The sequence below is a fragment of the Phalacrocorax aristotelis genome, unplaced genomic scaffold, assembly GCF_949628215.1.
Source record: "Phalacrocorax aristotelis unplaced genomic scaffold, bGulAri2.1 scaffold_56, whole genome shotgun sequence".
In the NCBI taxonomy this organism is placed as follows: Eukaryota; Metazoa; Chordata; class Aves; order Suliformes; family Phalacrocoracidae; genus Phalacrocorax; species Phalacrocorax aristotelis.
The window spans coordinates 108,274-180,362 of NW_027441356.1; positions in this window are offsets into that span (position 1 = coordinate 108,274).

Below are 72,089 nucleotides of genomic sequence, written 5' to 3' on the forward strand. Positions count from 1 at the left end.
AGGGAACTGGGACGTAGTGTGAGGACACTGGGATGTACTGTTATGTACTGGGAGGGAAGTGTTATGTACTGAGGGGAACTGGGACGTACTGGGATGTACTGGGATGGAACTGTGAAGTACTGGGATGTACTGGGAGTGAACTGGGAGGGAACTGGTATGTAGTAGGATGTACTGGGTGGGAACTGGGATGTACCAGGATGTACTGGGATGTACTGGGAGGGAACTGGTATGTACTGGGAGGGAACTGGGATGTAGTGGGAGGGAACTGGGAGGGAACTGGGATGTACTGGGAGGGAACTGGTATGTACTGGGAGGGAACTGGGATGTACTGGGATATACTGGCAGGGAACTGGGATGTACTGGGAGGGGATTGGGATGTACTGGGAGGGAACTTGGATGTATTGGGAGGGAAGTGTTATGTACCAAGGGGGAACTGGGACGTACTGGGATGTAGTGGGAGTGAACTGTGAAGTACTGGGATGTACTGTGAGGGAACTGGGATGTACTGGGAGGGAACTTTAAAGTACTGGGATGTACTTAGAGGAAACTGGGAGGCAACTGGCATGTACTGGGATGTACTGGAATGGAACTGGGAGTGAACTGTGTGTGAACTGGGAGGGAACTGGGATGTACTGTGAGGGAACTGGGATGTACTGGGATGTACTGGGACAGACTGGGAGGGAACTGGGATGTACTGGGCTGCACTGGTAGGGAACTGGGATGTACTGGGAGGAAACTGGAATGTCCCAGTTGACACCCACTTCCCTCCCAGTTTCCTCCCAGTATATCCCAGTTTCCTCCCAGTATATCCCAGTTTCCTCCCAGTACATCCCAGTAAATCCCAGCTCGCTCCCAGTACATGCCAATACATCGCCGTACATTCCAGTTCCGTTCCTGTACATCCCAATACATCCCCGTTCCATTCCAGTACATCCCAGTTTCCTACCAGTTCATCCCCGTACATCCCAATTCCCTCCCGGTTCACTACCACTTCTTTCCCAGTGCCTCCCAATACATCCCAGTTCCGTCCCATTACATCCCAGTACATCCCAGTTCCCTCCCAGTACATCCCAGGTCCCTCCCAGTACTGGGAGGGAGCTGGGATGTACTGGGAGGCACTACAATGTGCGGGGATGCCCTGGGATGTACCGTGGAGGAACTAGGATGTACAGGCTTGTACTGGGTTGTACCGGGTGGAACTGGCAGGGATTTGGGATGTACCAGGATCTACTGGGATGTACTGGGATGTACTGGGAGGGAAGTGTTATGTACTGGGAGTGAACTGGGAGGGAACTGGGATGTACTTGGAGGGAAATGGGAGAGAACTGAGATGTACTGGAGGGAACTGGGACGTACTGGGAGGGAACTAGGACGCACTGGTCGGAAACAGGGACGGAACTGGCATGTACTGGGACGTACTGGGATGTACTGGGACGTACTAGGAGGTAACTGTTGTGTACTGGGAGTGAACTGGGAGGGAACTGGTATGTAGTAGGATGTACTGGGAGGGAACTGGGAGGGATCTGGGACGGACTGGGAGGGAACTGGGACGGACTGGGATGCACTGGTAGGGAACTGGGATGCACTGGTAGGGAACTGGAATGTCCCAGTTGACACCCACTTCCCTCCCAGTTTCCTCCCAGTAAATCCCAGTTTCCTCCCAGTACATCCCAGTAAATCCCAGTTCGCTCCCAGTACATCCCAGTACATTCCAGTTCCGTTCCTGTACATCCCAATACATCCCCGTTCCATGCCAGTACATCCCAGTTCCCTACCAGTTCATCCCCGTACATCCCAATTCCCTCCCGGTTCACTACCACTTCTTTCCCAGTGCCTCCCAATACATCCCAGTTCCGTCCCATTACATCCCAGTACATCCCAGGTCCCTCCCAGTACGTCCCAGTTCCCTCCCAGTACATCCCAGTTCCCTCCCAGTACATCCCAGTTCCCTCCCAGTACATCCCAGGTCCCTCCCAGTACTGGGAGGGAACTGGGATGTACTGGGAGGCACTACAATGTGCGGGGATGTCCTGGGATGTACCGTGGAGGAACTAGGATGTACAGGCTTGTACTGGGTTGTACCGGGTGGAACTAGCAGGGATTTGGGATGTACCAGGATCTACTGGGATGTACCGGGATGTACTGGGAGGTAACTGGGATGTACTGGGAGGGAACTGGGACGTAGTGTGAGGACACTGGGATGTACTGGTATGTACTGGGAGGGAAGTGTTATGTACTGAGGGGAACTGGGACGTACTGGGATGTACTGGGAGGGAACTGTGAAGTACGGGGATGTGCTGGGAGTGAACTGGGAGGGAACTGGTATGTAGTAGGATGTACTGGGTGGGAACTGGGATGTACCAGGATGTACTGGGAGGGAACTGGTATGTACTGGGAGGGAACTGGGATGTACTGGGTGGAAAGTGTTGGGAATTGGGGTTTACTGGGAGGGAACTGGGATGGACTGGGAGGGAACTGGGATGTAGTGGGACATACTGGGAGGGAACTGGGATGTACTGGGGTGTACTGGGAGGGAACTGTTATGTACCGAGGGGGAACTGGGATGTACTGGGAGTGAACTGTGAAGTACTGGGATGTACTTAGACGGAAGTGGGAGGGAACTAGGATTTACTTGGAGGAAAGTGGCATGTACTGGGATGTACTGGAATGGAACTGGGAGTGAACTGTGTGTGAACTGTGAGGGAACTGGGATGTACTGTGAGGGAACTGGGATGTACTGGGATGTACTGGGACATACTGGGAGGGATCTGGGATGTACTGGGAGGGATCTGGGATGTACTGGGCTGCACTGGTAGGGAACTGGGATGTACTGGGAGGAAACTGGAATGTCCCAGTTGACACCCACTTCCCTCCCAATGCCTCCCAGTATATCCCAGTTTCCTCCCAGTACATCCCAGTAAATCCCAGCTCGCTGCCAGTACATGCCAATACATCGCAGTACATTCCAGTTCTGTTCCTGTACATCCCAATACATCCCCGTTCCATGCCAGTACATCCCAGTTTCCTTCCAGTTCATCCCCGTACATCCCAATTCCCTCCCGGTTCACTACCAGTTCTTTCCCAGTGCCTCCCAATACATCCCAGTTCCGTCCCAGTACATCCCAGTTCCCTCCCAGTACGTCCCAGTTCCCTCCCAGTACATCCCAGGTCCCTCCCAGTACTGGGAGGGAACTGGGATGTACTGGGAGGCACTACAATGTGCGGGGATGTCCTGGGATGTACCGTGGAGGAACTAGGATGTACAGGCTTGTACTGGGTTGTACCGGGTGGAACTGGCAGGGATTTGGGATGTACCAGGATCTGCTGGGATGTACTGGGATGTACTGGGAGGTAACTGTTATGTACTGGGAAGGAACTGGTAGGGAACTGGGATGTACTGGGAGGGAACTGGGATGTACTGGGAGGGAACTGGGACGTAGTGTGAGGACACTGGGATGTACTGGTATGTACTGGGAGGGAAGTGTTATGTACTGAGGGGAACTGGGACGTACTGGGATGTACTGGGAGGGAACTGTGAAGTACTGGGATGTACTGGGAGTGAACTGGGAGGGAACTGGTATGTAGTAGGATGTACTGGGTGGGAACTGGGATGTACTGGGATGGAACTGGGATGTACTGGGAGGGAACTGGTATGTACTGGGAGGGAACTGGGATGTAGTGGGAGGGAACTGGGAGGGAACTGGGATGTAGTGGGAGGGAACTGGTATGTACTGGGAGGGAACTGGGATGTACTGGGACATACTGGCAGGGAACTGGGACGTACTGGGAGGGGATTGGGACGGACTGGGAGGGAACTGTTATGTACTGGGAGGGAACTGGGACGTACTGTGAGGACACTGGGATGTACTGGTATGTACTGGGAGGGAAGTGTTATGTACTGAGGGGAACTGGGACGTACTGGGATGTGCTGGGAGGGAACTGTGAAGTCCTGGGATGTACTTAGCAGCAACTGGGAGGGAACTGGGATGTAGTGGGATGTACTGGAATGGAACTGGGAGTGAACTGTGAGTGAACTGGGAGTGAACTGTGTGTGAACTGTAAGGGAACTGGGATGTACTGGGAGGGAAATGGGAGAGAACTGAGATGTACTGGAGGGAACTGGGATGTAGTGGGATATACTGGAGGGAACTGGAATGGACTAAGAGGGAACTGGGACGTACTGGGAGGGAACTAGGACGCACTGGTAGGGAACTGGGACGGAACTGGGATGTACTGGGACGTACTGGGAGGGAACTGGGACGTACTGGGAGGTAACTGTTGTGTACTGGGAGTGAACTGGCAGGGAACTGGTATGTAGTAGGATGTACTGGGAGGGAACTGGGATGTACTGGGACGGACTGGGAGGGAAATGGGACGGACTGGGATGCACTGGTAGGGAACTGGGATGTACTGGGAGGAAACTGGAATGTCCCAGTTGACACCCACTTCCCTCCCAATGCCTCCCAGTATATCCCAGTTTCCTCCCAGTACATCCCAGTAAATCCCAGCTCGCTGCCAGTACATGCCAATACATCGCAGTACATTCCATTTCTGTTCCTGTACATCCCAATACATCCCCGTTCCATGCCAGTACATCCCAGTTTCCTTCCAGTTCATCCCCGTACATCCCAATTCCCTCCCGGTTCACTACCACTTCTTTCCCAGTGCCTCCCAATACATCCCAGTTCCGTCCCATTACATCCCAGTACATCCCAGTTCCCTCCCAGTACATCCCAGTTCCCTCCCAGTACTGGGAGGGACCTGGGATGTACTGGGAGGCACTACAATGTGCGGGGATGCCCTGGGATGTACTGTGGAGGAACTAGGATGTACAGGCTTGTACTGGGTTGTACCGGGTGGAACTGGCAGGGATTTGGGATGTACCAGGATCTACTGGGATGTACTGGGAGGTAACTGTTATGTAATGGGAAGGAACAGGGAGGGAACTGGGATGTACTGGGAGGGAACTGGGATGTACTGGGAGTGAACTGGTATGTAGTAGGATGTACTGGGTGGGAACTGGGATGTACCAGGATGTACTGGGATGTACTGGGAGGGAACTGGTATGTACTGGGAGGGAACTGGGATGTAGTGGGAGTGAACTGGGAGGGAACTGGGATTTACTGGGAGGGAACTGGGATGTACTGGGACATACTGGGAGGGAACTGGGATGTACTGGGAGGGGATTGGGACGGACTGGGAGGGAACTGGGATGTACTGGGAGGGAACTGGGACGTACTGTGAGGACACTGGGATGTACTGGTATGTACTGGGAGGGAAGTGTTATGTACTGAGGGGAACTGGGACGTACTGGGATGTGCTGGGAGGGAACTGTGAAGTACTGGGGTGTACTTAGCAGGAAGTGGGAGGGAACTGGGATGTACCAGGATGTACTGGGATGTACTGGAATGGAACTGGGAGTGAACTGTGTGTGAACTGTGAGGGAACTGGGATGTACTGGGAGGGAACTGGCATGTACTGGGATGTACTGGAATGGAACTGGGAGTGAACTGTGTGTGAACTGTGAGGGAACTGGGATGTACTGGGAGGGAACTGGCATGTACTGGGATGTAGTGGAATGGAACTGGGAGTGAACTGTGTGTGAACTGTGAGGGAACTGAGATGTACTGGAGGGAACTGGGATGTACTGGGATATACTGGAGGGAACTGGAATGGACTAAGAGGGAACTGGGACGTACTGGGAGGGAACTAGGACGCACTGGTAGGGAACTGGGACGGAACTGGGATGTACTGGGACGTACTGGGAGGGAACTGGGACGCACTGGGAGGTAACTGTTGTGTACTGGGAGTGAACTGGGAGGGAACTGGTATGTAGTAGGATGTACTGGGAGGGAACTGGGATGTACTGGGACGGACTGGGAGGGAACTGGGATGTACTGGGAGTGAACTGGGAGGGAACTGGTATGTACTTAGAGGAAACTGGGAGGCAACTGGCATGTACTGGGATGTATTGGAATGGAACTGGGAGTGAACTGTGTGTGAACTGTGAGGGAACTGGGATGTACTGGGAGGGAACTGGGACGGACTGGGAGCGAACTGGGACGGACTGGGAGGGAAATGGGATGTACTGGGCTGCACTGGTAGGGAACTGGGATGTACTGGGAGGAAACTGGAATATCCCAGTTGACACCCACTTCCCTCCCAGTGCCTCCCAGTGCCTCCCAGTATATTCCAGTTTCCACCCAGTATATCCCAGTTTCCTCCCAGTACATCCCAGTAAATTCCAATTTGCTCCCAGTACATCCCAGTACATCGCAGTACATTCCAGTTCCGTTCCTGTACATCCCAATACATCCCCGTTCCATGCCAGTACATCCCAGTTTCCTACCAGTTCATCCCCGTACATCCCAATTCCCTCCCGGTTCGCTACCACTTCTTTCCCAGTGCCTCCCAATACATCCCAGTTCCGTCCCATTACATCCCAGTACATCCCAGTTCCCTCCCAGTACATCCCAGGTCCCTCCCAGTACATCCCAGTTCCCTCCCATTACATCCCAGGTCCCTCCCAGTACTGGGAGGGAACTGGGATGTACTGGGAGGCACTACAATGTGCGGGGATGCCCTGGGATGTACCGTGGAGGAACTAGGATGTACAGGCTTGTACTGGGTTGTACCGGGTGGAACTGGCAGGGATTTGGGATGTACCAGGATCTACTGGGATGTACTGGGATGTACTGGGAGCAAATTGGAATTTACTGGGATGTACTGGGAGGTAACTGTTATGTACTGGGAAGGAACTGTGAGGGAACTGTGAGGGAACTGTGAGGAGGGGGGCGGCCCCCCGGGCCCCAGCCCCTCCCCCCCGCCTGGGGCCAGGGCGCCGCGGCCGCCGGCCCCTTCCTCCTCTGCCCGCTCCCGTCGCAGACGGCTCGGTATGTGTCACGAGCGGCAGCCCCGTTCAGCAGCTCTCGGAGGGCGCGCGGCTCTGCCCGGCCGTGACCGGGGCCCGCAGGGGTTTCCCGCTCGCCCCGAGAAGGCGCTGGCCCCGAGCCGGGGCGTCCCGCCCCGCCCCGCCCGGCCCTCGGCGCCCTCGCGAGCTGAGCGCGGCCCGGCCAGCAGGGGGCGCTGGCGCTCACCGGCTGGGCGCGGGGGCGGTCCGGCGCGGGGGCGGGGCCGGTGGGGGCCGTTCCTTCCGGCCGCCCTTTAAGGGCCGCCCCGCGGGGCTCGGGCTTCCGGTGGCGCGTGCGCGTCGGAGCGGGGGCGGGAGCGGTGCGTGTGGCGGCCGAAGGGCCGGTGCGTGTGGCGGCCGGGTCGCGAGGCGTCCCTGTGCGGTGCCGGGGCCCCTCTGCGGCCCGGCGTGGGAAGCCCGCGGCCGGCGGACCCTCTCGGAGCTGGGCGGGGAGCGCCGCGGCGGTCCGGCCGCCGGCAGCCATCCCCTGCGGTGGCCGGCAGCCCCTCGGGACGCCTGGAGGCCTGGCGGTGCCCGAGCCTCGCCTGCGGCAGCCGCCTGAGAGAGCAGCGCGGCCGTGTCCGGGGGCCGGAGAGCGCTGGTGGGTGAGTTCGGGCAGCGGGTGGGTCTCCGTGTGAGGTGAGGCCTGGCGCGGGCCGGGGGGTATCTCCGTGCGGGTCGGGCCGGGGGCGGGGCGGGGGCCGGGCCCCGCAGAGAAGCCCCGGTCGGGCATCGTTCGCTTTTCCACAATGTAGGGCTCTCCCCGGTTATTTTTTGTGTACTGTGTTTTGGGTCACCTGAAACCCTTTGGCCGGTTACGTTTGGTGCGGGGAGATGGCAGGTCTGGAGCCTGAAAGATCTCTGGTGGGGGGTGGGGGAGGTATTTCTTGCCTTAAAACTCTGAGCCCACCTCGTGAGTCTCGTGACTGTGGCAAATGGCTGAGTCGGGCGTTTTCTGATAACTAACTTCTGAACGTGTGCGTGTGTAGGCACGGGGAGATTTGTGCAGTGTGACGGAGCCCCTTGTGCTTCTGTGCTAATGTCTACCTGTTCTAGACCTCCAGAGTTGGAAAGCCTTTGTTTAGTGCCTAGTTGTGCCTGCGTAACAAATGTTTTAGCTGCTGATGGGTTATACCTCTGCTGCGAACTTCTTGCTGGGTGGCTTGATTGTTTCTGGTTGTCCGTGTAAATCTAGGCAGCTATTTTCTGCCCGGTGGTGAAGCCTATCGCTTTGGATAACAAAGGGCAGGAGTGCAATAAAGAAAAAGGTGATTCGTCTGCTGCAGCTCCTTGGAAACGATTCGTTCCTTATTTTCTGCCCTTGGGCAGGCGTTGTGCTTTCCAGATAATGCAGCCTCTCCTGTGCCTGTCCACGCCGTGCATTTTGTCCTGCCCTTGCTTGAAAAGGCTCTCCTTGCCTTCCTCCCCTCTGCTGCAGTTGCCTTAATCTCTCGCTGCTGCTGCTGCTGCTGCTGGAAGAGGGATAAAGGGAGTGTTGTCGATCGGGTTGTTAAAAGCTTTTTCGCGGGCTGTAACGCGCGGGAAAGGGGGGCCGGGGGGGAGGATCAGTTTGCGGGGAAAATGGGAAACCAACATCACCTTCCCCTCCTACGGCGCAGCCCGGCCGCACGGCTCCCCGGGGATGCCCCTGCCCGCGGGTGTACCGTGTGTGCGCCCCCCGCGTGGGGCGGGGGACGACGACACCCCCCCACACACCGTCGGCGGCACTGGGGCAACCCCTGCCCCAGGGCTCCGCGCTCGTACCCGGCTCTCCCCGCTCCGGCACGGCACGGGGCTGGACGCACCGAGAAGACCCCGGAGCGGCTTCTCGCGTCCGGGCGAGAACAGGGCCCGGCCCCGAGCAGCAGAGCGGGCACCGCCGGTAGCTCGGAGGAGCGGGGCCGGCTCGGCTCGAGGCGTCAGAGCGAAAAGGGACGAGAACCGTCCCGGAGCGTCCGGGGGTTGGGGGGGTCGGCGGATGGTCCGGTGGCCGGGTTCGGCTCCGTGCCGGGCCGTGGGGCAGCCGGAGCCGCGCCGGGGGGCAGGTGAGGAGCCGCATGGCCGGGCGCGCTGTGGGTCGGCGGGTTTGGGCTGTGGGGTCTCCCGGTCCGCGGAGCCCCCGGGGGGGCGGCGGGGTGCGGGCAGCAGCGGCCCCGGGCCGAGCGCTGTCGTGGGTCGGTGGTTGGGTTTTGGGGCCGAGCCCGTGCCCGTCCCCGGGGAGTAGGGGCAGCCCCACCCGGCTCTCGACTGCTCCTCGTCGGGGTCGGGCGGCGGCGGCGGCGGCGACCCCGGCGGGGGCTCCTGCGGTGCCGGGCGGGTCCCCCCTTGCCCGCGAGGCAGGCAGGGACCCCGGCTGCTGCCGCCGCGGTTTGCTGGAGGCGGGCCGGGCCCGGCCCCCTGTGGGGTTGGGGTGCGGGCCCGGCGCTGCCGGGGAAACGAGGCCTGCGAGAGCAGGAAGAAAGCGCTGCCGGGCCGGCGCTGGGCTGCCCCGCCGGGGTGCGGGGCCGGGCCCGCGCAGTTCAGTTCCCAAGGCCTCCCCGACAGTGCCCGCGTGGGCCGTGGGGGTGCAGGGCTGCGGGGTGGCTGCGCTCTCCGCGGCCCTGAGCGTTGCCCGTGGGGACTGCGGAGGGGGCCGGGACGCAGCCAGGTTCAGCTGGTTTGGTCCCTGAGCGTGGAGAGCACAGCTCTTCTGTTCCTGGGCCTTGAGAGCAGGCTCCTGTGGCTGACGCCGGGGCCCTGAAACAGATCGAGTCGTGCGTTTTGAGGGCCTGAGCGAGGGGACTAAGTGGTGTGGTTTTGGGCTGAGGAGCAGAGGTCAAGTGCTGCGCTTTTGGGACTTGAGAACAGGCTCAGCAGCTGGGCTTTTTGGCTCAGAACCGGTCCCAAAGTGAGCTGGTTTGGGGGCCAAAAGCAGAAGCCGGTTTGGCTGCTTGTGGGGGTGGCGTGGGGGCATCGGGGGCTGCAGGGGAAAGCAAGGGTTGGGCAGGGTACGAGGACCCTCCCCGGAGGTGGGGGTCCGGTCACATCGGACCCCGAAGTTCGGGAGGCCGGCATGCACCAGAGCGAACTCGCCACCTGAGGCGGGTCTCTGGAGGAAGGGTGCTTTTTGGATCCAGTGCAGCGCACCCTCTTTGGGTCCAGCTCTTCATTCTGCGCTGCTTAGAAGAGTTATTAACCAATTAATTAAACATACAAACTAAGTCACAACAGCTCTATCGGCTCCATCGTGGTTTGGAGCTCTGAATCGGTTTCATTTGGTGTCTAACACATTTTTTCCCCGAGGAGAGGCTACGTTTCAAGTTAATTAGTTTTCTCACAAGTGTGTCAGTCGATAAAATTGAGTTACGATTATTAAAACCACAAAGGTGACAGGAGTCTCACGGATCGGGTCTATTTCTGAAAATGTATTCATCCCATGCAAATGTCATCGGGATACAGATCATCTGCACTTCATGCTCTGACAAGACAAGATGCTGAGACAGGGATGAGCTCCAAAAAGGACTACTGAAAAGAAAAAAAACCCACGCACTTCATGAAGTCATGGGGGTTTTTTTTGTTTGCATTTGGGGGGGCGGGGTGGCTTTAACAAAAGAGTGCAGTGTTGGCTGGCAGCAGCCTGCAGAGCATTTTTGCTGCCTGATCTCTCCTGTTCTTCTCTTCCACTCCTCTTTCAGGGCTGTAATTGTCATTTGGATAGTTTTAGAAGAGCAGTTAAGTTCCTCGCCTGTGTCTCAATGTGCTGGTAATACCAGGAAGGTGAATGCTTGAACCGGTCGGGCGGGTGGGAATAACTTGGCTGCAGGTAGAACTTCTGAGGGAAGACCAGCAAAACCAGGAAGCAAATAGCAAGTTCCCAAAAAATGTGCGGGTGTCAAACACATAAAAGTTTTATTGCCGAATGTTTTGTTTTTGGCAATATGTTCCAAATGCCTATTTTTGGTAAACATAACTTTTCAGGAGATTCAGGGTTGTGTGTGGCAAAACATGTCCCTCTGTTTTTGTGTCCTGCCGCACAAACGGCCGGCGGCAGGGCTCTCGTTCCCCGCTCTCGCTATTGCCACAGCAGGGCTGCGATATTTAGACCTAAGGGATGGGTTTAGGAATGGAAGGAGAGAGAACGCCTGTGTTCTGTAAGGGCTATGAATGCTGACCCTTTGCCTCCGTCTGCCGCTTTTCCTGTGCGGGTGATGAAGCCGTTTTACTTTCCTCTGTTGTTCCTGGTCTAAGTAGTTGCAAGGCTGTCGCCGCTGTGGGTGTGCAATTTGTGTTGCTGTGTTTCTGTGGAGTCCTAGCTACGGCTCGCTTCTAGTGTGGCCAAGCGTCAAGGTAGGGCTTTCAGCTTAAAGCTTCAGAAGCGCTGCGCGCCCAGATGGGTGTAGGTGAAACTGCTGTTGCGCCTGCAGCTGTGCTCGCAGGGATGCTGGGTGGCTCCGCATCAAACCAGCGAGGTGCGCGTGGACCTCCGTCGGGCTGCGCCCTGGGTGCGCGAGCGTGCCGTGTTTTTGCTGTTCCGGCTTGTATGTGCGAGGGCTTAACGTTTGATTTAATGCATTTCCTTTAACGGCAGGCTGTAGTTGGGCTCTAGATGGTATTCCTACGTGGGCGCAGGAGCTGTGGAATGGTTAAGCTGTTGCTGTGCCTCCAGGTGACTTGTTCAGTAACGCTGTTTTTCCAGGTGCAGATGGATGAGTCGTGCAGGGCAACGGAGGAGGGCCCAGGGGAGCGCTGTAAGAAGGTGAGTCTGTGTAGTACTGGAGGGAAGATGTGACTGATGGCTATAGGGCTCCATTATGGGTTTTACTCTTTTTTTTTTTTTTTTGTGATCTGAGGGTGCTAAGCGATGAGCCGAGCGTGATGTGGGCCCTGGAGGTGAGTCAGGCAAGGTGACCGGTGCTTGGTGGGCTGGAGTAGGTGTTCTTTTTCAGGTTATTCAGGGTTTTTTCTCCTTCTCTTCACTTTCCCATCCCAATTTGGGGCCGATTCCCTCAAACGGGGACTTCCCCCTGTGGGGCTGCTTATGCAGCCTGGGAGCTGCTGCCTGGGCACAAAAATACCTCAAACCCCTTGACTCTGGGCCTGCAATGAGGGGTGAAAATACAGGAAGAATTCTGGTGGAAAGAAAACAACTTGGGGCTTCTGGGAAAGCCAACTCCAGCTGGATTTGTGCGGCTGGAAAGGAAAAAAAAAAAGGGGGTGGGGGGAAGGAACAACAACCTAAAAGCACCCACCAACCATTCTCATGCACAAAACCGAAAGTGAAAATGACCATTTTTTGTAGGGCAAAAGCACAAAAAATCCCCACAGAACTCAGTAGTTTGGAAAAGCAACCCCAATTATTACATTATGTAAAGAAGGCGGGGGAAAAAAAAAGAAAACCAAACCAAAACCCGATCACAACCCTGATGCCACATGCCTACAAGCAGTTCCTGGGGCTTATTCTGCGGGGGTGGGAACCCAACCTTGTTCCCCAGGTTTGCTGTGCTGCTTCTCCTCCCTCGAGACACTTTGCTGTTTGGTGCAGAGGCAATGAATGGCGCTGCTGGGGCTGCGAGGGGGAAAGGTGCAGAGGAATAGAAGCTCTGTGGATGCAGCCAAGTTACGGTTTCTGGATGGTATTAATCGAGAAGAGTAATTCAGATAATGCTGCTGCCCAGCGACCAGAATTGGGTACTGAGCCCGGGAGCCGCGCACGCGCGGTGGCGTCCCTGTGATCCCCATTGCTCTCTCCGCAGGTAACAGCCCTGCGATGCTGCGGTGCCTGCGAGGTGATGCCGCCGTGCTCGTTGCTGCTTCCTGGTAAGGAAAGGCCTCCTCTGCTCTTGCTGCAGCGTGGTGGTGTGTCGGACACGATTCCCTGTGTCGGGTGAGGCCTAGGGCTGCCGGCGAGGTGAGCGAGCCCCTTTGGTGGGTGCAGGGGTGTCTCCTTGTGTGCCTGTACTACTGGGGCTGGTTGAATTGGGAAGCTTCAAATGACCCGCCGAGGCAGGCTTCTGGTATGCTAAAGGCGAGCGGGTGAGGGCAGCCCTAGGAGTTACCCGGGAGCTGATAGAAGGGAAGAGGGAAAGGAGGAGGAGGATGATGACCTTTTCCCCCTGCAGCTTCTGGGTGCAGAAGATGGCCGACTCCCCAGCTCACCAGAGCTCCCCCTCAGCCTCCCCTGGCCCCCCTTGCCCCATGCGCCTGCCCCCAGCTCCAGCACGAGCGAGCTAGGCTACGTGCCTAGGAAGCCTCATCTGGTAAGAGCTGTAAGACACCCACGTATTCTCTTCAGGTGGAGGACGGCCTAGAGTCTGGAGCTGCAGAAGAGGCAGGGAGGAGAGGAGGGGAAAGAAGCATCTGAACGGCTAAATTGTGCCAGCAGCGCTGAGAGCGAGAGTCGCGGTGAGTCCTGGGCCACTGGGGCCCCGTTGCCTCTCTTGTGCGTCCTGGGCCCTCCCTGTCTCTCCCCCGGCCCCCTCTCTTTCCTTACCTGCTGCAAAATTTACTTTTTTTTTTGCGCCCCCCCCCCCCGCACCTTCTTTCTCCATCTCGCTCTGAGTGTCTCCCTGCCTCCCCGTCTTTTCAGTCCTCCCTCTCTCTGTCCTGTAGCCTGTGGCTCCTTTTTCTTTCTCCGCCTCTCTCTGCCTGGCTCTGGCTCCGTTTTTTTTTTTTTTATTCCTCCTGCTCTGTCCTGTAGCCTGTCGGTGTTTTGTTGTTCTCTGGCTCTCTTGATCTGACTCCCTGTGTTACCGAAAAACGCGTTAAAATCGGAAACGACTCCTCAACACCAATTTAGTATTAAAGAGCAGGCATTCTTTATTCGCGGCGCCGGATGCACGGGGGATCGCTCCTCCTGGCGTGCGTACCTCACGCACCTTTCCCGTACAATTTGTAGATCAATGTTTTACGTATTCATACATATTCATTATTGTCCTGTCTGCTGATTGGTACAAACTTGCTCGTTCCGTATGTAAATCGCTGCGCAGGCTCGGTTGTCCTCTTCCGTTGTTCTCTTCTGTTACTTGGGTCGGTGGTGGTCTGTGAGTCGGTGGTCGCGATCTCCCCCTGCCGGAATTACCTTTTACCTTCTTGGCTCTTAATCTTGGCAGTCTTGGCTAGTTTTCTCAGTCCGCTAAGCGAAACCGCGTTTTGTCATCCTTTTCTGACAGAAGCACGTTGTCTGTTGTTCTGCTGACATTAACGATCGCCTAGGGACTAAAATGCAGATCGACAGGTGCGCTGATTGGTACGCTCCATGTTCCCGTAATGGAACACCGTCTCTGGTTGATTTCATCACTTTGGTTACATTTCCCCTGTTTGGAAGTTATGAAATAATAATTTTCTCAATACTTCCATCCTAGATCAATAATATTCCACTATGTCAGTTTAGTGTTTGCTTCATGTTCTGAAATTTTTCACTTGATTGTGGTCTCCAGGGTGTATGCAGGTCCCATTTTCTACCCAAAATTTTATTAATTTGTTGAAGTACCTCTGCAAAAAAATGTGGTGCTCTATCAGAGGACATTCCCGTTGGCACTCTAAATCTTGGTATTATTTCCTTCAGCAACGTTTTAACTACTACTCTAGCTTTGTCGGTGCAGCACGAGAAAGCTTCTGGCCATCTAGAAAATTTGTCAATCAGCACTGACAAATACTGCTCTATCTATTTTGTCTGGGTAACTCAGAGAACTTAATTTGCTAATAATTTCCGGGAGAATTTTTTGTTTTGTTACTCCTAAAGGTTGTTTCCTTTGGTTCAGGGGATTATTTCTAGGACAGATTGGACACTTAGCTACTATGGGTTTAACTATTCTTGTCATGCCTACACACGCTACAGATGTTTTTAAACTCAAAACCGTAGCGCCTACACCCTAATGTGTTTGCTCATGGTTTTCTTTTGCAAGTTCTGTCATAACTTGTGGGGTGGTTGTTGTTATTACTTGTTTTTCTGGTGTTACCTACCATCTCTCTGTGTTTTGTGATGCTTCCAATTGTTCTGCTAATTGCTCATCCAGTTTATTATATCTCGGTTTCAACTTTGGAATTCTGATCTGTTTTACTGGTACTAGTGCAAGGATACCTTGCTCTGCAGTCCTCTTTGCAGCTTTATCGGTCAGTCGTTTGCTTATGTTTACAGCCGTCTGGCCAAATTGATGAGCTTTGCAACGCTTTACCGCCACTTCTTTTGGTTTCTGCACGTCTTCCGGAAGTTGGAGAATTTCTTCTTTATGCTGTATTGATGATTCTTGGGCTGATGGCAGTCCTTTCTCCTTCCCAATAGCTCCATGATCGTGGATCACACCAAATGCACGTTTGGAATCAGTCTAGATATTTATCCTTTGTCCTTCTGCCATTCGCAGAGCTCGCTTCAATGCTACCAATACTGCTTTCTGTGCTGAGGTGTTTGCAGGCAGCACCCCTGACTCCGTTCCCTCGGCGGCGATAACGACAGCATATCCGGCCATTCGCTTCTCTTCTCGCCCAGAGCTTCTTCCATCTGTAAACAACTCCAGATCAGGATTTTCCCAGAGGTTTGTGTCTCAGGTCTGGTCTGCTGGAATAGACTTGTTCAATAGTTAGCAAGCGATCGTGTTCTAAATTGTCCGTAAGGTTTTCTGTTGTTAAAAACATACCAGGATTCAGTATAGCAGTAGTCTTCGATTCCACATCGTCTTGTTCTAACAGAACAACTTGATATTTCAACATTCTGCTAAGGGATAGCCAACGACCCCCCTTTTGTTCTAAAACAGTCACCGCTATGTGCGGGACATATACTGTCATCTTCTGTCCCATTGTTAACTTTGGGGCTTCCCGGATCGGCAGCGCTGTTGTTGCTGCTGCCCGTAAACACCTAGGCCATCTTTTACTCGCGTGGTCGAGTTGTTTGGAGAAGTAGCCCACAGGTCTCTTCCAGGTTCCCAGTCGCTGTGTCAGCACTCCAAGGGCTAAATGTTGTCTTTCGTGGACAAACAACTCAAAAGGTTTAGCGAAATCAGGTAGGCCTAATGCAGGGGCCATCATCGAGGCTCTTTTCAGTTCTTTGAATGCCGTTTGGCATGCGGGCGTCCAGGTTAAATATTTATCCTTTTGAGTCTTTCAATGCCTCAAATAATGGTTTTACATACAGTCTATAGTTCAGAATCCAGAGCTGATGCTATTTCATTGTTTTCAGAAAAGCTCTCAGTTCCTTCGGGCTGCTAGGTTCGGGAATTTGACAAATAGTTTCTTTCTTTTCACTTTCTAATTGTCTTTGTCTTTGAGATATTTCAAATCCTAAATAAATGGCTGCTTCTTTTCCTATTTGGGTTTTGTTTCTGGAAACTCCGCATCTTCCTTGGCCCAGAAAATTTAAAAATTTCAAAACATTTTTCTTTACTTTGTGCCGCTATCAGAATGTCATCCGCATTCTGTAACAAGATGCCTCTCCCTGGGTTCTGTTTTTTCTATATCTCTAATTTTTTTTTGCCAGCTGAGTCTCAAGTATCGTAGGACTATTTTTAAATCCTTGTGGAAGTACGGTCCATGGTAGCTGTGTCTTTCATTCTGTGGTGGGGCTTTCCCATTCCAAAGCAAATAGGCTTTGACTTTTTATGCCTGGAGGTATGCAAAAGAAGGCGTCCTTCAAATCTAGTACAGTAAACCATTTATGCTCCTCCTTTAAAAGAGGTCAGTAAAGTGTATGGATTAGCTACTACCGGATGTATATCTTGGACCACCTGATTTATAGCCCTTAAATGGTGAACTAGCTAATACTCTTTGCCTCTAGATTTCTTTACTGGCGACACAGGAGTACTATATTCTGATTCACATTCCACTAAAAGCTCATATTCTGAAAAATTTTATAATTAACTTCTGTAATCCTTTTCGAGCCTCTCGCTTAATAGGGTATTGTTTTTGTCTTACGGGCTTGGCTCCAAGCTTTAAGGTTACTTTTACCGGCTCTGCCCACTTAGATCGCTCCGGAGCTCCGCTCGCTCAAACCAAAGGAATTACTACGTTTTCCACTTCCTCGGGAACCCGTTCCTCCCTGGAGGAATCCTGTAACATAAACGCTCTCGCCTCTGTGGCTTTTGATTCTGGTATTAGTGATTTAATCTCTCCATCTTTAAAAGTTACTTGAGCATCTAATTGACCTAATAGATCTCGTCATAACAGAGGCAGTGGACATTCAGGCATATGCAGAAACTGGTGAGTTGCCCATTGCTTCTCCAATTTAAACTTTAATGGCTCTGAGAGGGGCTAATTTTTCTTTGCCCTGTTGCGCTAGCAACATCTACTGATTTATGATCAAATTTCTCTTCACGTGTATTCAATACCAAATAAGTGGCTCCCGTATCTACCAAAAATTCTATTTCTTCATTCCGTAGCTTCAGTGTAACCAGGTGTTCAGCTAGGGTTGATTCCCCTGGTCTCCTTCATGCCAAGCTACTTCAAGCATTTAACCCAGATCTCTGGATTCAGGTTGTTCTAGTTTCTGAAGGTTGTTTTCTCTCCCCCCGCCCCCATCTGGGGCTGATTGTCTTATGAATATAGAGACCAGCTGAATTGCTTTTTCTGGTTTTTCTGGGTTCAAATGAGTATATTTTCTGGTGGTCACCTTCAGTCTTTCCATAAAGGCTGAAGGGGACTCACTTAATTCTTGTCTCACTTCATAAATTTTGACCAATTTATTGCTTTTGGCATTGCTTGTCTTACTCCAAATAAAATCTCTCTCTGACATCTAGTCAACATTCCCCTGGGTCCTGGCTGATTAGGGTCCCACTCGGGATTTGTAGATGGAAAATTCTTATTCATTGTTCTCTGTAAATTCCCGTTAGCATGTGCTCCCTGCACCTGCCTTCTGGCTGTATTCCATACTATTTTCTTGTCAGTTTCATCAAGCGAAGTATCCAGTATCACAAGTAGAGCAACACTCTTTCAAGTTCTCACCACGTTTTCCTCTTTTCAGAAACATTGCCGTAGAATCTTGTGGACATACCTCACGCTGTTTCTGCTGCTCGGGATGATTCCACGGTGTAAAGAACAAATCAACATATGCCACTTCTTCCCGTTTTGCCTTCCCTTTTTACAAAACAACATTAATTGCAAGATGGTACGATATTGCAATGTCTCGTGTTCTGGCCATTTGTGCCCACCTTCCAATTGATACGTTGGCCACCAATGATTGCAATATTCAATTAATGGTTTCCGAGTTAGTGGGTCACCGCCCCCGACGTCTTTCCAGTGCTTCAAAATACATCGCAAAGGTGTTCTCTGTGGGATAGGTTTCCTACTCAGTAATGCTCCCGTCTCCCAGTCGACTAGTAGTTGTGATAGTGCACTATCACAACTACTAGTCAGAGGGACTCCAACCCCCGTTAGAGGTCTCACTGGAAATCTGCCACTGGGATCTGTAGCCCCCTGCTAGATATCCCTGGAGACTTCAACCCCCTGTTGAAGACTCCCCTACCCTCGGGTCCCGCTCCACAGGCTTTCGCCTAGCAGAGACTTACCAACCGAGGCACCTCTTGGCCCCGACCCTGCGTGGCTTTCGCCGCGCCTTACGGGCAGGCCTGTGGGACTCAAACCCGCTATCCTATCCTATGTGGGAAACTAACCCCACGTATTATTCTACCTAAGTTTCTTCTTCAAAGAATGCCTTGTTTACCTCAATCCAGGGGATCTTGCTCAGAATTCTCTGGCCCGGGGATCGGAAGCTCTCCCGGAGAATTCCTCGGGGCCGGCTGCAGGTCCCACGATCCCACGGATCCGTCGAGATTCAAAAGCAGGTTCCCACCTGGGGTGCCAAAACTGTTACCGAAAAACGCGTTAAAATCGGAAACGACTCCTCAACACCAATTTAGTATTAAAGAGCAGGCATTCTATATTCACGGCGCCGGATGCACGGGGGATCGCTCCTCCTGGCGTGCGTACCTCACGCACCTTTCCTGTACAATTTGTAGATGAAAATTTTACATACTCATACATAGTCATTATTGTCTTGTCTAGCGATGGGTACAAACTTGCTCGTTCCGTATGTCAATCACTGCGCAGGCTCGGTTGTCCTCTTCCGTTGTTCTCTTCTGAGTAGGTGGTGTTACTTGGGTCGGTGGTGGTCTGTGAGTCGGTGGTCGCAATCTCCCCCTGCCGGAATTACCTTTTAGCTTCTCGGCTCTTACTCTTGGCAGTCTTGGCTAGTTTTCTCAGTCCGCTAAGCGAAACCGCGTTTTGTCATCCTTTTCTGACAGAAGCATGTTGTCTGTTGTTCTGCTGACATTAACGATCGCCTAGGCACTAAAATGCAGATCGACAGGTGCGCTGATTGGTACGCTCCATGTTCCCGTAATGGAACACCGTCTCTGGTTGGTTGATTTCATCGCTTTGGTTACACCTGTTCCTGTTGTTCAGTTTCTTCTTTTTTGGCTTTGTGTGATTCTCTCTGTGATTCTGTTTTTCTCTGCCTCGCTTTTCCCAGCTCCCCGTCCCTCACTTTTAATGCCCATTATCCTTCACCAGCACACTCTCCCTTGGTTCCCATCCTCGTTTCTGAATTCCTCCTGCTTTGCCACGTAGCCCGTGACTTTTTTCTTAATCTCTCTCTGTCTGCCTCAACGCTCCCCCCGTGCTTTTTAATTCGTCTTCTCTGCTCTGTACCCTGCTACTGTTCTTGCCTTTCTGAGTTCTTCTCTGTCCAGCTCCCTTTCCCTATTCATGAATTCCTGTTCTTCCTGCAGCCACCGCTGTTCCCTGTGACCTCCATCTCTCTCTGTCCAGCTCCCTGTCCCTAGGTTTTAATTCCTGCCTCTGCCCGCTGTAGCCTGTCTAGATGTTTCTCTCGGCCTCTCTCTCTGTCCGGCTCCCTCTCTCTGTGTTCTAATTCCACGTTCTCTGTCACGTGGACCCGTGCTATTTGTTTGTCCTCATCTCTCTCTGTCCAGCTCCTTGCTGCGATGTTTTATTTCCTCATTTCCTCCCTCTCTGTCTTTGTAGCCCATTGCTGTTGGTTTTTTTTTTTTTTTTTCCACTTGTTTCTTCATGTGTCTCTGTCTGCCTCCCAGTCCCTGATCTTTAATTCCTCCTTCCCTGTAGGCCGCTGTTCCTTTTTTCCATTCTACATTGTGTTCTCTTTGGTCTCGTGTTCTTATTCATTGATTCCCTCCTCGCTGCCCTGTGGCTTGTCCCCATTTTATTGTTGCTTCTCTCTCCCTCTCTCTGGCTTCTTGCCCCTGTTTTTAAAATTCCTCCCTCTCTTCTCTCTTCCCTGTAGGCCGTGTGATCTTTAGCCTTTCTCCATGTCTTTCTGCCCATCTCTCTGTGTCTATTCATTAATTCTTCCCTCTCTGCCCTGTAGCCTGTAGCTTCTGTCCTTTCTCCATCTTGCTGTCCCTGGCTCCCCCGTGACCCTATGCTAGAATTGTTTCTCTCTCCTCTCCGTACGCATTGCGATTCCTTTTGCTCTCTGTCTCCCTTTGGTTTTTTTCTTTTTTTTTTCTGGCTCCCTGTCCCTAATTCTTAATTCTCTGCCTTCTCGTGCCCCATGGTTTGTTCTGTGGGGTTCTCTCGCGGTTCCCTCGCAGTTCCCTCCAGTCCATACTGGGCTATATTGGTCTAGTCCATACTGGGCTATATTGGTCTAGTCCATACTGGGCTATATTGGTCTAGTCCATACTGGGCTATATTGGTCTAGTCCATACTGGGCTATATTGGTCTAGTCCATACTGGGCTATATTGGTCTGTCCCGGCTTCCTCCCACTTCTTTCCCAGTGCCTCACAGTAGGTCCCGGTTCCGTCCATGGGATGACCTGTGAGGGACCTGTGAGGGACCTGTGAGGGACCTGTGAGGGACCTGTGAGGGACCTGTGAGGGACCTGTGAGGGACCTGTGAGGGAACTGTGAGGGAACTGTGAGGGAACTGTGAGGGAACTGTGAGGGAACTGTGAGTAGGGGGGCGGCCCCCCAGGCCCCAGCCCCCCCCCCCCCGCCTGGGGCCAGGGCGCCGCGGCCGCCGGCCCCTTCCTCCTCTGCCCGCTCCCGTCGCAGACGGCTCGGTATGTGTCACGAGCGGCAGTCCCGTTCAGCAGCTCTCGGAGGGCGCGCGGCTGTGCCCGGCCGTGACCGGGGCCCGCAGGGGTTTCCCGCTCGCTCCGAGAAGGCGCTGGCCCCGAGCCGGCGCGTCCCGCCCCGCCCGGCCCTCGGCGCCCTCGCGAGCTGAGCGCGGCCCGGCCAGCAGGGGGCGCTGGCGCTCACCGGCTGGGCGCGGTGGCGGGGCCGGTGGGGGCCGTTCCTTCCGGCCGCCCTTTAAGGGCCGCCCCGCGGGGCTCGGGCTTCCGGTGGCGCGTGCGCGGCGCGTCGGAGCGGGGGCGGGAGCGGTGCGTGTGGCGGCCGGGTCGCGAGGCGTCCCTGTGCGGTGCCGGGGCCCCTCTGCGGCCCGGCGTGGGAAGCCCGCGGCCGGCGGAGCCTGCTCGGAGCTGGGCGGGGAGCGCCGCGGCGGTCCGGCCGCCGGCAGCCATCCCCTGCGGTGGCCGGCAGCCCCTCGGGACGCCTGGAGGCCTGGCGGTGCCCGAGCCTCGCCTGCGGCAGCCGCCTGAGAGAGCAGCGCGGCCGTGTCCGGGGGCCGGAGAGCGCTGGTGGGTGAGTTTGGGCAGCGGGGGGCGGGTGTGTGTCTCCGGGCGGGGCCGGGGGGCTCCGTGCCCCGCAGAGGAGCCCCGGTCGGGCATCGTTCGCTTCCGAACAATGCAGGTCTGTCCCTGGTTATTTTCTGTGTACAGTGTTTCGGGCCACCTGAAAGCCTTTGGCCGGGTAGGTTTGGTGCGGGGCGATGGCAGGTGTGGACCCTGAAAGATCTCGGGTGGGGGGCGTGGGAGGTATTTCTTGCCTTAAAACTCTGAGCCCACCTCGTGTGTCATGTCGTGTTATCATGTCGTGAGTCTCGTGACTGTGGCAAATGGCTGAGTCGGGCGTTTTCTGATAACTAACTTCTGAACGTGTGCGTGTGTAGGCACGGGGAGATTTGTGCAGTGTGACGGAGCCCCTTGTGCTTCTGTGCTAATGTCTACCTGTTCTAGACCTCCAGTGTTGGAAAGCCTTTGTTTAGTGCCTAGTTGTGGCTGCGTAACTGCTGTTGCGCCTGCAGCTGTGCTCGCAGGGATGCTGGGTGGCTCCGCATCAAACCGGCTGCCGGGCGGCCGGGTTGTGCCGCAGAGCATGCCGGGAGCTGTAGTCCTTGCGGCTGCCGGGCGGCCGGGTTGTGCCGCAGAGCATGCCGGGAGCTGTATTCCTGGCGCAGTGGCTGCCGGCCCTGTCACGTGGTTCGCCGGGCATGGCGGGAGGCGCGGTCTTCCGGCGCTCGGGTGCCGGCCGGCCGTGGCGCGTACGGTACGCGAGGTGTATTTTTGGGGTTGGCTTCGTGTTGATTACTGGGGGCTTGCGGGTGCGGCCGCTTCCCGAGAAGCGGTGAGTTCCCCGGGAGCTGACAGAAGGGAAGAGGGAAAGGAGGAGGACGATGACCTTTTCCCCGTGCCCAGGGCGCAGATGATGGCCGCGTCCCCGGCCCACCGGAGGTCCCGCTCAGCCTCCCCTGGCCCCCCTTGCCCCGTGCGCCTGCCCCCAGCTCCGGCACCTCCCCATAAGCGTGCTGCATAGCCTTAGGCCGCCCCCAGGCCCTGTCGTGAAGGCAGCAAGCCGTCCCTCAAGCGCACTGGATTCCCCCTTGGCGCAGGGGCCCTTAGCAGTAGCGTGGGGAGGGAGCGGTGTGTCCAGAAGCCCCTGCGGAAGGAGAGGCTTTGGCCAGGGTCGATCGACGGTAATGACGGTCGCTGTTTCTTCTTTCCCTCTCCCAGAGACCGTGCTGAGGACGTGGTTGTCTGTCCTTCCCCCGGGGATGCCGTTGCCTGCGGCCGTCTCAGGCTCGCGTGGCTTCTCTCTGCCCGTCCTCGCCGTCCTCGCAGCGCAGGGCCGAAAAGGGATAGACAAAGCCCTTCCCGGCTGCGGACAGGAGCTGCCTCGGCTGAAGCTGGAGACGCCAACGAAAGGTAAAGAAGAAGAAACTGAAGGTGCTCTGGCTGCCAGCTGCCTTCCTGCCGCAGGCAAGAGAGAGCCTGTCCATGCAGGTGGGGGAGGAAGGATCCCCCTTCATAGCCCGCAGCGGGCCAGGCCACCAACGTGCACCGTAGGGTCTGTACGCGTAACCCGGAGTTGGGTACGGGCGTGTAGTGCACGAGCGAGCTAGGCTACGTGCCTAGGAAGCCTCATCTGGTAAGAGCTGTAAGACACCCACGTATTCTCTTCAGGTGGAGGACGGCCTAGAGTCTGGAGCTGCAGAAGAGGCAGGGAGGAGAGGAGGGGAAAGAAGCATGTGAACGGCTAAATTGTGCCAGCAGCGCTGAGAGCGAGAGTCGCGGTGAGTCCTGGGCCACTGGGGCCCCGTTGCCTCTCTTGTGCGTCCTGGGCCCTCCCTGTCTCTCCCCCGGCCCCCTCTCTTTCCTTACCTGCTGCAAAATTTACTTTTTTTTTTGCGCCCCCCCCCCCCCGCACCTTCTTTCTCCATCTCGCTCTGAGTGTCTCCCTGCCTCCCCGTCTTTTCAGTCCTCCCTCTCTCTGTCCTGTAGCCTGTGGCTCCTTTTTCTTTCTCCGCCTCTCTCTGCCTGGCTCTGGCTCCGTTTTTTTTTTTTTTATTCCTCCTGCTCTGTCCTGTAGCCTGTCGGTGTTTTGTTGTTCTCTGGCTCTCTTGATCTGACTCCCTGTGTTACCGAAAAACGCGTTAAAATCGGAAACGACTCCTCAACACCAATTTAGTATTAAAGAGCAGGCATTCTTTATTCGCGGCGCCGGACGCACGGGGGATCGCTCCTCCTCGCGTGCGTACCTCACATAGCTTTCCCGTACAATTTATAGATGAAAATTTCACATACTCATACATAGTCATTATTGTCCTGTCTGCTGATTGGTACAAACTTGCTCGTTCCCTATGTCAATCACTGCGCAGGCTCGGTTGTCCTCCCAGTACAGTGCGAGGAATGGGGACGTACAGTGCGGGGAACGGGGACGTACCAGGATCTACTGGGTTGTACTGGGAGGGAACTGGGACGTACTGGGAGGCTCTACAATGTCCTGGGATGTCCTGGGATGTAGTGTGGAGGAACTAGGATGTACAGGCTTGTACTGGGTTGTACCGGGTGGAACTGGCAGGAATTTGGGATGTACCAGGATCTACTGGGATGTACTGGGAGGTAACTGTTATGTACTGGGAAGGAACTGGTATGTACTGGGATGTACTGGTATGTACTGGGAGGGAAGTGTTATGTACTGAGGGGAACTGGGACGTACTGGGATGTACTGGGAGGGAACTGTGAAGTACTGGGATGTACTTAGAGGCAACTGCGATGTGCTGGGAGGGAACTGTGAAGTACTGGGATGTACTTAGAGGGAACTGGGATGTACTGGGAGGGAACTGTGAAGTACTGGGATGTACTGGGATGTACTGGGAAGGCACTGGAATGTAATGGGATGTACTGGGAGGGAACTGGGATGTACTGGGAGGCTCTACAATGTCCTGGGATGTCCTGGGATGTAGTGTGGAGGAACTAGGATGTACAGGCTTGTACTGGGTTGTACCGGGTGGAACTAGCAGGGATTTGGGATGTACCAGGATCTACTGGGATGTACTGGGATGTACTGGGAGGGAAGTGTTATGTACTGAGGGGAACTGGGACGTACTGGGATGTGCTGGGAGGGAACTGTGAAGTACTGGGATGTACTTAGAGGGAACTGGGATGTACTGGGAGGGAACTGGGATGTACTGGGTGGAAAGTGTTGGGAATTGGATTTACTGGGAGGGAACTGGGATCGACTGGGAGGGAACTGGGATGTAGTGGGACATACTGGGAGGGAACTGGGATGTACTGGGGTGTACTGGGAGGGGACTGTTATGTACCGAGGGGGAACTGGGATGTACTGGGAGTGAACTGTGAAGTACTGGGATGTACTTAGAGGGAAGTGGGAGGGAACTTGGATGTAGTGGGAGAGAACTGGGATTTACTTGGAGGAAAGTGGCATGTACTGGGCTGTACTGGAATGGAACTGGGAGTGAACTGTGTGTGAACTCTGAGGGAACTGGGATGTACTGTGAGGGAACTGGGATGTACTGGGACAGACTGGGAGGGATCTGGGATGTACTGGGATGCACTGGTAGGGAACTGGGATGTACTGGGAGGAATCTGGAATGTCCCAGTTGACACCCACTTCCCTCCCAGTGCCTCCCAGTATATCCCAGTTTCCTCCCAGTAAATCCCAGTTTGCTCCCAGTACATCCCAGTACATCGCAGTACATTCCAGTTCCGTGCCTGTACATCCCAATACATCCCCGTTCCATGCCAGTACATCCCAGTTCCCTACCAGTTCATCCCCGTACATCCCAATTCCCTCCCGGTTCGCTACCACTTCTTTCCCAGTGCCTCCCAATACATCCCAGTTCCGTCCCATTACATCCCAGTACATCCCAGTTCCCTCCCAGTACATCCCAGCTCCCTCCCAGTACTGGGAGGCACTACAATGTGCGGGGATGCCCTGGGATGTACTGTGGAGGAACTAGGATGTACAGGCTTGTACTGGGTTGTACCGGGTGGAACTAACAGGGATTTGGGATGTACCAGGATCTACTGGATGTACTGGGATGTACTGGGAGGTAACTGTTATGTACTGGGAGTGAACTGGGAGGGAACTGGGACGTAGTGGTAGGGAACTGGGATGTACTGGGAGGGAACTGGGACGTACTGTGAGGACACTGGGATGTACTGTTATGTACTGGGAGGGAAGTGTTATGTACTGAGGGGAACTGGGACGTACTGGGATGTACTGGGAGGGAACTGTGAAGTACTGGGATGTACTGGGAGTGAACTGGGAGGGAACTGGTATGTAGTAGGATGTACTGGGTGGGAACTGGGATGTACCAGGATGTAGTGGGAGGGAACTGGGATGTAGTGGGAGGGAACTGGTATGTACTGGGAGGGAACTGGGATGTAGGGGTAGGGAACTGGGAGGGAACTGGGATGTACTGGGACATACTGGCAGGGAACTGGGATGTACTGGGAGGGGATTGGGATGTACTGGGAGGGAACTTGGATGTATTGGGAGGGAAGTGTTATGTACCAAGGGGGAACTGGGACGTACTGGGATGTAGTGGGAGTGAACTGTGAAGTACGGGGATGTACTTAGAGGGAACTGGGATGTACTGGGAGGGAACTTTGAAGTACTGGGATGTACTTAGAGGAAACTGGGAGGCAACAGGCATGTACTGGGATGTACTGGAATGGAACTGGGAGTGAACTGTGTGTGAACTGGGAGGGAACTGGGATGTACTGTGAGGGAACTGGGAGGGACTGGGAGGGACTGGGAGGGAACTGGGATGTACTGGGCTGCACTGGTAGGGAACTGGGATGTACTGGGAGGAAACTGGAATGTCCCAGTTGACACCCACTTTCCTCCCAGTTTCCTCCCAGTATATCCCCGTTTCCTCCCAGTATATCCCAGTTTCCTCCCAGTACATCCCAGTAAATCCCAGCTCGCTCCCAGTACATGCCAATACATCGCCGTACATTCCAGTACATCCCAGTTTCCTACCAGTTCATCCCCTTACATCCCAATTCCCTCCCGGTTCACTACCACTTCTTTCCCAGTGCCTCCCAATACATCCCAGTTCCGTCCCATTACATCCCAGTACATCCCAGTTCCCTCCCAGTACATCCCAGTTCCCTCCCAGTACGTCCCAGTTCCCTCCCAGTACATCCCAGGTCCCTCCCAGTACTGGGAGGGAACTGGGATGTACTGGGAGGCACTACAATGTGCGGGGATGCCCTGGGATGTACTGTGGAGGAACTAGGATGTACAGGCTTGTACTGGGTTGTACCGGGTGGAACTGGCAGGGATTTGGGATGTACCAGGATCTACTGGGATGTACTGGGAGGTAACTGTTATGTACTGGGAAGGAACTGGGAGGGAACTGGGACGTACTGTGAGGACACTGGGATGTACTGGTAAGTCCTGGGAGGGAAGTGTTATGTACTGAGGGGAACTGGGACGTACTGGGATGTACTGGGAGGGAACTGTGAAGTACTGGGATGTACTGGGAGTGAACTGGGAGGGAACTGGTATGTAGTAGGATGTACTGGGTGGGAACTGGGATGTACCAGGATGTACTGGGAGGGAACTGGGATGTACTGGGACATACTGGCAGGGAACTGGGATGTACTGGGAGGGGATTGGGACGGACTGGGAGGGAACTGGGATGTACTGGGAGGGAACTGGGATGTACTGGGCTGCACTGGTAGGGAACTGGGATGTACTGGGAGGAAACTGGAATGTCCCAGACGACACCCACTTCCCTCCCAGTGCCTCCCAGTATATCCCAGTTTCCTCCCAGTACATCCCAGTAAATCCCAGTTTGCTCCCAGTACATCCCAGTACATTCCAGTTCCGTTCCTGTACATCCCAATACATCCCCATTCCATGCCAGTACATCCCAGTTCCCTACCAGTTCATCCCCGTACATCCCAATTCCCTCCCGGTTCACTACCACTTCTTTCCCAGTGCCTCCCAATACATCCCAGTTCCGTCCCATTACATCCCAGTACATCCCAGTTCCCTCCCAGTACATCCCAGTTCCCTCCCAGTACGTCCCAGTTCCCTCCCAGTACGTCCCAGTTCCCTCCCAGTACATCCCAGGTCCCTCCCAGTACTGGGAGGGAACTGGGATGTACTGGGAGGCACTACAATGTGCGGGGATGCCCTGGGATGTACTGTGGAGGAACTAGGATGTACAGGCTTGTACTGGGTTGTACCGGGTGGAACTGGCAGGGATTTGAAATGTCCTAGGATCTACTAGGATGTACTGGGAGGTAACTGTTATGTACTGGGAAGGAACTGGGAGGGAACTGGGACGTACTGTGAGGACACTGGGATGTACTGGTAAGTCCTGGGAGGGAAGTGTTATGTACTGATGGGAACTGGGACGTACTGGGATGTACTGGGAGGGAACTGTGAAGTACTGGGATGTACTGGGAGGGAACTGGGAGGGAACTGGTATGTAGTAGGATGTACTGGGTGGGAACTGGGATGTACCAGGATGTACTGGGATGTACTGGGAGGGAACTGGTATGTACTGGGAGGGAACTGGGATGTACTGGGATGTAGTGGGAGGGAACTGGGAGGGAACTGGTATGTACTGGGAGGGAACTGGTATGTACTGGGAGGGAACTGGGATGTACTGGGACATACTGGCAGGGAACTGGGATGTACTGGGAGGGGATTGGGACAGACTGGGAGGGAACTGGGATGTACTGGGCTGCACTGGTAGGGAACTGGGATGTACTGGGAGGAAACTGTAATGTCCCAGTTGACACCCACTTCCCTCCCAATGCCTCCCAGTATATCCCAGTTTCCTCCCAGTATATCCCAGTTTCCTCCCAGTATATCCCAGTTTCCTCCCAGTACATCCCAGTAAATCCCAGCTCGCTGCCAGTACATGCCAATACATCGCTGTACATTCCAGTTCTGTTCCTGTACATCCCAATACATCCCCGTTCCATGCCAGTACATCCCAGTTTCCTACCAGTTCATCCCCGTACATCCCAGTTCCCTCCCGGTTCACTACCACTTCTTTCAAGTGCCTCCCAATACATCCCAGTTCCGTCCCATTACATCCCAGTACATCCCAGTTCCCTCCCAGTACATCCCAGTTCCGTCCCAGTACTGGGAGGGAGCTGGGATGTACTGGGAGGCACTACAATGTGCGGGGATGCCCTGGGATGTACCGTGGAGGAACTAGGATGTACAGGCTTGTACTGGGTTGTACCGGGTGGAACTGGCAGGGATTTGGGATGTACCAGGATCTACTGGGATGTACTGGGATGTACTGGGAGGTAACTGTTGTGTACTGGGAGTGAACTGGGAGAGAACTGGGATGTACTGGGAGGGAACTGGGATGTACTGTGAGGACACTGGGATGTACTGGTATGTACTGGGAGGGAAGTGTTATATACTGAGGGGAACTGGGACGTACTGGGACGTGCTGGGAGGGAACTATGAAGTATTGGGATGTACTTAGAGGGAACTGGGATGTACTGGGAGGGAACTGGGAGTGAACTGGGAGGGAACTGTGAAGTACTGGGATGTACTTAGAGGGAACTGGGATGTACTGGGAGGGAACTGGGATGTACTGGGTGGAAAGTGTTTGGAATTGGGATTTAGTGGGAGGGAACTGGGATGGACTGGGAGGGAACTGGGATGTAGTGGGACATACTGGGAGGGAACTGGGATGTACTGGGGTGTACTGGGAGGGAACTGTTATGTACCGAGGGGGAACTGGGATGTACTGGGAGTGAACTGTGAAGTACTGGGATGTACTTAGAGGGAAGTGGGAGGGAACTTGGATGTAGTGGGAGGGAACTGGGGTTTACTTGGAGGAAAGTGGCATGTACTGGGATGTACTGGAATGGAACTGGGAGTGAACTGTGTGTGAACTGTGAGGGAACTGGGATGTACTGGGATGTACTGGGACGGACTGGGAGGGATCTGGGATGTACTGGGCTGCACTGGTAGGGAACTGGGATGTACTGGAAGGAAACTGGAATGTCCCAGTTGACACCCACTTCCCTCCCAGTGCCTCCCAGTATATCCCAGTTTCCTCCCAGTACATCCCAGTAAATCCCAGTTTGCTCCCAGTACATCCCAGTACATCGCAGTACATTCCAGTTCCGTTCCTGTACATCCCAATACATCCCCGTTCCATGCCAGTACATCCCAGTTCCCTACCAGTTCATCCCCGTACATCCCAATTCCCTCCCGGTTCACTACCACTTCTTTCCCAGTTCCGTCCCATTACATCCCAGTTCCGTCCCATTACATCCCAGTTCCGTCCCATTACATCCCAGTACATCCCAGGTCCCTCCCAGTACATCCCAGGTCCCTCCCAGTACTGGGAGGGAACTGGGATGTACTGGGAGGCACTACAATGTGCGGGGATGCCCTGGGATGTACTGTGGAGGAACTAGGATGTACAGGCTTGTACTGGGTTGTACCGGGTGGAACTGGCAGGGATTTGGGATGTACCAGGATGTACTGGGAGGTAACTGTTATGTACTGGGAAGGAACAGGGAGGGAACTGGGATGTACTGGGAGGGAACTGGGACGTACCGTGTGGACACTGGGATGTACTGGTATGTACTGGGAGGGAAGTGTTATGTACTGAGGGGAACTGGGACGTACTGGGATGTACTGGGAGGGAACTGTGAAGTACTGGGATGTACTGGGAGTGAACTGGGAGGGAACTGGTATGTAGTAGGATGTACTGGGTGGGAACTGGGATGTACTGGGAGGGAACTGGTATGTACTGGGAGGGAACTGGTAGGGAACTGGGATGTACTGGGAGGGAACTGGTATGTACTGGGAGGGAACTGGGATGTACTGGGACATACTGGCAGGGAACTGGGATGTACTGGGAGGGGACTGGGACGGACTGGGAGGGAACTGGGATGTACTGGGCTGCACTGGTAGGGAACTGGGATGTACTGGGAGGAAACTGGAATGTCCCAGTTGACACCCACTTCCCTCCCAATGCCTCCCAGTATATCCCAGTTTCCTCCCAGTATATCCCAGTTTCCTCCCAGTACATCCCAGTAAATCCCAGTTCGCTCCCAGTACATCCCAATACATCGCCGTACATTCCAGTTCCATTCCTGTCCATCCCAATACATCCCCGTTCCATGCCAGTACATCCCAGTTCCCTACCAGTTCATCCCCGTACATCCCAATTCCCTCCCGGTTCACTACCACTTCTTTCCCAGTGCCTCCCAATACATCCCAGTTCCGTCCCATTACATCCCAGTACATCCCAGGTCCCTCCCAGTACGTCCCAGTTCCCTCCCAGTACTGGGAGGGAACTGGGACGTACTGGGAGGCACTACAATGTGCGGGGATGCCCTGGGATGTACCGTGGAGGAACTAGGATGTACAGGCTTGTACTGGGTTGTACCGGGTGGAACTGGCAGGGATTTGGGATGTACCAGGATCTACTGGGATGTACTGGGATGTACTAGGAGGTAACTGTTGTGTACTGGGAGTTAACTGGGAGGGACCTGGGATGTACTGGAAGGCACTACAATGTGCGGGGATGCCCTGGGATGTACTGTGGAGGAACTAGGATGTACAGGCTTGTACTCGGTTGTACCGGGTGGAACTGGCAGGGATTTGAAATGTCCTAGTATCTACTAGGATGTACTGGGATGTACTGGGAGGTAACTGTTGTGTACTGGGAGTGAACTGGGAGGGAACTGTGAAGTACTGGGATGTACTGGGAGGGAACTGGGATGTACTGGGTGGAAAGTGTTGGGAATTGGGATTTACTGGGAGGGAACTGGGATGGACTGGGAGGGAACTGGGATGTAGTGGGACATACTGGGAGGGAACTGGGATGTACTGGGGTGTACTGGGAGGGAACTGTTATGTACCGAGGGGGAACTGGGATGTACTGGGAGTGAACTGTGAAGTACTGGGATGTACTTAGAGGGAAGTGGGAGGGAACTTGAATGTAGTGGGAGGGTACTGGGATTTACTTGGAGGAAAGTGGCATGTACTGGGCTGTACTGGAATGGAACTGGGAGTGAACTGTGTGTGAACTGTGAGGGAACTGGGATGTACTGTGAGGGAACTGGGATGTACTGGGACGTACTGGGACAGACTGGGAGGGATCTGGGATGTACTGGGAGGGATCTGGGATGTACTGGGAGGCACTACAATGTGCGGGGATGCCCTGGGATGTACTGTGGAGGAACTAGGATGTACAGGCTTGTACTGGGTTGTACCGGGTGGAACTGGCAGGGATTTGGGATGTACCAGGATCTACTGGGATGTACTGGGATGTACTGGGAGGTAACTGTTATGTACTGGGAAGGAACAGGGAGGGAACTGGGATGTACTGGGAGGAAACTGGGATGTACTGTGAGGGAACTGGGACGTAGTGTGAGGACACTGGGATGTACTGTTATGTACTGGGAGGGAAGTGTTATGTACTGAGGGGAACTGGGACGTACTGGGATGTACTGGGAGGGAACTGTGAAGTACTGGGATGTACTGGGAGTGAACTGGGAGGGAACTGGTATGTAGTAGGATGTACTGGGTGGGAACTGGGATGTACCAGGATGTACTGGGAGGGAACTGGGATGTACTGGGACATACTGGCAGGGAACTGGGATGTTCTGGGAGGGGATTGGGACGGACTGGGAGGGAACTGGGATGTACTGGGAGGGAACTGGGATGTACTGGGCTGCACTGGTAGGGAACTGGGATGTACTGGGAGGAAACTGGAATGTCCCAGACGACACCCACTTCCCTCCCAGTGCCTCCCAGTATATCCCAGTTTCCTCCCAGTACATCCCAGTAAATCCCAGTTTGCTCCCAGTACATCCCAGTACATCGCAGTACATTCCAGTTCCGTTCCTGTACATCCCAATACATCCCCGTTCCATGCCAGTACATCCCAGTTCCCTACCAGTTCATCCCCGTACATCCCAATTCCCTCCCGGTTCACTACCACTTCTTTCCCAGTTCCGTCCCATTACATCCCAGTTCCGTCCCATTACATCCCAGCACATCCCAGTTCCCTCCCAGTACATCCCAGTTCCCTCCCAGTACATCCCAGCTCCCTCCCAGTACTGGGAGGGACCTGGGATGTACTGGGAGGCACTACAATGTGCGGGGATGCCCTGGGATGTACTGTGGAGGAACTAGGATGTACAGGCTTGTACTGGGTTGTACCGGGTGGAACTGGCAGGGATTTGGGATGTACCAGGATCTACTGGGATGTACTGGGAGGTAACTGTTATGTACTGGGAAGGAACAGGGAGGGAACTGGGATGTACTGGGAGGGAACTGGGACGTACTGTGAGGACACTGGGATGTACTGGTATGTACTGGGAGGGAAGTGTTATGTACTGAGGGGAACTGGGACGTACTGGGATGTACTGGGAGGGAACTGGGAGGGAACTGGTATGTAGTAGGATGTACTGGGTGGGAACTGGGATGTACCAGGATGTACTGGGATGTACTGGGTGGGAACTGGGATGTACTGGGAGGGAACTGGGATGTACTGGGATGTAGTGGGAGGGAACTGGGAGGGAACTGGTATGTACTGGGAGGGAACTGGGATGTACTGGGAGGGAACTGGGATGTACTGGGATGTACTGGGACGGACTGGGAGGGAACTGGGATGTACTGGGAGGGATCTGGGATGTACTGGGCTGCACTGGTAGGGAACTGGGATGTACTGGGAGGAAACTGGAATGTCCCAGTTGGCACCCACTTCCCTCCCAGTGCCTCCCTGTATATCCCAGTTTCCTCCCAGTACATCCCAGTAAATCCCAGTTTGCTCCCAGTACATCCCAGTACATCGCAGTACATTCCAGTTCCGTTCCTGTACATCCCAATACATCCCCGTTCCATGCCAGTACATCCCAGTTCCCAACCAGTTCATCCCCGTACATTCCAGTTCCCTCCCGGTTCACTACCACTTCTTTCCCAGTTCCGTCCCATTACATCCCAGTTCCGTCCCATTACATCCCAGTACATCCCAGGTCCCTCCCAGTACATCCCAGTTCCCTTCCAGTACATCCCAGGTCCCTCCCAGTACTGGGAGGGAACTGGGATGTACTGGGAGGCACTACAATGTGCGGGGATGCCCTGGGATGTACTGTGGAGGAACTAGGATGTACAGGCTTGTACTGGGTTGTACCGGGTGGAACTGGCAGGGATTTGGGATGTACCAGGATCTACTGGGATGTACTGGGAGGTAACTGTTATGTACTGGGAAGGAACAGGGAGGGAACTGGGATGTACTGTGAGGGAACTGGGACGTACTGTGAGGACACTGGGATGTACTGTTATGTACTGGGAGGGAAGTGTTATGTACTGAGGGGAACTGGGACGTACTGGGATGTACTGGGAGGGAACTGTGAAGTACTGGGATGTACTGGGAGTGAACTGGGAGGGAACTGGTATGTAGTAGGATGTACTGGGTGGGAACTGGGATGTACTGGGAGGGGATTGGGACGGACTGGGAGGGAACTGGGATGTACTGGGCTGCACTGGGAGGGAACTGGGATGTACTGGGAGGAAACTGGAATGTCCCAGTTGACACCCACTTCCCTCCCAATGCCTCCCAGTATATCCCAGTTTCCTCCCAGTATATCCCAGTTTCCTCCCAGTACATCCCAGTAAATCCCAGCTCGCTGCCAGTACATGCCAATACATCGCTGTACATTCCAGTTCTGTTCCTGTACATCCCAGTACATCCCCGTTCCATGCCAGTACATCCCAGTTCCCTACCAGTTCATCCCCGTACATCCCAATTCCCTCCCGGTTCACTACCACTTCTTTCCCAGTTCCGTCCCATTACATCCCAGTTCCGTCCCATTACATCCCAGTTCCGTCCCATTACATCCCAGTACATCCCAGTTCCCTCCCAGTACATCCCAGGTCCCTCCCAGTACTGGGAGGGAACTGGGATGTACTGGGAGGCACTACAATGTGCGGGGATGCCCTGGGATGTACTGTGGAGGAACTAGGATGTACAGGCTTGTACTGGGTTGTACCGGGTGGAACTGGCAGGGATTTGGGATGTACCAGGATCTACTGGGATGTACTGGGAGGTAACTGTTATGTACTGGGAAGGAACAGGGAGGGAACTGGGATGTACTGGGAGGGAACTGGGATGTACTGGGAGGGAACTGGGACGTACTGTGAGGACACTGGGATGTACTGGTATGTACTGGGAGGGAAGTGTTATGTACTGAGGGGAACTGGGACGTACTGGGATGTACTGGGAGGGAACTGTGAAGTACTGGGATGTACTGGGAGTGAACTGGGAGGGAACTGGTATGTAGTAGGATGTACTGGGTGGGAACTGGGATGTACTGGGAGGGAACTGGGATGTACTGGGAAGTAATGGGACGGAACTGGGATGTATTGGGAGGCACTGGGAAAGAAGTGGTAGTGAACCGGGAGGGAATTGGGATGTAAGGGGATGAACTGGTAGGAAACTGGGATGTACTGGAATGGAACGGGGATGTATTGGGATGTACAGGAACGGAACTGGAATGTACGGCTGTGCTGGTTTTGGCTGAGAAGGGGTTAATTCTCCTCACTGTGGGGGTCAGCTACCTTTCCAGCTTCCCGCGCTCTGCCGCGTGGCGTGGCAGGGGGGGCTGGGAGGGGCAGGGCCATGGTGGGGGCGGCTGACCCCGACTGGCCAATGGCAGGTTCATTCCATACCATGTGACACCATGACCAGTATATTGAGGGGGGGCAGTGGCAGCGCGCGGGCGGCGCGGCGTCGGGTCGGCGGGCGGCGAGCGGCTGCGGCGCGTGCGGTTTGTTCCGGCGGTTCGTTCCCCCTCTCCCCTCCCTTCCCCCCTCCCCCGGGGCTTTGCGCCTCTCATTGTTCTCCTTCACATTGCATTTCTACTGTTGTTTCTTTTAATTTTCATTATTAAACTGTTCTTATCCCAACCCACGAGCGTTACCCTTCTGATTCTCTCCCCCATCTACTGGTGGGGGAGTGAGCGAGCGACTGTGTGGGGGCTGAGCTGCCGCTAAACCACGACAGTCTTTTTGGCGCCCAACGTGGGGCACGAGGGTTGGAGATAACAACAGCTGCTGGTCACAGCACCATGTTGTCCTTTTTGCAGTGGGTGTTAAAAATCGGTGTTGGTTGTTTGAGTCTGCTGTGTTCTGCTGTGATTAGTAATGTTTTGCCTACGAGATTTGTTATACAAACACTCGTTTTCAGCTTTACCTGGTATTTGGGGTTTTTGCTGAAACCGTTACTGTACTTCGGATACCACCTTGTTGAGGCAATTAGCAATTATACCTCCTCCTCTGAGAGATTTTATATGGAGGAAATACAGAATAATACCTTTGCAACTTTGTTCTATGATGTCTGTGCCTTTGTTACAACAACGTTTTTGTATCTTGAACATCCTTGGGTGGTTAAGGTGCAGTCATTGTTAGTTTTTGGGCATGTTGTTTTGGTTTTGACTAAGCAACTTAAGAATATCACCCAGAAATCTGCCCCGAGGCTTGATAGTTACGAGTGGCAGGGCATGTGGGATAGCATGGGCAAATACCTAGGGCAGTGGGCACCCCCAGTGTTTTGGAGTTTCACCCCCGAGCAAGTGCAGAATCCTAAAAAACTAGTAGAATATTTGGAAAAAGTATGTTGTTACGCTGGGAACTCCAGAGAGACACAGATAACTGCAACGTGCTGGGGTCTGGCCCATGCATACCGAGCCCTGCTCAACAGTATTCAGTGCCCCCAGGGGGAAGAGAATGTCTCTGGATTGAAATGCAAAGTGACTGGCACTGTAGACAATCCAGCCCTGACAACAGGCACTGCAGCCACTCAAACCCCCACAACAAGTACCGGAGCTAGCTCAGAAAATAAACCCGTACCAGTATCAGTTGCCCCCATACATAAGACGAAATATTGGAAGCGGACATCAACTCGTTTAGAACGGGATGATGAAGAACCAGGGCCATCGCGGGGAGAGGAGGGAGAAGTAATAAATGAAATAGAGACCACCCGATCCCTGTCCTTAAGCGAGTTGCGAGATATGCGAAAAGATTATAGCCGTCGTTCAGGTGAGCACATTGCCACCTGGCTGCTCCGATGCTGGGATAATGGGGCCAGTAGCCTGGAACTAGAGGGAAAAGAAGCCAAACAATTGGGATCCCTTTCTGGGGAAGGGGGCGTTGACAAAGCAATTGGAAAAAAACCACAAGCCCTCAGCCTCTGGAGGCGACTCCTGTCTGGAGTGAAGGAAAGGTATCCCTTTAAAGAAGATGTTACATATCGCCCAGGAAAATGGACAACTATGGAGAAAGGCATCCAGTATCTCAGGGAATTAGCTGTGTTTGAGGTGATTTATGGTGACCTGGATGATCAACGGTCATCCAAAGATCCAGATGAAGCCGAGTGCACACGACCCATGTGGCGGAAGTTTGTACGGAGCGCACCATCTTCGCATGCAAACTCATTGGCAGTGATGTCCTGGAAAGATGACGAGACACCAACGGTGGCAGAGGTGATAGATAGGCTCCGGGATTATGACACAAATATCTCTTCCTCGCTTGTCTCTGCTGTGGAGAAACTATCCCAAGAGGTCCAGCAACTCAAAGAAGATCTGTCCTACTCCCCACCTCGACAGAGCAGTGTCTCAGCTGTTAGGAATAAGCGTCCTTTGGCTCAAAGAAGGGGATACACACCACGGGCCACCCTATGGTTCTACCTGCGTGACCACGGAGAGGACATGATGAGGTGGGATGGCAAGCCTACTTCGACCCTACAGGCACGAGTACATGAACTGCAAGGAAGAACAGTCACTCAGGGAGGCTCTTCCAGGAAAGCTGCTGCTCCAGTTTCCAGCGAGCAAGTCCCCAGACAGAGGAGTAGAAGCGCAGATTTTATTTCTAAGTGTAATAGAGGGACTCCTGATTCACATTTACAGGAAGTGAGTTGTGACTGCCATGATCAGGACTAGAGGGGCCCTGCCTCCAGCCGGGTGGAGGAAAGGGATAACCGGGCTTACTGGACTGTGTGGATCCGATGGCCTGGCACGTCCGACCCACAGGAGTATAAAGCTTTAGTGGACACCGGCGCACAGTGCACCTTAATGCCATCAAACTATATAGGGGCAGAACCCATCAGCATTGCTGGAGTGACAGGGGGATCCCAAGAGCTAACTGTATTGGAGGCCGAAGTGAGCCTAACTGGCAATGAGTGGCAGAAGCACCCCATTGTGACTGGCCCAGAGGCTCCGTGCATCCTTGGTATAGACTACCTCAGGAGAGGGTATTTCAAGGACCCAAAAGGTTACAAGTGGGCTTTTGGTGTAGCTGCCTTGGAGACGGAGGAAACTGAACAGCTGTCTACCTTGCCCGGTCTCTCAAAGGACCCTTCTGTGGTGGGGTTGCTGAAGGTCAAAGAACAACAGGTGCCAATCGCCACCACAACAGTGCACCGGCGGCAATATCGCACCAACAGAGACTCTCTGATCCCCATCCATAAACTCATTCACCAACTGAGGAGCCAAGGAGTCATCAGTAAGACCCACTCACCCTTTAACAGTCCCATATGGCCAGTCCGGAAGTCTAATGGAGAGTGGAGACTAACAGTAGACTATCGTGGCCTGAATGAAGTCACTCCACCATTGAGTGCTGCTGTGCCAGACATGCTAGAACTTCAATACGAACTGGAGTCAAAGGCGGCCAAGTGGTATGCCACAATTGATATTGCTAATGCATTCTTCTCAATCCCTCTGGCAGCAGAGTGCAGGCCACAGTTTGCTTTCACATGGAGGGGCGTCCAGTACACCTGGAATCGACTGCCCCAGGGGTGGAAACACAGTCCTACCATTTGCCATGGACTGATTCAGACTGTACTGGAACAGGGAGAAGCTCCAGAACACCTTCAATACATTGATGACATCATTGTGTGGGGCAGCACAGCAGAAGAAGTTTTTGAGAAAGGTGAGAAAATAGTCCAAATCCTTCTGAAAGCTGGTTTTGCCATAAAACAAAGTAAGGTGAAGGGACCTGCACGAGAAATCCAGTTCTTAGGAATTAAATGGCAAGACGGTCGTCGTCAGATTCCAATGGATGTGATCAACAAAATAGCAGCCATGTCTCCACCAACTAGCAAAAAGGAAACACAAGCTTTCTTGGGCGTTGTGGGTTTTTGGAGAATGCATATTCCAAATTACAGTCTGATCGTGAGCCCTCTCTATCAAGTGACCCGGAAAAAGAATGATTTCAAATGGGGCCCTGAGCAACGACAAGCCTTTGAACAGATTAAACGAGAAATAGTCCATGCAGTAGCTCTTGGGCCAGTCCGGGCAGGACAAGATGTAAAAAATGTGCTCTACACTGCAGCCGGGGAGAATGGCCCTACCTGGAGTCTCTGGCAGAAAGCACCTGGGGAGACCCGGGGTCGACCCCTAGGGTTTTGGAGTCGGGGATACAGAGGGTCTGAAGCCCGCTATACTCCAACTGAAAAAGAGATATTGGCAGCATATGAAGGGGTTCGAGCTGCTTCAGAAGTGGTTGGTACTGAAGCACAGTTGCTCCTGGCACCCCGACTGCCAGTGCTGGGCTGGATGTTCAAAGGAAACATCCCCTCTACACACCATGCAACTGATGCTACGTGGAGTAAATGGGTTGCACTGATCACCCAGCGGGCTCGAGTAGGAAACCCCAGTCGCCCAGGAATCTTGGAAGTGATTATGGACTGGCCAGAAGGCAAAGATTTTGGATTATCACCAGAGGAGGAGGTGACACGTGCTGAAGAAGCCCCACTGTATAACAAACTGCCAGAAGATGAGAAGCAATATGCCCTGTTCACTGATGGGTCCTGTCGCCTTGTGGGAAAGCACCGGAGATGGAAGGCTGCTGTATGGAGTCCTACACGACAAGTAGCAGAAACTGCTGAAGGAGAAGGTGAATCGAGCCAGTTTGCAGAGGTAAAGGCCATCCAGCTGGCCTTAGACATCGCTGAACGGGAAAAGTGGCCAGTGCTCTATCTCTATACTGACTCCTGGATGGTGGCAAATGCCCTGTGGGGCTGGCTGCAGCAATGGAAGCAAAGCAACTGGCAGCGCAGAGGCAAACCCATCTGGGCTGCCACATTGTGGCAAGATATTGCTGCCCGGGTAGAGAAACTGGTTGTAAAGGTACGGCATGTGGATGCTCACGTCCCCAAGAGTCGGGCCACTGAAGAACATCGAAACAACCAGCAGGTAGATCGGGCTGCCAAGATTGAAGTGGCTGAGGTGGATCTGGACTGGCAGCATAAGGGTGAACTATTTCTAGCTCGGTGGGCCCATGACACCTCAGGCCATCAAGGGAGAGATGCAACATACAGGTGGGCTCGTGATCGAGGGGTGGACTTGACCATGGGTATTATTGCACAGGTTATCCACGAATGTGACACATGCGCTGCAATCAAGCAAGCGAAGCGGGTAAAGCCTCTGTGGTATGGGGGACGATGGCTGAAATATAAATATGGGGAGGCCTGGCAAATTGACTATATCACACTCCCACAGACCCGCCAAGGCAAGCGCCATGTGCTTACAATGGTAGAAACAACGACTGGCTGGCTGGAAACATATCCTGTCCCCCATGCCACTGCCCGGAACACTATCCTGGGTCTTGAGAAACAAGCCGTGCAGCAGTGATGGAACGATGACTGACTCGGTATGCAGCAACCCAACGCCACACACCATCTCTCCCACCCGGAAAGACTGATACAACAGATGGAGCCCAGAGTCATGGACTGCGTGAACTCAATGGACATTTTAATGGACATTTTACAGGGAAGATCCATGAACTAAGGGAATGATGTCTGTGTATTATGTTAAAGGATGGGAAGGGGAGGGGTGGTGGTTGGTACGGTTGTATTGCATCATATGGGACCTGGGCATGGTGTAAGTGGTATGGAATAAGGGGTGGAGAATGTGCTGGTTTTGGCTGAGAAGGGGTTAATTCTCCTCACTGTGGGGGTCAGCTACCTTTCCAGCTTCCCGCGCTCTGCCGCGTGGCGTGGCAGGGGGGGCTGGGAGGGGCAGGGCCATGGTGGGGGCGGCTGACCCCGACTGGCCAATGGCAGGTTCATTCCATACCATGTGACACCATGACCAGTATATTGAGGGGGGGCAGTGGCAGCGCGTGGGCGGCGCGGCGTCGGGTCGGCGGGCGGCGAGCGGCTGCGGCGCGTGCGGTTTGTTCCGGCGGTTCGTTCCCCCTCTCCCCTCCCTTCCCCCCTCCCCCAGGGCTTTGCGCCTCTCATTGTTCTCCTTCACATTGCATTTCTACTGTTGTTTCTTTTAATTTTCATTATTAAACTGTTCTTATCCCAACCCACGAGCGTTACCCTTCTGATTCTCTCCCCCATCTACCGGTGGGGGAGTGAGCGAGCGACTGTGTGGGGGCTGAGCTGCCGCTAAACCACGACACCATTACATCCCAGTACATCCCAGTTCCCTCCCAGTACATCCCAGTTCCCTCCCAGTACGTCCCAGTTCCCTCCCAGTACGTCCCAGTTCCCTCCCAGTACATCCCAGGTCCCTCCCAGTACTGGGAGGGAACTGGGATGTACTGGGAGGCACTACAATGTGCGGGGATGCCCTGGGATGTACTGTGGAGGAACTAGGATGTACAGGCTTGTACTGGGTTGTACCGGGTGGAACTGGCAGGGATTTGAAATGTCCTAGGATCTACTAGGATGTACTGGGAGGTAACTGTTATGTACTGGGAAGGAACTGGGAGGGAACTGGGACGTACTGTGAGGACACTGGGATGTACTGGTAAGTCCTGGGAGGGAAGTGTTATGTACTGATGGGAACTGGGACGTACTGGGATGTACTGGGAGGGAACTGTGAAGTACTGGGATGTACTGGGAGGGAACTGGGAGGGAACTGGTATGTAGTAGGATGTACTGGGTGGGAACTGGGATGTACCAGGATGTACTGGGATGTACTGGGAGGGAACTGGTATGTACTGGGAGGGAACTGGGATGTACTGGGATGTAGTGGGAGGGAACTGGGAGGGAACTGGTATGTACTGGGAGGGAACTGGTATGTACTGGGAGGGAACTGGGATGTACTGGGACATACTGGCAGGGAACTGGGATGTACTGGGAGGGGATTGGGACAGACTGGGAGGGAACTGGGATGTACTGGGCTGCACTGGTAGGGAACTGGGATGTACTGGGAGGAAACTGTAATGTCCCAGTTGACACCCACTTCCCTCCCAATGCCTCCCAGTATATCCCAGTTTCCTCCCAGTATATCCCAGTTTCCTCCCAGTACATCCCAGTAAATCCCAGCTCGCTGCCAGTACATGCCAATACATCGCTGTACATTCCAGTTCTGTTCCTGTACATCCCAATACATCCCCGTTCCATGCCAGTACATCCCAGTTTCCTACCAGTTCATCCCCGTACATCCCAGTTCCCTCCCGGTTCACTACCACTTCTTTCAAGTGCCTCCCAATACATCCCAGTTCCGTCCCATTACATCCCAGTACATCCCAGTTCCCTCCCAGTACATCCCAGTTCCGTCCCAGTACTGGGAGGGAGCTGGGATGTACTGGGAGGCACTACAATGTGCGGGGATGCCCTGGGATGTACCGTGGAGGAACTAGGATGTACAGGCTTGTACTGGGTTGTACCGGGTGGAACTGGCAGGGATTTGGGATGTACCAGGATCTACTGGGATGTACTGGGATGTACTGGGAGGTAACTGTTGTGTACTGGGAGTGAACTGGGAGAGAACTGGGATGTACTGGGAGGGAACTGGGATGTACTGTGAGGACACTGGGATGTACTGGTATGTACTGGGAGGGAAGTGTTATATACTGAGGGGAAATGGGACGTACTGGGACGTGCTGGGAGGGAACTATGAAGTATTGGGATGTACTTAGAGGGAACTGGGATGTACTGGGAGGGAACTGGGAGTGAACTGGGAGGGAACTGTGAAGTACTGGGATGTACTTAGAGGGAACTGGGATGTACTGGGAGGGAACTGGGATGTACTGGGTGGAAAGTGTTTGGAATTGGGATTTAGTGGGAGGGAACTGGGATGGACTGGGAGGGAACTGGGATGTAGTGGGACATACTGGGAGGGAACTGGGATGTACTGGGGTGTACTGGGAGGGAACTGTTATGTACCGAGGGGGAACTGGGATGTACTGGGAGTGAACTGTGAAGTACTGGGATGTACTTAGAGGGAAGTGGGAGGGAACTTGGATGTAGTGGGAGGGAACTGGGGTTTACTTGGAGGAAAGTGGCATGTACTGGGATGTACTGGAATGGAACTGGGAGTGAACTGTGTGTGAACTGTGAGGGAACTGGGATGTACTGGGATGTACTGGGACGGACTGGGAGGGATCTGGGATGTACTGGGAGGGATCTGGGATGTACTGGGCTGCACTGGTAGGGAACTGGGATGTACTGGAAGGAAACTGGAATGTCCCAGTTGACACCCACTTCCCTCCCAGTGCCTCCCAGTATATCCCAGTTTCCTCCCAGTACATCCCAGTAAATCCCAGTTTGCTCCCAGTACATCCCAGTACATCGCAGTACATTCCAGTTCCGTTCCTGTACATCCCAATACATCCCCGTTCCATGCCAGTACATCCCAGTTCCCTACCAGTTCATCCCCGTACATCCCAATTCCCTCCCGGTTCACTACCACTTCTTTCCCAGTTCCGTCCCATTACATCCCAGTTCCGTCCCATTACATCCCAGTTCCGTCCCATTACATCCCAGTACATCCCAGGTCCCTCCCAGTACATCCCAGGTCCCTCCCAGTACTGGGAGGGAACTGGGATGTACTGGGAGGCACTACAATGTGCGGGGATGCCCTGGGATGTACTGTGGAGGAACTAGGATGTACAGGCTTGTACTGGGTTGTACCGGGTGGAACTGGCAGGGATTTGGGATGTACCAGGATGTACTGGGAGGTAACTGTTATGTACTGGGAAGGAACAGGGAGGGAACTGGGATGTACTGGGAGGGAACTGGGACGTACCGTGTGGACACTGGGATGTACTGGTATGTACTGGGAGGGAAGTGTTATGTACTGAGGGGAACTGGGACGTACTGGGATGTACTGGGAGGGAACTGTGAAGTACTGGGATGTACTGGGAGTGAACTGGGAGGGAACTGGTATGTAGTAGGATGTACTGGGTGGGAACTGGGATGTACTGGGAGGGAACTGGTATGTACTGGGAGGGAACTGGTAGGGAACTGGGATGTACTGGGAGGGAACTGGTATGTACTGGGAGGGAACTGGGATGTACTGGGACATACTGGCAGGGAACTGGGATGTACTGGGAGGGGACTGGGACGGACTGGGAGGGAACTGGGATGTACTGGGCTGCACTGGTAGGGAACTGGGATGTACTGGGAGGAAACTGGAATGTCCCAGTTGACACCCACTTCCCTCCCAATGCCTCCCAGTATATCCCAGTTTCCTCCCAGTATATCCCAGTTTCCTCCCAGTACATCCCAGTAAATCCCAGTTCGCTCCCAGTACATCCCAATACATCGCCGTACATTCCAGTTCCATTCCTGTCCATCCCAATACATCCCCGTTCCATGCCAGTACATCCCAGTTCCCTACCAGTTCATCCCCGTACATCCCAATTCCCTCCCGGTTCACTACCACTTCTTTCCCAGTGCCTCCCAATACATCCCAGTTCCGTCCCATTACATCCCAGTACATCCCAGGTCCCTCCCAGTACGTCCCAGTTCCCTCCCAGTACTGGGAGGGAACTGGGACGTACTGGGAGGCACTACAATGTGCGGGGATGCCCTGGGATGTACCGTGGAGGAACTAGGATGTACAGGCTTGTACTGGGTTGTACCGGGTGGAACTGGCAGGGATTTGGGATGTACCAGGATCTACTGGGATGTACTGGGATGTACTAGGAGGTAACTGTTGTGTACTGGGAGTTAACTGGGAGGGACCTGGGATGTACTGGAAGGCACTACAATGTGCGGGGATGCCCTGGGATGTACTGTGGAGGAACTAGGATGTACAGGCTTGTACTCGGTTGTACCGGGTGGAACTGGCAGGGATTTGAAATGTCCTAGTATCTACTAGGATGTACTGGGATGTACTGGGAGGTAACTGTTGTGTACTGGGAGTGAACTGGGAGGGAACTGTGAAGTACTGGGATGTACTGGGAGGGAACTGGGATGTACTGGGTGGAAAGTGTTGGGAATTGGGATTTACTGGGAGGGAACTGGGATGGACTGGGAGGGAACTGGGATGTAGTGGGACATACTGGGAGGGAACTGGGATGTACTGGGGTGTACTGGGAGGGAACTGTTATGTACCGAGGGGGAACTGGGATGTACTGGGAGTGAACTGTGAAGTACTGGGATGTACTTAGAGGGAAGTGGGAGGGAACTTGAATGTAGTGGGAGGGTACTGGGATTTACTTGGAGGAAAGTGGCATGTACTGGGCTGTACTGGAATGGAACTGGGAGTGAACTGTGTGTGAACTGTGAGGGAACTGGGATGTACTGTGAGGGAACTGGGATGTACTGGGACGTACTGGGACAGACTGGGAGGGATCTGGGATGTACTGGGAGGCACTACAATGTGCGGGGATGCCCTGGGATGTACTGTGGAGGAACTAGGATGTACAGGCTTGTACTGGGTTGTACCGGGTGGAACTGGCAGGGATTTGGGATGTACCAGGATCTACTGGGATGTACTGGGATGTACTGGGAGGTAACTGTTATGTACTGGGAAGGAACAGGGAGGGAACTGGGATGTACTGGGAGGAAACTGGGATGTACTGTGAGGGAACTGGGACGTAGTGTGAGGACACTGGGATGTACTGTTATGTACTGGGAGGGAAGTGTTATGTACTGAGGGGAACTGGGACGTACTGGGATGTACTGGGAGGGAACTGTGAAGTACTGGGATGTACTGGGAGTGAACTGGGAGGGAACTGGTATGTAGTAGGATGTACTGGGTGGGAACTGGGATGTACCAGGATGTACTGGGAGGGAACTGGGATGTACTGGGACATACTGGCAGGGAACTGGGATGTTCTGGGAGGGGATTGGGACGGACTGGGAGGGAACTGGGATGTACTGGGAGGGAACTGGGATGTACTGGGCTGCACTGGTAGGGAACTGGGATGTACTGGGAGGAAACTGGAATGTCCCAGACGACACCCACTTCCCTCCCAGTGCCTCCCAGTATATCCCAGTTTCCTCCCAGTACATCCCAGTAAATCCCAGTTTGCTCCCAGTACATCCCAGTACATCGCAGTACATTCCAGTTCCGTTCCTGTACATCCCAATACATCCCCGTTCCATGCCAGTACATCCCAGTTCCCTACCAGTTCATCCCCGTACATCCCAATTCCCTCCCGGTTCACTACCACTTCTTTCCCAGTTCCGTCCCATTACATCCCAGTTCCGTCCCATTACATCCCAGCACATCCCAGTTCCCTCCCAGTACATCCCAGGTCCCTCCCAGTACTGGGAGGGACCTGGGATGTACTGGGAGGCACTACAATGTGCGGGGATGCCCTGGGATGTACTGTGGAGGAACTAGGATGTACAGGCTTGTACTGGGTTGTACCGGGTGGAACTGGCAGGGATTTGGGATGTACCAGGATGTACTGGGATGTACTGGGAGGTAACTGTTATGTACTGGGAAGGAACAGGGAGGGAACTGGGATGTACTGGGAGGGAACTGGGACGTACTGTGAGGACACTGGGATGTACTGGTATGTACTGGGAGGGAAGTGTTATGTACTGAGGGGAACTGGGACGTACTGGGATGTACTGGGAGGGAACTGGGAGGGAACTGGTATGTAGTAGGATGTACTGGGTGGGAACTGGGATGTACCAGGATGTACTGGGATGTACTGGGTGGGAACTGGGATGTACTGGGAGGGAACTGGGATGTACTGGGATGTAGTGGGAGGGAACTGGGAGGGAACTGGTATGTACTGGGAGGGAACTGGGATGTACTGGGAGGGAACTGGGATGTACTGGGATGTACTGGGACGGACTGGGAGGGAACTGGGATGTACTGGGAGGGATCTGGGATGTACTGGGCTGCACTGGTAGGGAACTGGGATGTACTGGGAGGAAACTGGAATGTCCCAGTTGGCACCCACTTCCCTCCCAGTGCCTCCCTGTATATCCCAGTTTCCTCCCAGTACATCCCAGTAAATCCCAGTTTGCTCCCAGTACATCCCAGTACATCGCAGTACATTCCAGTTCCGTTCCTGTACATCCCAATACATCCCCGTTCCATGCCAGTACATCCCAGTTCCCAACCAGTTCATCCCCGTACATTCCAGTTCCCTCCCGGTTCACTACCACTTCTTTCCCAGTTCCGTCCCATTACATCCCAGTTCCGTCCCATTACATCCCAGTACATCCCAGGTCCCTCCCAGTACATCCCAGTTCCCTTCCAGTACATCCCAGGTCCCTCCCAGTACTGGGAGGGAACTGGGATGTACTGGGAGGCACTACAATGTGCGGGGATGCCCTGGGATGTACTGTGGAGGAACTAGGATGTACAGGCTTGTACTGGGTTGTACCGGGTGGAACTGGCAGGGATTTGGGATGTACCAGGATCTACTGGGATGTACTGGGAGGTAACTGTTATGTACTGGGAAGGAACAGGGAGGGAACTGGGATGTACTGTGAGGGAACTGGGACGTACTGTGAGGACACTGGGATGTACTGTTATGTACTGGGAGGGAAGTGTTATGTACTGAGGGGAACTGGGACGTACTGGGATGTACTGGGAGGGAACTGTGAAGTACTGGGATGTACTGGGAGTGAACTGGGAGGGAACTGGTATGTAGTAGGATGTACTGGGTGGGAACTGGGATGTACTGGGAGGGGATTGGGACGGACTGGGAGGGAACTGGGATGTACTGGGCTGCACTGGGAGGGAACTGGGATGTACTGGGAGGAAACTGGAATGTCCCAGTTGACACCCACTTCCCTCCCAATGCCTCCCAGTATATCCCAGTTTCCTCCCAGTATATCCCAGTTTCCTCCCAGTACATCCCAGTAAATCCCAGTTCGCTCCCAGTACATCCCAGTACATCGCAGTACATTCCAGTTCCGTTCCTGTACATCCCAATACATCCCCGTTCCATGCCAGTACATCCCAGTTTCCTACCAGTTCATCCCCGTACATCCCAATTCCCTCCCGGTTCACTACCACTTCTTTCCCAGTGCCTCCCAATACATCCCAGTTCCGTCCCATTACATCCCAGTACATCCCAGTTCCCTCCCAGTACATCCCAGTTCCCTCCCAGTACTGTGAGGGAACTGGGACGTACTGTGAGGACACTGGGATGTACTGTTATGTACTGGGAGGGAAGTGTTATGTACTGAGGGGAACTGGGACGTACTGGGATGTAGTGGGAGGGAACTGTGAAGTGCTGGGATGTACTGGGAGTGAACTGGGAGGGAACTGGTATGTAGTAGGATGTACTGGGTGGGAACTGGGATGTACCAGGATGTACTGGGAGGGAACTGGTATGTACTGGGAGGGAACTGGGATGTACTGGGACATACTGGCAGGGAACTGGGATGTACTGGGAGGGGATTGGGACGGACTGGGAGGGAACTGGGATGTACTGGGAGGGATCTGTGATGTACTGGGCTGCACTGGTAGGGAACTGGGATGTACTGGGAGGAAACTGGAATGTCCCAGTTGACACCCACTTCCCTCCCAATGCCTCCCAGTATATCCCAGTTTCCTCCCAGTACATCCCAGTAAATCCCAGTTTGCTCCCAGTACATCCCAGTACATCGCAGTACATTCCAGTTCCGTTCCTGTACATCCCAATACATCCCCATTCCATGCCAGTACATCCCAGTTCCCTACCAGTTCATCCCCGTACATCCCAATTCCCTCCCGGTTCACTACCACTTCTTTCCCAGTTCCGTCCCATTATATCCCAGTTCCGTCCCATTACATCCCAGTACATCCCAGTTCCCTCCCAGTACATCCCAGGTCCCTCCCAGTACATCCCAGGTCCCTCCCAGTACTGGGAGGGACCTGGGATGTACTGGAAGGCACTACAATGTGCGGGGATGCACAGGGATGTACTGTGGAGGAACTAGGATGTACAGGCTTGTACTGGGTTGTACCGGGTGGAACTGGCAGGGATTTGAAATGTCCTAGTATCTACTAGGATGTACTGGGATGTACTGGGAGGTAACTGTTGTGTACTGGGAGTGAACTGGGAGGGAACTGTGAAGTACTGGGATGTACTTAGAGGGAACTGGGATGTACTGGGAGGGAACTGGGATGTACTGGGTGGAAAGTGTTGGGAATTGGGATTTACTGGGAGGGAACTGGGATGGACTGGGAGGGAACTGGGATGTAGTGGGACATACTGGGAGGGAACTGGGATGTACTGGGGTGTACTGGGAGGGAATTGTTATGTACCGAGGGGGAACTGGGATGTACTGGGAGTGAACTGTGAAGTACTGGGATGTACTTAGAGGGAAGTGGGAGGGAACTTGAATGTAGTGGGAGGGTACTGGGATTTACTTGGAGGAAAGTGGCATGTACTGGGCTGTACTGGAATGGAACTGGGAGTGAACTGTGTGTGAACTGTGAGGGAACTGGGATGTACTGTGAGGGAACTGGGATGTACTGGGACGTACTGGGACAGACTGGGATGGATCTGGGATGTACTGGGAGGGATCTGGGATGTACTGGGAGGCACTACAATGTGCGGGGATGCCCTGGGATGTACTGTGGAGGAACTAGGATGTACAGGCTTGTACTGGGTTGTACCGGGTGGAACTGGCAGGGATTTGGGATGTACCAGGATCTACTGGGATGTACTGGGATGTACTGGGAGGTAACTGTTATGTACTGGGAAGGAACAGGGTGGGAACTGGGATGTACTGGGAGGAAACTGGGATGTACTGTGAGGGAACTGGGACGTACTGTGAGGACACTGGGATGTACTGTTATGTACTGGGAGGGAAGTGTTATGTACTGAGGGGAACTGGGACGTACTGGGATGTACTGGGAGGGAACTGTGAAGTACTGGGATGTACTGGGAGGGAACTGGGAGGGAACTGGTATGTAGTAGGATGTACTGGGTGGGAACTGGGATGTACCAGGATGTACTGGGAGGGAACTGGTATGTACTGGGAGGGAACTGGTATGTACTGGGAGGGAACTGGGATGTACTGGGACATACTGGCAGGGAACTGGGATGTACTGGGAGGGGATTGGGACGGACTGGGAGGGAACTGGGATGTACTGGGCTGCACTGGTAGGGAACTGGGATGTACTGGGAGGAAACTGGAATGTCCCAGTTGACACCCACTTCCCTCCCAATGCCTCCCAGTATATCCCAGTTTCCTCCCAGTATATCCCAGTTTCCTCCCAGTACATCCCAGTAAATCCCAGCTCGCTGCCAGTACATGCCAATACATCGCTGTACATTCCAGTTCTGTTCCTGTACATCCCAATACATCCCCGTTCCATGCCAGTATATCCCAGTTCCCTACCAGTTCATCCCCGTACATCCCAATTCCCTCCCGGTTCACTACCACTTCTTTCCCAGTGCCTCCCAATACATCCCAGTTCCGTCCCATTACATCCCAGTTCCGTCCCATTACATCCCAGTACATCCCAGGTCCCTCCCAGTACATCCCAGGTCCCTCCCAGTACTGGGAGGGAACTGGGATGTACTGGGAGGCACTACAATGTGCGGGGATGCCCTGGGATGTACTGTGGAGGAACTAGGATGTACAGGCTTGTACTGGGTTGTACCGGGTGGAACTGGCAGGGATTTGAAATGTCCTAGGATCTACTAGGATGTACTGGGAGGTAACTGTTATGTACTGGGAAGGAACTGGGAGGGAACTGGGACGTACTGTGAGGACACTGGGATGTACTGGTAAGTCCTGGGAGGGAAGTGTTATGTACTGATGGGAACTGGGACGTACTGGGATGTACTGGGAGGGAACTGTGAAGTACTGGGATGTACTGGGAGGGAACTGGGAGGGAACTGGTATGTAGTAGGATGTACTGGGTGGGAACTGGGATGTACCAGGATGTACTGGGATGTACTGGGAGGGAACTGGTATGTACTGGGAGGGAACTGGGATGTACTGGGATGTAGTGGGAGGGAACTGGGAGGGAACTGGTATGTACTGGGAGGGAACTGGTATGTACTGGGAGGGAACTGGGATGTACTGGGACATACTGGCAGGGAACTGGGATGTACTGGGAGGGGATTGGGACAGACTGGGAGGGAACTGGGATGTACTGGGCTGCACTGGTAGGGAACTGGGATGTACTGGGAGGAAACTGTAATGTCCCAGTTGACACCCACTTCCCTCCCAATGCCTCCCAGTATATCCCAGTTTCCTCCCAGTATATCCCAGTTTCCTCCCAGTACATCCCAGTAAATCCCAGCTCGCTGCCAGTACATGCCAATACATCGCTGTACATTCCAGTTCTGTTCCTGTACATCCCAATACATCCCCGTTCCATGCCAGTACATCCCAGTTTCCTACCAGTTCATCCCCGTACATCCCAGTTCCCTCCCGGTTCACTACCACTTCTTTCCCAGTTCCGTCCCATTACATCCCAGTTCCGTCCCATTACATCCCAGTACATCCCAGTTCCCTCCCAGTACATCCCAGTTCCGTCCCAGTACTGGGAGGGAGCTGGGATGTACTGGGAGGCACTACAATGTGCGGGGATGCCCTGGGATGTACCGTGGAGGAACTAGAATGTACAGGCTTGTACTGGGTTGTACCGGGTGGAACTGGCAGGGATTTGGGATGTACCAGGATCTACTAGGATGTACTGGGATGTACTGGGAGGTAACTGTTGTGTACTGGGAGTGAACTGGGAGAGAACTGGGATGTACTGGGAGGGAACTGGGATGTACTGTGAGGACACTGGGATGTACTGGTATGTACTGGGAGGGAAGTGTTATGTACTGAGGGGAACTGGGACGTACTGGGACGTGCTGGGAGGGAACTATGAAGTATTGGGATGTACTTAGAGGGAACTGGGATGTACTGGGAGGGAACTGGGAGTGAACTGGGAGGGAACTGTGAAGTACTGGGATGTACTTAGAGGGAACTGGGATGTACTGGGAGGGAACTGGGATGTACTGGGTGGAAAGTGTTTGGAATTGGGATTTAGTGGGAGGGAACTGGGATGGACTGGGAGGGAACTGGGATGTAGTGGGACATACTGGGAGGGAACTGGGATGTACTGGGGTGTACTGGGAGGGAACTGTTATGTACCGAGGGGGAACTGGGATGTACTGGGAGTGAACTGTGAAGTACTGGGATGTACTTAGAGGGAAGTGGGAGGGAACTTGGATGTAGTGGGAGGGAACTGGGGTTTACTTGGAGGAAAGTGGCATGTACTGGGATGTACTGGAATGGAACTGGGAGTGAACTGTGTGTGAACTGTGAGGGAACTGAGATGTACTGTGAGGGAACTGGGACGGACTGGGAGGGAACTGGGATGTACTGGGAGGGATCTGGGATGTACTGGGCTGCACTGGTAGGGAACTGGGATGTACTGGAAGGAAACTGGAATGTCCCAGTTGACACCCACTTCCCTCCCAGTGCCTCCCAGTATATCCCAGTTTCCTCCCAGTACATCCCAGTAAATCCCAGTTTGCTCCCAGTACATCCCAGTACATCGCAGTACATCCCAGTTCCGTTCCTGTACATCCCCGTACATCCCAATTCCCTCCCGGTTCACTACCACTTCTTCCCCAGTTCCGTCCCATTACATCCCAGTTCCGTCCCATTACATCCCAGTTCCGTCCCATTACATCCCAGTACATCCCAGGTCCCTCCCAGTACATCCCAGGTCCCTCCCAGTACTGGGAGGGAACTGGGATGTACTGGGAGGCACTACAATGTGCGGGGATGCCCTGGGATGTACTGTGGAGGAACTAGGATGTACAGGCTTGTACTGGGTTGTACCGGGTGGAACTGGCAGGGATTTGGGATGTACCAGGATGTACTGGGAGGTAACTGTTATGTACTGGGAAGGAACAGGGAGGGAACTGGGATGTACTGGTAGGGAACTGGGATGTACTGGGAGGGAACTGGGACGTACCGTGTGGACACTGGGATGTACTGGTATGTACTGGGAGGGAAGTGTTATGTACTGAGGGGAACTGGGACGTACTGGGATGTACTGGGAGGGAACTGTGAAGTACTGGGATGTACTGGGAGTGAACTGGGAGGGAACTGGTATGTAGTAGGATGTACTGGGTGGGAACTGGGATGTACTGGGAGGGAACTGGTATGTACTGGGAGGGAACTGGTAGGGAACTGGGATGTACTGGGAGGGAACTGGGATGTAGTGGGAGGGAACTGGGATGTACTGGGACATACTGGCAGGGAACTGGGATGTACTGGGAGGGGATTGGGACGGACTGGGAGGGAACTGGGATGTACTGGGCTGCACTGGTAGGGAACTGGGATGTACTGGGAGGAAACTGGAATGTCCCAGTTGACACCCACTTCCCTCCCAATGCCTCCCAGTATATCCCAGTTTCCTCCCAGTATATCCCAGTTTCCTCCCAGTACATCCCAGTAAATCCCAGCTCGCTGCCAGTACATGCCAATACATTGCTGTACATTCCAGTTCTGTTCCTGTACATCCCAATACATCCCCGTTCCATGCCAGTACATCCCAGTTTCCTACCAGTTCATCCCCGTACATCCCAATTCCCTCCCGGTTCACTACCACTTCTTTCCCAGTGCCTCCCAATACATCCCAGTTCCGTCCCATTACATCCCAGTACATCCCAGTTCCCTCCCAGTACATCCCAGGTCCCTCCCAGTACATCCCAGGTCCCTCCCAGTACTGGGAGGGAACTGGGATGTACTGGGAGGCACTACAATGTGCGGGGATGCCCTGGGATGTACTGTGGAGGAACTAGGATGTACAGGCTTGTACTGGGTTGTACCGGGTGGAACTGGCAGGGATTTGGGATGTACTGGGAGGTAACTGTTATGTACTGGGAAGGAACAGGGAGGGAACTGGGATGTACTGGTAGGGAACTGGGATGTACTGGGAGGGAACTGGGACGTACTGTGAGGACACTGGGATGTACTGGTAAGTCCTGGGAGGGAAGTGTTATGTACTGATGGGAACTGGGACGTACTGGGATGTACTGGGAGGGAACTGTGAAGTACTGGGATGTACTGGGAGGGAACTGGGAGGGAACTGGTATGTAGTAGGATGTACTGGGTGGGAACTGGGATGTACCAGGATGTACTGGGATGTACTGGGAGGGAACTGGTATGTACTGGGAGGGAACTGGGATGTACTGGGATGTAGTGGGAGGGAACTGGGAGGGAACTGGTATGTACTGGGAGGGAACTGGTATGTACTGGGAGGGAACTGGGATGTACTGGGACATACTGGCAGGGAACTGGGATGTACTGGGAGGGGATTGGGACAGACTGGGAGGGAACTGGGATGTACTGGGCTGCACTGGTAGGGAACTGGGATGTACTGGGAGGAAACTGTAATGTCCCAGTTGACACCCACTTCCCTCCCAATGCCTCCCAGTATATCCCAGTTTCCTCCCAGTATATCCCAGTTTCCTCCCAGTACATCCCAGTAAATCCCAGCTCGCTGCCAGTACATGCCAATACATCGCTGTACATTCCAGTTCTGTTCCTGTACATCCCAATACATCCCCGTTCCATGCCAGTACATCCCAGTTTCCTACCAGTTCATCCCCGTACATCCCAGTTCCCTCCCGGTTCACTACCACTTCTTTCAAGTGCCTCCCAATACATCCCAGTTCCGTCCCATTACATCCCAGTACATCCCAGTTCCCTCCCAGTACATCCCAGTTCCGTCCCAGTACTGGGAGGGAGCTGGGATGTACTGGGAGGCACTACAATGTGCGGGGATGCCCTGGGATGTACCGTGGAGGAACTAGAATGTACAGGCTTGTACTGGGTTGTACCGGGTGGAACTGGCAGGGAATTGGGATGTACCAGGATCTACTAGGATGTACTGGGATGTACTGGGAGGTAACTGTTGTGTACTGGGAGTGAACTGGGAGAGAACTGGGATGTACTGGGAGGGAACTGGGATGTACTGTGAGGACACTGGGATGTACTGGTATGTACTGGGAGGGAAGTGTTATGTACTGAGGGGAACTGGGACGTACTGGGACGTGCTGGGAGGGAACTATGAAGTATTGGGATGTACTTAGAGGGAACTGGGATGTACTGGGAGGGAACTGGGAGTGAACTGGGAGGGAACTGTGAAGTACTGGGATGTACTTAGAGGGAACTGGGATGTACTGGGAGGGAACTGGGATGTACTGGGTGGAAAGTGTTTGGAATTGGGATTTAGTGGGAGGGAACTGGGATGGACTGGGAGGGAACTGGGATGTAGTGGGACATACTGGGAGGGAACTGGGATGTACTGGGGTGTACTGGGAGGGAACTGTTATGTACCGAGGGGGAACTGGGATGTACTGGGAGTGAACTGTGAAGTACTGGGATGTACTTAGAGGGAAGTGGGAGGGAACTTGGATGTAGTGGGAGGGAACTGGGGTTTACTTGGAGGAAAGTGGCATGTACTGGGATGTACTGGAATGGAACTGGGAGTGAACTGTGTGTGAACTGTGAGGGAACTGAGATGTACTGTGAGGGAACTGGGACGGACTGGGAGGGAACTGGGATGTACTGGGAGGGATCTGGGATGTACTGGGCTGCACTGGTAGGGAACTGGGATGTACTGGAAGGAAACTGGAATGTCCCAGTTGACACCCACTTCCCTCCCAGTGCCTCCCAGTATATCCCAGTTTCCTCCCAGTACATCCCAGTAAATCCCAGTTTGCTCCCAGTACATCCCAGTACATCGCAGTACATCCCAGTTCCGTTCCTGTACATCCCCGTACATCCCAATTCCCTCCCGGTTCACTACCACTTCTTTCCCAGTTCCGTCCCATTACATCCCAGTTCCGTCCCATTACATCCCAGTTCCGTCCCATTACATCCCAGTACATCCCAGGTCCCTCCCAGTACATCCCAGGTCCCTCCCAGTACTGGGAGGGAACTGGGATGTACTGGGAGGCACTACAATGTGCGGGGATGCCCTGGGATGTACTGTGGAGGAACTAGGATGTACAGGCTTGTACTGGGTTGTACCGGGTGGAACTGGCAGGGATTTGGGATGTACCAGGATGTACTGGGAGGTAACTGTTATGTACTGGGAAGGAACAGGGAGGGAACTGGGATGTACTGGTAGGGAACTGGGATGTACTGGGAGGGAACTGGGACGTACCGTGTGGACACTGGGATGTACTGGTATGTACTGGGAGGGAAGTGTTATGTACTGAGGGGAACTGGGACGTACTGGGATGTACTGGGAGGGAACTGTGAAGTACTGGGATGTACTGGGAGTGAACTGGGAGGGAACTGGTATGTAGTAGGATGTACTGGGTGGGAACTGGGATGTACTGGGAGGGAACTGGTATGTACTGGGAGGGAACTGGTAGGGAACTGGGATGTACTGGGAGGGAACTGGGATGTAGTGGGAGGGAACTGGGATGTACTGGGACATACTGGCAGGGAACTGGGATGTACTGGGAGGGGATTGGGACGGACTGGGAGGGAACTGGGATGTACTGGGCTGCACTGGTAGGGAACTGGGATGTACTGGGAGGAAACTGGAATGTCCCAGTTGACACCCACTTCCCTCCCAATGCCTCCCAGTATATCCCAGTTTCCTCCCAGTATATCCCAGTTTCCTCCCAGTACATCCCAGTAAATCCCAGCTCGCTGCCAGTACATGCCAATACATTGCTGTACATTCCAGTTCTGTTCCTGTACATCCCAATACATCCCCGTTCCATGCCAGTACATCCCAGTTTCCTACCAGTTCATCCCCGTACATCCCAATTCCCTCCCGGTTCACTACCACTTCTTTCCCAGTGCCTCCCAATACATCCCAGTTCCGTCCCATTACATCCCAGTACATCCCAGTTCCCTCCCAGTACATCCCAGGTCCCTCCCAGTACTGGGAGGGAACTGGGATGTACTGGGAGGCACTACAATGTGCGGGGATGCCCTGGGATGTACCGTGGAGGAACTAGGATGTACAGGCTTGTACTGGGTTGTACCGGGTGGAACTGGCAGGGATTTGGGATGTACTGGGAGGTAACTGTTATGTACTGGGAAGGAACAGGGAGGGAACTGGGATGTACTGGTAGGGAACTGGGATGTACTGGGAGGGAACTGGGACGTACTGTGAGGACACTGGGATGTACTGGTATGTACTGGGAGGGAAGTGTTATGTACTGAGGGGAGCTGGGACGTACTGGGATGTACTGGGAGGGAACTGTGAAGTACTGGGATGTACTGGGAGTGAACTGGGAGGGAACTGGTATGTAGTAGGATGTACTGGGTGGGAACTGGGATGTACCAGGATGTACTGGGATGTACTGGGAGGGAACTGGGATGTACTGGGAGGGAACTGGGATGTACTGGGATGTACTGGGAGGGAACTGGGATGTAGTGGGAGGGAACTGGGATGTACTGGGACATACTGGCAGGGAACTGGGATGTACTGGGAGGGGACTGGGACGGACTGGGAGGGAACTGGGATGTACTGGGCTGCACTGGTAGGGAACTGGGATGTACTGGGAGGAAACTGGAATGTCCCAGTTGACACCCACTTCCCTCCCAATGCCTCCCAGTATATCCCAGTTTCCTCCCAGTATATCCCAGTTTCCTCCCAGTACATCCCAGTAAATCCCAGTTCGCTCCCAGTACATCCCAATACATCGCCGTACATTCCAGTTCCGTTCCTGTCCATCCCAATACATCCCCGTTCCATGCCAGTACATCCCAGTTCCCTACCAGTTCATCCCCGTACATCCCAATTCCCTCCCGGTTCACTACCACTTCTTTCCCAGTGCCTCCCAATACATCCCAGTTCCGTCCCATTACATCCCAGTACATCCCAGGTCCCTCCCAGTACGTCCCAGTTCCCTCCCAGTACTGGGAGGGAACTGGGACGTACTGGGAGGCACTACAATGTGCGGGGATGCCCTGGGATGTACCGTGGAGGAACTAGGATGTACAGGCTTGTACTGGGTTGTACCGGGTGGAACTGGCAGGGATTTGGGATGTACCAGGATCTACTGGGATGTACTGGGATGTACTGGGAGGTAACTGTTGTGTACTGGGAGTGAACTGGGAGGGACCTGGGATGTACTGGAAGGCACTACAATGTGCGGGGATGCCCTGGGATGTACTGTGGAGGAACTAGGATGTACAGGCTTGTACTCGGTTGTACCGGGTGGAACTGGCAGGGATTTGAAATGTCCTAGTATCTACTAGGATGTACTGGGATGTACTGGGAGGTAACTGTTGTGTACTGGGAGTGAACTGGGAGGGAACTGTGAAGTACTGGGATGTACTGGGAGGGAACTGGGATGTACTGGGTGGAAAGTGTTGGGAATTGGGATTTACTGGGAGGGAACTGGGATGTAGTGGGACATACTGGGAGGGAACTGGGATGTACTGGGGTGTACTGGGAGGGAACTGTTATCTACCGAGGGGGAACTGGGATGTACTGGGAGTGAACTGTGAAGTACTGGGATGTACTTAGAGGGAAGTGGGAGGGAACTTGAATGTAGTGGGAGGGTACTGGGATTTACTTGGAGGAAAGTGGCATGTACTGGGATGTACTGGAATGGAACTGGGAGTGAACTGTGTGTGAACTGTGAGGGAACTGGGATGTACTGTGAGGGAACTGGGATGTACTGGGACGTACTGGGACAGACTGGGAGGGATCTGGGATGTACTGGGAGGGATCTGGGATGTACTGGGAGGCACTACAATGTGCGGGGATGCCCTGGGATGTACTGTGGAGGAACTAGGATGTACAGGCTTGTACTGGGTTGTACCGGGTGGAACTGGCAGGGATTTGGGATGTACCAGGATCTACTAGGATGTACTGGGATGTACTGGGAGGTAACTGTTGTGTACTGGGAAGGAACTGGGAGGGAACTGGGATGTACTGGGAGGAAACTGGGATGTACTGTGAGGGAACTGGGACGTAGTGTGAGGACACTGGGATGTACTGTTATGTACTGGGAGGGAAGTGTTATGTACTGAGGGGAACTGGGACGTACTGGGATGTACTGGGAGGGAACTGTGAAGTACTGGGATGTACTGGGAGTGAACTGGGAGGGAACTGGTATGTAGTAGGATGTACTGGGTGGGAACTGGGATGTACCAGGATGTACTGGGAGGGAACTGGGATTTACTGGGAGGGAACTGGGATGTACTGGGACATACTGGCAGGGAACTGGGATGTACTGGGAGGGGATTGGGATGTACTGGGAGGGAACTTGGATGTACTGGGAGGGAACTGGGATGTACTGGGCTGCACTGGTAGGGAACTGGGATGTACTGGGAGGAAACTGGAATGTCCCAGACGACACCCACTTCCCTCCCAGTGCCTCCCAGTATATCCCAGTTTCCTCCCAGTACATCCCAGTAAATCCCAGTTTGCTCCCAGTACATCCCAGTACATCGCAGTACATTCCAGTTCCGTTCCTGTACATCCCAATACATCCCCGTTCCATGCCAGTACATCCCAGTTCCCTACCAGTTCATCCCCGTACATCCCAATTCCCTCCCGGTTCACTACCACTTCTTTCCCAGTTCCGTCCCATTACATCCCAGTTCCGTCCCATTACATCCCAGCACATCCCAGTTCCCTCCCAGTACATCCCAGTTCCCTCCCAGTACATCCCAGTTCCCTCCCAGTACATCCCAGCTCCCTCCCAGTACTGGGAGGGACCTGGGATGTACTGGGAGGCACTACAATGTGCGGGGATGCCCTGGGATGTACTGTGGAGGAACTAGGATGTACAGGCTTGTACTGGGTTGTACCGGGTGGAACTGGCAGGGATTTGGGATGTACCAGGATCTACTGGGATGTACTGGGAGGTAACTGTTATGTACTGGGAAGGAACAGGGAGGGAACTGGGATGTACTGGGAGGGAACTGGGATGTACTGGGAGGGAACTGGGACGTACTGTGAGGACACTGGGATGTACTGGTATGTACTGGGAGGGAAGTGTTATGTACTGAGGGGAACTGGGACGTACTGGGATGTAGTGGGAGGGAACTGTGAAGTACTGGGATGTACTGGGAGTGAACTGGGAGGGAACTGGTATGTAGTAGGATGTACTGGGTGGGAACTGGGATGTACCAGGATGTACTGGGATGTACTGGGAGGGAACTGGGATGTACTGGGATGTAGTGGGAGGGAACTGGGAGGGAACTGGTATGTACTGGGAGGGAACTGGTATGTACTGGGAGGGAACTGGGATGTACTGGGATGTACTGGGACGGACTGGGAGGGAACTGGGATGTACTGGGAGGGATCTGGGATGTACTGGGCTGCACTGGTAGGGAACTGGGATGTACTGGGAGGAAACTGGAATGTCCCAGTTGACACCCACTTCCCTCCCAGTGCCTCCCAGTATATCCCAGTTTCCTCCCAGTACATCCCAGTAAATCCCAGTTTGCTCCCAGTACATCCCAGTACATCGCAGTACATTCCAGTTCCGTTCCTGTACATCCCAATACATCCCCGTTCCATGCCAGTACATCCCAGTTCCCAACCAGTTCATCCCCGTACATTCCAGTTCCCTCCCGGTTCACTACCACTTCTTTCCCAGTTCCGTCCCATTACATCCCAGTTCCGTCCCATTACATCCCAGTACATCCCAGGTCCCTCCCAGTACATCCCAGTTCCCTTCCAGTACATCCCAGGTCCCTCCCAGTACTGGGAGGGAACTGGGATGTACTGGGAGGCACTACAATGTGCGGGGATGCCCTGGGATGTACTGTGGAGGAACTAGGATGTACAGGCTTGTACTGGGTTGTACCGGGTGGAACTGGCAGGGATTTGGGATGTACCAGGATCTACTGGGATGTACTGGGAGGTAACTGTTATGTACTGGGAAGGAACAGGGAGGGTACTGGGATGTACTGGGAGGGAACTGGGACGTACTGTGAGGACACTGGGATGTACTGTTATGTACTGGGAGGGAAGTGTTATGTACTGAGGGGAACTGGGACGTACTGGGATGTACTGGGAGGGAACTGTGAAGTACTGGGATGTACTGGGAGTGAACTGGGAGGGAACTGGTATGTAGTAGGATGTACTGGGTGGGAACTGGGATGTACTGGGAGGGGATTGGGACGGACTGGGAGGGAACTGGGATGTACTGGGCTGCACTGGGAGGGAACTGGGATGTACTGGGAGGAAACTGGAATGTCCCAGTTGACACCCACTTCCCTCCCAATGCCTCCCAGTATATCCCAGTTTCCTCCCATTATATCCCAGTTTCCTCCCAGTACATCCCAGTAAATCCCAGCTCGCTGCCAGTACATGCCAATACATCGCTGTACATTCCAGTTCTGTTCCTGTACATCCCAATACATCCCCGTTCCATGCCAGTACATCCCAGTTTCCTACCAGTTCATCCCCGTACATCCCAATTCCCTCCCGGTTCACTACCACTTCTTTCCCAGTGCCTCCCAATACATCCCAGTTCCGTCCCATTACATCCCAGTACATCCCAGTTCCCTCCCAGTACGTCCCAGGTCCCTCCCAGTACATCCCAGGTCCCTCCCAGTACTGGGAGGGAACTGGGATGTACTGGGAGGCACTACAATGTGCGGGGATGCCCTGGGATGTACTGTGGAGGAACTAGGATGTACAGGCTTGTACTGGGTTGTACCGGGTGGAACTGGCAGGGATTTGAAATGTCCTAGGATCTACTAGGATGTACTGGGAGGTAACTGTTATGTACTGGGAGGGAACTGGGAGGGAACTGGGATGTACTGGGAGGGAACTGGGATGTACCGTGAGGACACTGGGATGTACTGTTATGTACTGAGGGGAACTGGGACGTACTGGGATGTACTGGGAGGGAACTGTGAAGTACTGGGATGTACTGGGATGTACTGGGAGGGAACTGGTATGTAGTAGGATGTACTGGGTGGGAACTGGGATGTACCAGGATGTACTGGGATGTACTGGGAGGGAACTGGTATGTACTGGGTGGGAACTGGGATGTACTGGGATGTAGTGGGAGGGAACTGGGAGGGTACTGGGAGGGAACTGGTATATACTGGGAGGGAACTGGGATGTACTGGGAGGGGATTGGGACGGACTGGGAGGGAACTGGGATGTACTGGGCTGCACTGGTAGGGAACTGGGATGTACTGGGAGGAAACTGGAATGTCCCAGTTGACACCCACTTCCCTCCCAATGCCTCCCAGTATATCCCAGTTTCCTCCCAGTATATCCCAGTTTCCTCCCAGTACATCCCAGTAAATCCCAGCTCGCTGCCAGTACATGCCAATACATCGCTGTACATTCCAGTTCTGTTCCTGTACATCCCAGTACATCCCCGTTCCATGCCAGTACATCCCAGTTTCCTACCAGTTCATCCCCGTACATCCCAATTCCCTCCCGGTTCACTACCACTTCTTTCCCAGTTCCGTCCCATTACATCCCAGTTCCGTCCCATTACATCCCAGTACATCCCAGTTCCCTCCCAGTACATCCCAGGTCCCTCCCAGTACTGGGAGGGAACTGGGATGTACTGGGAGGCACTACAATGTGCGGGGATGCCCTGGGATGTACTGTGGAGGAACTAGGATGTACAGGCTTGTACTGGGTTGTACCGGGTGGAACTGGCAGGGATTTGGGATGTACCAGGATCTACTAGGATGTACTGGGAGGTAACTGTTGTGTACTGGGAGTGAACTGGGAGAGAACTGGGATGTACTGGGAGGGAACTGGGATGTACTGTGAGGACACTGGGATGTACTGGTATGTACTGGGAGGGAAGTATTATGTACTGAGGGGAACTGGGACGTACTGGGACGTGCTGGGAGGGAACTATGAAGTATTGGGATGTACTTAGAGGGAACTGGGATGTACTGGGAGGGAACTGGGAGGGAACTGTGAAGTACTGGGATGTACTTAGAGGGAACTGGGATGTACTGGGAGGGAACTGGGATGTACTGGGTGGAAAGTGTTTGGAATTGGGATTTAGTGGGAGGGAACTGGGATGGACTGGGAGGGAACTGGGATGTAGTGGGACATACTGGGAGGGAACTGGGATGTACTGGGGTGTACTGGGAGGGAACTGTTATGTACCGAGGGGGAACTGGGATGTACTGGGATGTACTTAGAGGGAAGTGGGAGGGAACTTGGATGTAGTGGGAGGGAACTGGGGTTTACTTGCAGGAAAGTGGCATGTACTGGGATGTACTGGAATGGAACTGGGAGTGAACTGTGTGTGAACTGTGAGGGAACTGAGATGTACTGTGAGGGAACTGGGATGTACTGGGATGTACTGGGACGGACTGGGAGGGAACTGGGATGTACTGGGAGGGATCTGGGATGTACTGGGCTGCACTGGTAGGGAACTGGGATGTACTGGAAGGAAACTGGAATGTCCCAGTTGACACCCACTTCCCTCCCAGTGCCTCCCAGTATATCCCAGTTTCCTCCCAGTACATCCCAGTAAATCCCAGTTTGCTCCCAGTACATCCCAGTACATCGCAGTACATTCCAGTTCCGTTCCTGTCCATCCCAATACATCCCCGTTCCATGCCAGTACATCCCAGTTCCCTACCAGTTCATCCCCGTACATCCCAATTCCCTCCCGGTTCACTACCACTTCTTTCCCAGTGCCTCCCAATACATCCCAGTTCCGTCCCATTACATCCCAGTACATCCCAGGTCCCTCCCAGTACGTCCCAGTTCCCTCCCAGTACTGGGAGGGAACTGGGACGTACTGGGAGGCACTACAATGTGCGGGGATGCCCTGGGATGTACCGTGGAGGAACTAGGATGTACAGGCTTGTACTGGGTTGTACCGGGTGGAACTGGCAGGGATTTGGGATGTACCAGGATCTACTGGGATGTACTGGGATGTACTGGGAGGTAACTGTTGTGTACTGGGAGTGAACTGGGAGGGACCTGGGATGTACTGGAAGGCACTACAATGTGCGGGGATGCCCTGGGATGTACTGTGGAGGAACTAGGATGTACAGGCTTGTACTCGGTTGTACCGGGTGGAACTGGCAGGGATTTGAAATGTCCTAGTATCTACTAGGATGTACTGGGATGTACTGGGAGGTAACTGTTGTGTACTGGGAGTGAACTGGGAGGGAACTGTGAAGTACTGGGATGTACTGGGAGGGAACTGGGATGTACTGGGTGGAAAGTGTTGGGAATTGGGATTTATTGGGAGGGAACTGGGATGGACTGGGAGGGAACTGGGATGTAGTGGGACATACTGGGAGGGAACTGGGATGTACTGGGGTGTACTGGGAGGGAACTGTTATGTACCGAGGGGGAACTGGGATGTACTGGGAGTGAACTGTGAAGTACTGGGATGTACTTAGAGGGAAGTGGGAGGGAACTTGAATGTAGTGGGAGGGTACTGGGATTTACTTGGAGGAAAGTGGCATGTACTGGGATGTACTGGAATGGAACTGGGAGTGAACTGTGTGTGAACTGTGAGGGAACTGGGATGTACTGTGAGGGAACTGGGATGTACTGGGACGTACTGGGACAGACTGGGAGGGATCTGGGATGTACTGGGAGGGATCTGGGATGTACTGGGAGGCACTACAATGTGCGGGGATGCCCTGGGATGTACTGTGGAGGAACTAGGATGTACAGGCTTGTACTGGGTTGTACCGGGTGGAACTGGCAGGGATTTGGGATGTACCAGGATCTACTGGGATGTACTGGGATGTACTGGGAGGTAACTGTTATGTACTGGGAAGGAACAGGGAGGGAACTGGGATGTACTGGGAGGAAACTGGGATGTACTGTGAGGGAACTGGGACGTACTGTGAGGACACTGGGATGTACTGTTATGTACTGGGACGGAAGTGTTATGTACTGAGGGGAACTGGGACGTACTGGGATGTACTGGGAGGGAACTGTGAAGTACTGGGATGTACTGGGAGTGAACTGGGAGGGAACTGGTATGTAGTAGGATGTACTGGGTGGGAACTGGGATGTACCAGGATGTACTGGGAGGGAACTGGTATGTACTGGGAGGGAACTGGGATTTACTGGGAGGGAACTGGGATGTACTGGGACATACTGGCAGGGAACTGGGATGTACTGGGAGGGGATTGGGACGGACTGGGAGGGAACTGGGATGTACTGGGCTGCACTGGTAGGGAACTGGGATGTACTGGGAGGAAACTGGAATGTCCCAGTTGACACCCACTTCCCTCCCAATGCCTCCCAGTATATCCCAGTTTCCTCCCAGTATATCCCAGTTTCCTCCCAGTACATCCCAGTAAATCCCAGCTCGCTGCCAGTACATGCCAATACATCGCTGTACATTCCAGTTCTGTTCCTGTACATCCCAATACATCCCCGTTCCATGCCAGTACATCCCAGTTCCCTACCAGTTCATCCCCGTACATCCCAATTCCCTCCCGGTTCACTACCACTTCTTTCCCAGTGCCTCCCAATACATCCCAGTTCCGTCCCATTACATCCCAGTTCCATCCCATTACATCCCAGTACATCCCAGGTCCCTCCCAGTACTGGGAGGGAACTGGGATGTACTGGGAGGCACTACAATGTGCGGGGATGCCCTGGGATGTACTGTGGAGGAACTAGGATGTACAGGCTTGTACTGGGTTGTACCGGGTGGAACTGGCAGGGATTTGGGATGTACCAGGATCTACTGGGATGTACTGGGAGGTAACTGTTATGTACTGGTAGGGAACTGGGATGTACTGGGAGGGAACTGGGACGTACCGTGAGGACACTGGGATGTACTGGTATGTACTGGGAGGGAAGTGTTATGTACTGAGGGGAACTGGGACGTACTGGGATGTACTGGGAGGGAACTGTGAAGTACTGGGATGTACTGGGAGTGAACTGGGAGGGAACTGGTATGTAGTAGGATGTACTGGGTGGGAACTGGGATGTACCGGGAGGGAACTGGTATGTACTGGGAGGGAACTGGGATGTACTGGGAGGCACTACAATGTGCGGGGATGTCCTGCGATGTACCGTGGAGGAACTATGATGTACAGGCTTGTACTGGGTTGTACCGGGTGGAACTGGCAGGGATTTGAAATGTCCTAGTATCTACTAGGATGTACTGGGATGTACTGGGAGGTAACTGTTGTGTACTGGGAGTGAACTGGGAGGGACCTGGGATGTACTGGAAGGCACTACAATGTGCGGGGATGCACAGGGATGTACTGTGGAGGAACTAGGATGTACAGGCTTGTACTCGGTTGTACCGGGTTGAACTGGCAGGGATTTGAAATGTCCTAGTATCTACTAGGATGTACTGGGATGTACTGGGAGGTAACTGTTGTGTACTGGGAGTGAACTGGGAGGGAACTGTGAAGTACTGGGATGTACTTAGAGGGAACTGGGATGTACTGGGAGGGAACTGGGATGTACTGGGTGGAAAGTGTTGGGAATTGGGATTTACTGGGAGGGAACTGGGATGGACTGGGAGGGAACTGGGATGTAGTGGGACATACTGGGAGGGAACTGGGATGTACTGGGGTGTACTGGGAGGGAATTGTTATGTACCGAGGGGGAACTGGGATGTACTGGGAGTGAACTGTGAAGTACTGGGATGTACTTAGAGGGAAGTGGGAGGGAACTTGAATGTAGTGGGAGGGTACTGGGATTTACTTGGAGGAAAGTGGCATGTACTGGGATGTACTGGAATGGAACTGGGAGTGAACTGTGTGTGAACTGTGAGGGAACTGGGATGTACTGGGACGTACTGGGACAGACTGGGAGGGATCTGGGATGTACTGGGAGGGATCTGGGATGTACTGGGAGGCACTACAATGTGCGGGGATGCCCTGGGATGTACTGTGGAGGAACTAGGATGTACAGGCTTGTACTGGGTTGTACCGGGTGGAACTGGCAGGGATTTGGGATGTACCAGGATCTACTGGGATGTACTGGGATGTACTGGGAGGTAACTGTTATGTACTGGGAGTGAACTGGGAGGGACCTGGGATGTAGTAGGATGTACTGGGTGGGAACTGGGATGTACTGGGATGTACTGGTAGGGAACTGGGATGTAGTGGGAGGGAACTGGGATGTACTGGGACATACTGGCAGGGAACTGGGATGTACTGGGAGGGGATTGGGACGGACTGGGAGGGAACTGGGATGTACTGGGCTGCACTGGTAGGGAACTGGGATGTACTGGGAGGAAACTGGAATGTCCCAGTTGACACCCACTTCCCTCCCAATGCCTCCCAGTATATCCCAGTTTCCTCCCAGTATATCCCAGTTTCCTCCCAGTACATCCCAGTAAATCCCAGCTCGCTGCCAGTACATGCCAATACATCGCTGTACATTCCAGTTCTGTTCCTGTACATCCCAATACATCCCCGTTCCATGCCAGTACATCCCAGTTTCCTACCAGTTCATCCCCGTACATCCCAATTCCCTCCCGGTTCACTACCACTTCTTTCCCAGTGCCTCCCAATACATCCCAGTTCCGTCCCATTACATCCCAGTTCCGTCCCATTACATCCCAGTACATCCCAGTTCCCTCCCAGTACATCCCAGGTCCCTCCCAGTACTGGGAGGGAACTGGGATGTACTGGGAGGCACTACAATGTGCGGGGATGCCCTGGGATGTACTGTGGAGGAACTAGGATGTACAGGCTTGTACTGGGTTGTACCGGGTGGAACTGGCAGGGATTTGGGATGTACCAGGATCTACTGGGATGTTCTGGGAGGTATCTGTTATGTACTGGTAGGGAACTGGGATGTATTGGGAGGGAACTGGGACGTACTGTGAGGACACTGGGATGTACTGGTATGTACTGGGAGGGAAGTGTTATGTACTGAGGGGAACTGGGACGTACTGGGATGTACTGGGAGTGAACTGGGAGGGAACTGGTATGTAGTAGGATGTACTGGGTGGGAACTGGGATGTACCGGGAGGGAACTGGGATGTACTGGGATGTAGTGGGAGGGAACTGTGAAGTACTGGGATGTACTGGGAGTGAACTGGGAGGGAACTGGTATGTAGTAGGATGTACTGGGAGGGAACTGGTATGTACTGGGAGGGAACTGGGATGTACTGGGATGTAGTGGGAGGGAACTGGGAGGGAACTGGTATGTACTGGGAGGGAACTGGTATGTACTGGGAGGGAACTGGGATGTACTGGGACATACTGGTAGGGAACTAGGATGTACTGGGAGGGGATTGGGACGGACTGGGAGGGAACTGGGATGTACTGGGCTGCACTGGTAGGGAACTGGGATGTACTGGGAGGAAACTGGAATGTCCCAGTTGACACCCACTTCCCTCCCAATGCCTCCCAGTATATCCCAGTTTCCTCCCAGTATATCCCAGTTTCCTCCCAGTACATCCCAGTAAATCCCAGTTCGCTCCCAGTACATCCCAGTACATCGCAGTACATTCCAGTTCCGTTCCTGTACATCCCAATACATCACCGTTCCATGCCAGTACATCCCAGTTCCCTACCAGTTCATCCCCGTACATCCCAATTCCCTCCCGGTTCACTACCACTTCTTTCCCAGTTGCGTCCCATTACATCCCAGTTCCGTCCCATTACATCCCAGCACATCCCAGTTCCCTCCCAGTACATCCCAGGTCCCTCCCAGTACATCCCAGGTCCCTCCCAGTACTGGGAGGGAACTGGGATGTACTGGGAGGCACTACAATGTGCGGGGATGCCCTGGGATGTACTGTGGAGGAACTAGGATGTACAGGCTTGTACTGGGTTGTACCGGGTGGAACTGGCAGGGATTTGGGATGTACCAGGATCTACTGGGATGTACTGGGAGGTAACTGTTATGTACTGGGAGTGAACAGGGAGGGAACTGGGATGTACTGGTAGGGAACTGGGATGTACTGGGAGGGAACTGGGACTTACTGTGAGGACACTGGGATGTACTGTTATGTACTGGGAGGGAAGTGTTATGTACTGAGGGGAACTGGGACGTACTGGGATGTACTGGGAGGGAACTGTGAAGTACTGGGATGTACTGGGAGTGAACTGGGAGGGAACTGGTATGTAGTAGGATGTACTGGGTGGGAACTGGGACGTACTGTGAGGACACTGGGATGTACTGGTATGTACTGGGAGGGAAGTGTTATGTACTGAGGGGAACTGGGACGTACTGGGATGTACTGGGAGGGAACTGGGAGGGAACTGGTATGTAGTAGGATGTACTGGGTGGGAACTGGGATGTACCGGGAGGGAACTGGGATGTACTGGGAGGGAACTGGTATGTACTGGGAGGGAACTGGGATGTACTGGGATGTAGTGGGAGGGAACTGGGAGGGAACTGGTATGTACTGGGAGGGAACTGGTATGTACTGGGAGGGAACTGGGATGTACTGGGACATACTGGCAGGGAACTGGGATGTACTGGGAGGGGATTGGGACGGACTGGGAGGGAACTGGGATGTACTGGGCTGCACTGGTAGGGAACTGGGATGTACTGGGAGGAAACTGGAATGTCCCAGTTGACACCCACTTCCCTCCCAATGCCTCCCAGTATATCCCAGTTTCCTCCCAGTATATCCCAGTTTCCTCCCAGTACATCCCAGTAAATCCCAGTTTGCTCCCAGTACATCGCTGTACATTCCAGTTCTGTTCCTGTACATCCCAATACATCCCCGTTCCATGCCAGTACATCCCAGTTTCCTACCAGTTCATCCCCGTACATCCCAATTCCCTCCCGGTTCACTACCACTTCTTTCCCAGTGCCTCCCAATACATCCCAGTTCCGTCCCATTACATCCCAGTACATCCCAGTTCCCTCCTAGTACGTCCCAGTTCCCTCCCAGTACATCCCAGGTCCCTCCCAGTACATCCCAGGTCCCTCCCAGTACTGGGAGGGAACTGGGATGTACTGGGAGGCACTACAATGTGCGGGGATGCCCTGGGATGTACTGTGGAGGAACTAGGATGTACAGGCTTGTACTGGGTTGTACCGGGTGGAACTGGCAGGGATTTGGGATGTACCAGGATCTACTGGGATGTACTGGGAGGTAACTGTTATGTACTGGGAAGGAACAGGGAGGTAACTGGGATGTACTGGTAGGGAACTGGGATGTACTGGGAGGGAACTGGGACGTACTGTGAGGACACTGGGATGTACTGGTATGTACTGGGAGGGAAGTGTTATGTACTGAGGGGAACTGGGACGTACTGGGATGTACTGGGAGGGAACTGTGAAGTACTGGGATGTACTGGGAGTGAACTGGGAGGGAACTGGTATGTAGTAGGATGTACTGGGTGGGAACTGGGATGTACCGGGAGGGAACTGGTATGTACTGGGAGGGAACTGGGATGTACTGGGAGGCACTACAATGTGCGGGGATGTCCTGCGATGTACCGTGGAGGAACTATGATGTACAGGCTTGTACTGGGTTGTACCGGGTGGAACTGGCAGGGATTTGGGATGTGCCAGGATCTACTGGGATGTACTGGGATGTACTGGGAGGTAACTGTTGTGTACTGGGAGTGAACTGGGAGGGACCTGGGATGTACTGGAAGGCACTACAATGTGCGGGGATGCACAGGGATGTACTGTGGAGGAACTAGGATGTACAGGCTTGTACTCGGTTGTACCGGGTTGAACTGGCAGGGATTTGAAATGTCCTAGTATCTACTAGGATGTACTGGGATGTACTGGGAGGTAACTGTTGTGTACTGGGAGTGAACTGGGAGGGAACTGTGAAGTACTGGGATGTACTTAGAGGGAACTGGGATGTACTGGGAGGGAACTGGGATGTACTGGGTGGAAAGTGTTGGGAATTGGGATTTACTGGGAGGGAACTGGGATGGACTGGGAGGGAACTGGGATGTAGTGGGACATACTGGGAGGGAACTGGGATGTACTGGGGTGTACTGGGAGGGAATTGTTATGTACCGAGGGGGAACTGGGATGTACTGGGAGTGAACTGTGAAGTACTGGGATGTACTTAGAGGGAAGTGGGAGGGAACTTGAATGTAGTGGGAGGGTACTGGGATTTACTTGGAGGAAAGTGGCATGTACTGGGATGTACTGGAATGGAACTGGGAGTGAACTGTGTGTGAACTGTGAGGGAACTGGGATGTACTGGGACGTACTGGGACAGACTGGGAGGGATCTGGGATGTACTGGGAGGGATCTGGGATGTACTGGGAGGCACTACAATGTGCGGGGATGCCCTGGGATGTACTGTGGAGGAACTAGGATGTACAGGCTTGTACTGGGTTGTACCGGGTGGAACTGGCAGGGATTTGGGATGTACCAGGATCTACTGGGATGTACTGGGATGTACTGGGAGGTAACTGTTATGTACTGGGAGTGAACTGGGAGGGACCTGGGATGTAGTAGGATGTACTGGGTGGGAACTGGGATGTACTGGGATGTACTGGTAGGGAACTGGGATGTAGTGGGAGGGAACTGGGATGTACTGGGACATACTGGCAGGGAACTGGGATGTACTGGGAGGGGATTGGGACGGACTGGGAGGGAACTGGGATGTACTGGGCTGCACTGGTAGGGAACTGGGATGTACTGGGAGGAAACTGGAATGTCCCAGTTGACACCCACTTCCCTCCCAATGCCTCCCAGTATATCCCAGTTTCCTCCCAGTATATCCCAGTTTCCTCCCAGTACATCCCAGTAAATCCCAGCTCGCTGCCAGTACATGCCAATACATCGCTGTACATTCCAGTTCTGTTCCTGTACATCCCAATACATCCCCGTTCCATGCCAGTACATCCCAGTTTCCTCCCAGTTCATCCCCGTACATCCCAATTCCCTCCCGGTTCACTACCACTTCTTTCCCAGTGCCTCCCAATACATCCCAGTTCCGTCCCATTACATCCCAGTTCCGTCCCATTACATCCCAGTACATCCCAGTTCCCTCCCAGTACATCCCAGGTCCCTCCCAGTACTGGGAGGGAACTGGGATGTACTGGGAGGCACTACAATGTGCGGGGATGCCCTGGGATGTACTGTGGAGGAACTAGGATGTACAGGCTTGTACTGGGTTGTACCGGGTGGAACTGGCAGGGATTTGGGATGTACCAGGATCTACTGGGATGTTCTGGGAGGTATCTGTTATGTACTGGTAGGGAACTGGGATGTATTGGGAGGGAACTGGGACGTACTGTGAGGACACTGGGATGTACTGGTATGTACTGGGAGGGAAGTGTTATGTACTGAGGGGAACTGGGACGTACTGGGATGTACTGGGAGTGAACTGGGAGGGAACTGGTATGTAGTAGGATGTACTGGGTGGGAACTGGGATGTACCGGGAGGGAACTGGGATGTACTGGGATGTAGTGGGAGGGAACTGTGAAGTACTGGGATGTACTGGGAGTGAACTGGGAGGGAACTGGTATGTAGTAGGATGTACTGGGAGGGAACTGGTATGTACTGGGAGGGAACTGGGATGTACTGGGATGTAGTGGGAGGGAACTGGGAGGGAACTGGTATGTACTGGGAGGGAACTGGTATGTACTGGGAG